General features: G+C 39.4%; 1 protein-coding gene across 3 annotated transcripts; it reads left to right on the forward strand.

Moving 5' to 3' along the window:
* Positions 1-14,951: 14,951 nt before the first annotated feature.
* TMEM200C (transmembrane protein 200C) lies at positions 14,952-46,035 on the forward strand. 3 transcript variants are annotated; one of them, XM_075213330.1, is made up of 2 exons: positions 14,952-15,243; positions 44,163-46,035. In XM_075213330.1, exon 2 carries the CDS (start codon positions 44,199-44,201, stop codon positions 45,831-45,833), a length of 1,635 nt encoding a protein of 544 aa, XP_075069431.1. In that variant the 5' UTR covers positions 14,952-15,243; positions 44,163-44,198; the 3' UTR covers positions 45,834-46,035. The 3 variants fall into 3 exon arrangements, with proteins under 3 accessions (XP_075069431.1, XP_075069433.1, XP_075069432.1); XM_075213332.1 differs by lacking the exon at positions 14,952-15,243 and adding an exon at positions 15,934-16,074; XM_075213331.1 differs by lacking the exon at positions 14,952-15,243 and adding an exon at positions 16,062-16,128.
* Positions 46,036-72,089: the final 26,054 nt, after the last annotated feature.

The following is a 72,089-nucleotide window of genomic DNA, read 5'->3' on the forward strand; positions in this document are numbered from 1 at the left end:
GGATGAAGCAGCAACCAACAGCAACTGTGGGAGTCAGTAACTAGAAAAGTGTTGCACTGGCAATTTTCTGAGTATAGGAGGAGACTCTTAAAGCCTGCAGAGAAAGCTAATTGGTGGATGAGATCAGGTGTTCAGCAGGATGTTTTAGCAAATGTCTCACCCAAGATGGCAGCCTCCAGTACTGCAGACAGAAGTCACGCTTGTCCCAGGATAGAATGCTGCATTCAATAAAAAGGGAGATGTGCGGTGATATGGTACCGCCGAGTGGGGTAAACAGGACTAAGACCCTGATTCGTGACAATGTGGATTTTGAAATTAGCCAAGACGATTGGATGCTGGGCATGTCACAATATAAGAATTGAGGGAGCCAGGCAGAGAAATGTTCCAGGAATTTAGGGTGATCCAGGCGGATGATAAATTACATCAAAAAGTAAAAAGAAGGGTTGAAAATCCTAACAGTATGTTCTTCAAAATATAGATAATGAGTGAAGGAACAGTTGGCAGGACAGTGAATGTGCAGCATGGGTCAAGGAGGAGTCCAACCAAGGGGTAAATGTATGAAGCTCTGGGTTCTTCAACACCCGCGAGTTCGGCGTCTTCAGCGCTTAAATTTAAAGCGGCGCTGCGTTGTAAAGGGAAACTTCACTTTACAAGGCAGCGCCGCTTTCAATTTAAGCGCTGAAGACGCCGAACTCGCTGGTGTTGAAGAACCCGGAGCTTCATACATTTACCCCCAAGTCTCCTTGTCTGCTTACAGGCTCGGAGGTGTGGGTAGGTTTGCTGGATTTCTCTAGTGTGCGGAATCAGATTGAAGTTCAAGGGAGATTTGAGGGCATCTGAACTTGGTCATTTATCATCAGCTGCTAAAAGTTGAAGGATTTATAGGTTGAAGATATTGAGATTACAGAACAAAGATAGCAAATTAATTTTGTGCTAATTCTCTCCTTCCCTTTACATCTAAATTCTCTCTCGCCAGTCTATATCTGCCTCCTGACTCTGTTAGGCACTCCACTGGCTCTCCCTCTGATACAGAATCCTCTTCAAACTCCTTTCCCTTATGTACAAACTCATTTATAACTCCACTGCTCCTTACGTCTCCAACCTCATCTCCATTTATAATCCCTCTCGCCCTCTATGGTCAGCCAACAACCGCTGCCTCACCTTCCATCTGGTTACCACTTCTCACTTCAGTCTTCAGGATTTCTCCCATGTCGCCCTCCAATTCTGGAATTATCTCCCTCGTTCTATCAGGCTATCCACTTGCCTGTAAATCTTCCAATGTTACTTCTTTAAAGCCTACCTGTTTAGAAGAGCTGACTCTTCCACTGCCTAAACTCCTCTGTCGCCTCTTCAACCCGTCTCTTCATGATCCTTCTTCACTAACCATACTGCCTCACACTACCAGCTCTTGTTCATCTCTCCCTTTAGACTTCTAGTTTCTTCACCATGCCTCCCCTCTTTGGGTTTCCTGTCAGTCTGCCCCTTCCCTTTAGATTGTAAGCTTCTGTAAGCAGAGCTCTCTTATCCTCATGTCCTCCCCACCTGTCTTCACTGCCTTCTGCACACCAGGCTCATTTTTGCACCTCGATACTGGTCTCCTACCCTTGATCTCCTCTTCTCCCCTGCCTTTGCATCCCAATCACAGGGTCTGATCCTGTTAGTTGCCCCCACACTCATCGGCAACATGAAGGTGGAGAGGATAAAACAGATGGATATTGTGGACTTCAAAGGAAGAAAATGAGAGGGAGGGTTCAGAGGGGATGACTTGTAAGGTGCAGCTTGGAGAAAGTAGAATGTCATTTCCACCTTGTGTTTCCGGGTCTGGGACTGTGGCTGAGGGAGAGTCCCCTATAGGAGAAAGCTGCAGGGGATATAGTGTCAGGGGAGGTGTGCCAAGTTTCTGTAATGGCAAGGAGGTTGAGAGATAGAAATGACTAGATTATGAATAAATACAAGTTTGTTACAAACAGATCTGGCATTCCATAATGCACACAAGAAGGTAAGAGAGGGTAATGGAATATGTGAATAAGGTTGGCGGTATTGGAAGTACAGGGTGAATGGAAAGGTTTGGGGTGGAGAAGGTAGTAGGGATTGTACAGGGCCCAGTGTTTGGTGAGATGTCACCAGCAGACATAAGAACGAGCAGGGTGATAAACAGGACATGCAATGAAGATTTGTAAGGTGTGAGGTTTTTTCTGTTTCTGTAGGCTGGCGAGTGTTGTGGGTACGGGAAACTAAACAGTTAATGTGTGCAGAATAACGTAGCGAAGGGGAAATAATAACAAGGGAGGGAGAAATAGGATGATAGAGAGAAAAGATGTGTTTTGGGGAGAAGTGGAGAAAGGAGTGTAAATTGAGTACGTACATGATGGAGAGATGCAAGAGATGTGGATGATGTGTATTAGCTAGGGTAAGTAATGAGATAGTGGGAACAATTGGTCCAAATTGTGCAGGGCAAAGGAAGAGCTGAAGGATACCATGGCTGGTGTTTATAGAGTAGGATAGTAATAGAATAGAGCAAAGGCTAGTCTGTCTTGTTCAATACCACAGAAGAGCTACTGTAACACAAATTGCAGAAAAAGTTAATGTTGGCTGGTCAGAATGTCTATGATGACCACTGTCCACTGCCTACAATGGGCACGAGTGCCACAAATGGACCATGGAGCAACGGTAAAAAGTGGCCTGGTCTGATAAGGCACATTTTCTTTTACATCATGTGGACTGCCAGGTGAGCGTGCATTGTTTACCTGAGGAAAATATAGCATCAAGAAAAAAGAAAGACAGCAGAGGCAGTGTGATGCTGTGGACAATGTTCTGCTTGGAAACCTTGGGTCCTGACATTCATGTGCATGTTATTTTGACACTTACCACCTATCTAAACATTGTTCTAGACCAAGTTCACCCCTTCATGGCAATGGTATCCCTGATAGCAGTGGCCTCTTTCAGCAGGAAACCACACCCTGCCACACTGAAAAAAATTGTTCATTAATGGTTTTAGAAATATGACCAAGAGTTCAAGGTGTTGACTTGGCCTCCAAATTCCCCAGATGTCAATCCAATTGAGCATCTGTGGGATGTTCTGGAAAAACAAGTCTGAGCCATAGAAGCCCCACCTCAAAGGATCTGCTGCTAACATCCTGGTGCCACATACCATAGGACACTTTCAGAGGTCTTGTGGAGTCCATGCCTAAATAGGTGAGAGAGCTGTTTTGGCCTACACAATATTAGGCAGGTGGCTTTTATGTTGTGGCTGATTGGTGTATATTCCCCACCCTACCTTTCATTGTGGCACATGGCCTCCTCCCTCCCTCTCATCGTCACATATCATATAACACAATAGTAGGATGGGTGTGATTCATATGTTCCCACACCATTTTCCACTGGTGATGTCAACGCACATTGAACAAACTGACCAAATCACAGAGCAGCAGTGTGAGTGTATTGCAACCCTTTGACCAACTGTTCAGTAGAGGAAGGAATACTTGTGTCCAGACCCCTCCCGCCTCCACTCATCATGCATAGCACTTTATTCTAAGCCAGACAAAAGCCCGAAATAAACACAAAATTAGACCCTAGAGAAACTGGGGCCGGCACTGTGGTCCCCCCTATTACTACGGGTTTCCCTATTATAATCCATCACTGGCTGTTCTCCTTAGAGTGCTGCAGCACTGCAATTAGAGATGACAGACAGCCCTGAATGGCCCCTCAGCTGTCAAGCTCCACAGTAGCTGCTACCTTTGCTACCTCTGTAAAATACAGGTGCACACTTTAAGTACTAGGAACATATTTATACATAATTAGATAGAGATATATGTTAAACTCTGTAGTAATATAAACTCTATAATATCACTTCTATAATAAACATGAGGTACTAACTGCACATTTTAATCAAACTGTGGATGCCCCTCTATCAGATCAAGGTGACCTCTTTCACATAAGACCTATAGTAATAATTTATAATTTTATAATACGAGACTTTCAGACTGCTCTGATTGAACACTTAAGGATAGATAAGAGGGATGCTGGGCCAAAAAGAAGGCATCTACAACCTTCAAAATATACAATTGTTCTTAGCTCTTATTGGGCTTGAGTCATTAAGGCACATATCTGCCAAATTTGAGCTTATCGTACGCAACATCACTCTGCGCATGCCCAGAATCGAGACATAGGGAAAAGCACGAAGCCCTGGCCACTGCGTATGCACACACAACGGGCACTTACTAAGCCTAAAATTTCGGGAATTGGGCTGGGCCGGGGAAGAGGCATTTGGCTGTAGTCAATTTACCATAGGAGTGTTCTGAGCAGCAACGTTCCAAGTCAACTCAGTTCAGGCGCATGCAGGAGCAAGCGGGTGTCCAGACGTGAAGTCTGCACCTGATCTATGCCTAGTTAAAATCTGTGCTGTCAATCATAAAGAAACACAGCTCCACTCTGTTTCATCTAATAAAAATGTGAACTTTGCTCCCACCAGCTGCATATACTGTACTTCTCTCATTAAACACCACTATATTAAGACTCGTGGAGAATGCTCATTATGGTGCCATTTCATCTAAATGCAATTTTCACTTACATAGGAGCTGCAATTAACTAGACACTTATTTGCTTCCAGCGCTACATACAATTTTTTTTTCTTAATTTTTGGGGTTAATATTTAGTCATACATTTATACCCTAGTAATGTGCCACATAGTAACTATTCTTTTTCAATGTTATGTGCCTGTTTACTAGTAGTTCTTTTTTTTTAGTATTGAATTTACTCCTTTCAGTTCCTCCAAGTGTTCCCAATGTTTTTTTTCTAGTTAGATAATGAGTTTGGCAAGCCCTCTTGCAGGTGTATGTATATTTGCAATCTTTAATGTCAGACAGAAAGTTTACAAACCACAAGATAATGTAATTTTTGTACCCTTACCTCCTTATCTCACATATAGCATTTCTTTGAAATGGCTACGGTCTAAATGGATAACTGGAGGACAACAGCTGGCAATCACTCCAAAACCAACAAGTGGTTCATCATCGCTGGCCCATGGAGTGTGTCTTCAGTCCACGTGTCAGTCTTTTTGGGATGTCTGATGCTAAGATGGCCCATTGCTATTGGCTTCCATCTCATGTCATCATGGACAGCCTGCGCATTGTGCAGAGTGACCAATGTGCAACATTGTCAATTGCCAATGTGCAACATCCTGACAGCAATAGTGCTATTGACCAAACTATTGGCGGTATTGCATTTTTGCACCACTGGCTCATTCCAGACAAGTGGGGGTCACGGCCGGAATGTACTAGAAGTCCTACAGTCAGGTGCTGAAGGCTGTTCTGTAGGTGTTCTTGTCACGGCTCAAGCAATTCATCCATTTGGCATTCAATGAGGAGCTCCTTGTGCCAATAAAGCAGCAACTTTTCGCACGTCATAAGGGCAGTAGACGGAACATATGTAGCTCTGGTCCCGTCAGGTGGGAATGCTTCAATTTATTTCAATTGGAAGCATTTCCACTCAATAAATGTTCAGGCTACATGTGATGTCTCCCTCCTCATTCGAGACCTAGAAGCTGTGTGGCCAGGGAGCCAGAAATCAGGAACATGGCAAAGATTGCAACAGAGGCAAGGGTGTGCAAGGACACTTGATGATGTGTGGCTATTAGGTACTATTTCCATTTTATAAATTATTTATAAATAAGCATTTTGGGTGAGAAAGCCATTGCTATATGATGCAATTTGAACTGGGAGCCAGACCATAATTTGTTAATATATACACCATTTCTAATATATAGCATGTAACAATAGCAATTTTATGGGGTTTTTTTTTTTTTAGGATACTGGCAGATTATCATGGAGTAGTCAAATATGTTTGTTCTTTATTTTTAAGTGGGATATTTACCTAGATATACCACATGACCAGTTTCCCCCAAACAATCTGTCTCAACATTTCTAAAGGACTACCTCTTTTTTTTTTTTTTTTTGTTTGGTCCTATTGTTTCTCTGAATATATCTGGCAACTATCTTGACATAGCAAATATGGCACCATTTGTAAACCAACAAGTTATTTTTTGGGGGGAGGGGAGGGGGCTAGTTGTTTGTCATTAATATTTTCTTCTTTCTCTTCGGAGCAGGAGGTGTCATACAACTTGGCCCATACAAACACTAGATCGGTTGTAAAGTGGGCATTTCGCATTTTAAAGGCCAGATTCCAAATTCTGTTGCCTCGACAGGACTTGTAGCTCTCTTATGTATGCGCTGAGGACTGCATGTGATATAATTGCTCTGAATGTGGTGTTCCATAACATTGCGATTAGGAGTGGGGTTCCTTGGGTGGAAGAGGCTGAGGTTGCTGGCAAGGATGTGGAAGACATTGACCAAAGCCCTCCTGGTTATGGCGATTCGGCCGCATTTAAAGAATATGTCCTGGCCACCTACTTTGCTTGTATGTCATTATTGTTTTATTGTAAAGAAAAATGAGAAACATAAATGTAAACTATAACATCAAATATTTTTTTTAATTAAATCCAAAGAAAATAATGTTTATGTGCCCTACTTCGGATGATAAAAAAAATATTTTGCTTTCTGCACCCTTGGTTGCAATTATTAGGATGGTTTCTTAACAATCTGGCTCCTGATTACCCATGATGTTGAAGGCAACAGTGTAGAAGAAGAAGAGGCCAGTGGACCATCAGAAAGTGGAGGTGCAGCAGAAAGTGGAGGTGCAGCAGAGAGTGGAGGTGCAGCAGAGAGCGGAGGTGCAGCAGAGAGCGGAGGTGCAGCAGAAGTCGACTGAGTACCAGTGGGGGCCCAGATGGCAGGGTTAGACTGGTATTGTATTAGGCATACATGTGCAAAATAGGGGGGTTGTGTTAAAGGTCGTTCGGGCTTAAATTGTTTACTGGCAAGTTAATCAGTTTGACCTGGAGAGGGAAGTGGGGCTTGATTGTAAAACTAGTGGGGGTAAGGATGTTGCTTTTGGGTAGGAATTTGTGGCAGAGACTCTTACGGAGTGAAGAGGGGATAATTGATTGGACTGAGAGTTTGGGATACAGAGTAAGGAGAGAAGATATGGGAAATTGGTGCTGGTGGGTTTGTAGTGATATATTTTGCAATAAGATTAGTAAGACGGGTGAGGATAATGTTTATTGAGCTCAGATTACTTTCCAAATTTTGCTCCATATGAGTAAGGGTGGTGCTTATTTCCTTAGTGTTGCTATGAGTTGCGGTGTTGAATTCGGTAAGATTTTGATAGCATTCACGCAGTGATACTGGTCACTGACTTCTGCTTCTTCTTCCATCTCATGCTCTTCAACATCACCTCCACCAGTTCATCCTCTAAAATATCTGCATGATTACCTAAAATAAACCCAAATAAAAACAAATTAGTCACAAACAGAAAACTATTAGCATCATCTCAAAAGCCACTGTGTGGTAAAAAAAAATATCTCATTGTGTGTGTCAAAAGTTAGTTTGTTTACATCTGACTGTATCCACCAGTATATATTCGGCATTTGTTTTTGTTTGTTTGTTTGGGGCCAAAAATGTTAGTTTACTTAAAGCTATAGTCCATTTAAATGTACCTGGTGGTGGTAGAGGCTCCAAGAGGGGGTCACCGTGCATCTTACAGGAGCCACAGCATTGACCTGCGTCATAATTTCCTTCCAAACTCTAGATTTGAATGGTGCAAAGAGCTGACGATTGGTGGAGTAGAGCCTCTACAGCACCAGCTGAACAAGTATTTGTACCTCTTATTGTGTAAAGTTGGACTGCCTCTGCTTGGTTCCTGCAGTGGAGGAGCCAGAGGTCTAACTTGGTCCGGTCTGTTCTGGGTCAGACATTACCTATAAATATAAACCATAAAACATTCATTAGTCAATTTCCTTACATCCCATGTAAAGTGGAAAACAAGGCCTGATACCTACCTTAATTCCAAACTTTATCTTGCACAGCTTTTTGTGGGTTTTGGCTTGTTGAATCTAAAACACACTGTCACGGATTCAGAGTCAGAATAGGCCTCTAAGTCAGCCTTCATACTCCATTCACTTATATATTCTATACCCCCACTTCGACCACTGCCCTCTGTCCCTGCTCCCGACTTGCTGTGTGAGCTGACAGCTGCGGATCACTCCTCGCTCAGCGCGCCCAGTAGGAGAACAGAATACAGGATGCCATAATTAGGTAAGTCCCTATATTTTCTCGTGTGCAATGTATTTTTAACCATCCTTTGTTGAACTGGGGGCACTACTGTGTATCCAATGACGTTTAAAACACTATGTATTGCTCATTATTGCACTGTAATGTTTCTTGCATATTTATCTGTACAGAGATTTTTAATTAAGAGGAAAAAACACTGCTTGTCATAAATTTTATCTGTGATTGTGTCAATATATCTATTTTTGTTTGCATTGTAATCGGTGTATTAAGCTGCTCCTGGGACTCACACTGTCAGGGGCATATTCAATTCTCCGGAAATCCCGCCGCGTAAAAACTATTACCGTTATTACGGTAGTAGTTAGCTGGATTTCAGCTCGCGGCTCAGGGAGCTGCGAACTGAAATCCAGCGAGAAAATTGCCGTATTAACTGTTTTTCCACGCACTATTACCGTAATAACGGTAATAGTGCGCGGAACGCGGTATTTTCGGCGTTTCCGCCGAGAATTGAATATGCCCCTCAGTATCTGATATGCTGTACTAATTTTTATTTGTGAATGAGTTTTTGTCTGGGCACTAATGTTATTTGGGGTACTACTGCATGGCATGTTATTTGGGGGCACTATTGTGGCATAATATGATTTGGAGGCACTGTTGTGGTATAATATGATTTGGGGGCACTACTGTATGGTATATGATTTGGGGGCACTACTATGCCATAATATGATTTGTGGACACTACTGCATGGCCAAATATAAATTGAGGGTAATACTATGTGGCCTAACATGACCTGGGGGCACTACGATGTGGCATAATATGAACAGGGGGCACTACGGTGTGGCATAATATAAACTGGGAGCACTACGGTGTGGCATAATATGAACTGCTGTCAAAGTCAAGTCTATCATTGTTAAATATAACGGGGACCCAAATAAGTTACTGTACCGGGGCCCAAAATTCCTCGTCGACCCTGCCTGTAAGTCAAGGGGGTAGACATCTCCAGGTAAATAATCTAAATTTTTCCTATCTAATCAAACTGATGGATCACATCCAATTATCTCTCACCCAACTCCCCTATCCCCCTTAATTTATATACTGTGTTATTCAATATGTATAGAAAAGATGCATATTCAGTTACTGTGGTAAAAAAAATATATTATTCTCTGACATTTTGCTGTAGTTGGAAATACTTTTAATACGGCCGCGTGGGTTCAAATGATCATTCAATAGTTATGTTTTTTCTGATATACCTGTATTTGTGAGAGAGCCATTCCATTCATGTGGAATGATTCATGAAAATTCTGCCTTTACTATTTAATTGAGGGAAAAGGGTACCTGTTACCTATATGTGTGTAAGTACTCTGTTGTTGCTATTTTGTGGGAGATTTGAAAAAAGCAAAACATTGGTTTCCTACAATGGCACTTGTATAATTGGTGGTATTGCTGTAGTATGGGGAGGCATGGTGGTGGCATTGTTGTAGTGTGTTTGGGGCTTAGTATTGCTACTAAGTAGGAGAGGGTATTGCTGTAATGTGGGGGTGATGCTGGTTGCTGTAATGTGGGGGTGATGTCAGTTGCTGTAATATGGGGGTGATGTCATTTGCTGTAATATGGGGGTGTTTCCGGTTGCTGTAATGTGGGTGGGTATTGATGTAGTACTACGTCATGTTGTACTGCACCAGCAACGCGCACTGCGCCAGCATCAGTGTGCAACAATATAGTGCATGGAGCCCGCAGTAGGTGGGCCTGTGTGCTTTAAATGCCAGGGCTGATTTTTAGTCCCAGTCCGGCCCTGCCCATGGGTGATGAAGAGGCAAAACTCCTGACCTGCCTTTGTCGAACACATTCGCGAAGGAAGCATACTGAGGCAGGAGCAAAACCTCGGAGGTTTTAGAAGAAGTGGAGGAGGCAAGTAGCGGTTTCACCTGTGTGAGACTACAAGAATAGCAGGCTAGTACTTGAGAATGGTTCCAATCGATCTGAGGTGAATGCTGCTGGAGCCAGGGTAGGCCCAGAATAACTGGATTAGAGGTTTGTGCCAGGACAAAAAATTAGATCTTCTCAGAATGCAAGGCTCCTATTTGGAGGGTCAGGGGCTCAGTTTGTTGTAGAATAGTACCGCTGGAGATCCGACTCCCGTCAATATCCATGAGAATCACAGGGCTGGGTAAAGAAGAGGTGGGTAGAAACAAGGATTCTACTAAGGAGGAAGAAATTAAATTTCTCACTGCTACAGAATCTATGTGGGCTGAAAGGTTTTGCAGTCCAGAGGGTCCATGAAGGGTAACAGGAATGGCACAGATCGAAGAGTTACCGAGTTTAGGGGAGGACTTAAATGTCCCTACCCTGACCTCCCGAGAACAGGTTAGGGTTTGGCTCTTCCCTGGCATTTAGGACAGGAGACCAGCAGGTGTACCGGTTCGGTACAGTAAATAAAAAGATTATTATAGATCCTTCTTTGTCTTTCTTCAGGAGAAAGTGGGGAGCGCCCCAGTTGCATAGGCTCATCGAGAGTACTGGGAGACTGAAAACGGGGTGCTAGTTTCAAGTAGGAGCACCAAGAGGGATCTTTCTCGGAGGCTCTTTCCCGGCAGCGAATGTCCATCCAAGGATAAAGGGAGATCAGAGCATCCAGAGTCGTAGGCAATTCTTGAGAGGCCAATACATCTTTTGTTCGATCTTGAGACCTTGCCAGAAGGCAACGACAAGGGCTTCATTGTTCTACCATTATTCTGAGTACAGAACTGAATCAGGTACTGGATGAGGGTACGAGAACCTTGGCAGAGATTTAGTATATTGGAAGTGGCTGAGGAATCACAACCCGGCTCATCAAAATTTTTTCGAAAAGCTGAGATGAAAGCTGTACAAGAGCCCAAATTGGATAGAACATTGATTCAAGAATCCCTGACAGAAGCTGGGGTGATCATCAAACTTTAGCGTTGATGGTAAACGTATCGAAGTAGATGTAACTGCCGAAGCAGGAGCAGACGGTTCAGAGGCAGCAGAAGGCTGGGAAGCCGGCAGGGCAGCTTGTAGGGAGTCCAAGCAAGCAGCTAGTGCTTGCAGACACTGGTGAAGCTGGAGTTGAGCGACATCCTGCTGTTCAACTCGGCCAACAAGGTACTGTAACATCTCCTTGGCAGGGGGTTCACAGATCTTACGGTCACGTATTCAGGATGGGCCTCGAAATCTGCTCAGGTTGATACTACCCCCAGAGAGGCGCGGAGTCTAATGGAAGAGAAGTTTTCACCAGTGATCCCCGCAAGGGGATATGGATTTAGTGATTCTCTAACCGAAGGTTGCGGTCCTCTAGGGGGGTGATATGTGAGACTAAATGGATGGACAGGAGATAAAGGTGGTAATGCGGATATGTCAAAGCGCTGAGGTCCTGGTGAACTGGAAGCCCTGGAGCAGGAGCAGAGATGTGCAATGATCTGCAGAGTGGCGGCAGCATCTTGGCCGCGGAGGAGATACAGTTATACACAAGAGAGTAATAGGCTGCAGGATGATGAAGCGCTGAGGTCCTGGTGAGCTGGATGCCCTAGAGCAGAATTAGAGGTGATGGGCAATGATCTGCAGAGTGGCAGCAGCGTCTTGACTGCGGAGGTGATACGGAAATACACAGGAGAGCAACAGGCTGCAGGATGGTGAAGGGCTTAGAACCTGATGAGCAATGATCTGCAGCGTGGTTACTGAATCTAATGAATAACGAGGTGGAAGCAATACACATGTGCCAGAGGAGAAGATGTCCTAACAGGGTAGGAGACCTGAAGATCTGGCACCTTAGTAGGGGGGTAGGTGTTTTAAATAGACAGGGCAGACAGGCAATTAACCAATCAAGTGAATGCAGAAAGTTTTGAAAAGACCAGGTGTGCGCATGCTCAGTTCAGACCAGCAAGTGAATGCAGGGAGTTAAAACCAAGGGAAACAGGTATGAACAGAGACCATAATGAATGGTTAACTGGTGTGATGTGTGACATACACAAGGCATTCATTAGTCAATCTCCTTACATCCCATCTAAAGTCACAAACATAGGGACTGGTACCACAATTTATTTGACAGACTTCACAGCAGAACAAACTATTTAAATTCACAAAATGGCAGGGCTGAATGATTGTGTCCCAAGCTGTTTTATAGCGGATGCAGGTGCATTCTCCTGTGCAAGCTGAGGTAGGACTAGTTGAGCTTTGGCACACCCCTAATTCCCTGGATACAGCAGAGTAGTTAATTTAATTGACAGGTGAGTCAGCCATCTTACAAATGCTATTGAAGTGTTCTGCGAGTGACGTGTAGACACACCTACGTGCATTAGGAACTCTGTGCAGGATGTTGAAAAGTCTCATTCTCTTGCAAACATGCGCTCTGCCACATCCTCTCAGGCAGAGCTGTGGGTCCTGACAGCAACAGTTGATCGTTGCTTTTGGCCCCCAGCTCGGTATGTCAGTAATGAGCTGTCACGATCTGTCTCTGGCTGCAGTTCTGCATCTCCTCCCTAGATACTGCTGTCCCTTCCCCTGATCCTGCCTGCAAAGGGTTAAGCGCTCATCGCTGAATCGGGATCATCCTCACCTGTCTCTGTACAGCGCTGCGGAATTAGTGGCGCTATATAAATAGCTGCTGCTGCTGAATCAATGAAAAACTAGCTTTAAGAACTCCACAGCAATGATCCTATTCCTAACAGGCTTCTCATTAAAACGCAAAGCGTTTGTAGATCCAAAAAGCACCTAGCGGACGCATGACTTACCAAAACATGCGGAGTGGCATGGTAAGCCATAGTTTATGTACCAAAGTCATCAATGAATTTAACGATACGTGCCTTATGGACTTCGGGAGTATGCAGAGGCGATTTCTGTACAGTTTGCACCAAACGCAGGTTGCGCTCAGTATGCGTGCCTTAATGATTCAGACCCATTGTGTGCACCTGCATCTGTATTTTGGATTGTGCATTGTATTTTCAGTCACAGCTGTGTAGCACCTTTAATATAGTCGTAAATTATGCTGAACGGACCAAACCCCCTGCAACCTGTGTAATTTAATTGCTTTAATGAGCACACCGTTGTGGGGTAGTAGTCACACTTACAATAAACAAAATATTAATTTGGAAATTAGATTTTGGAGTATATTTACTAAACTGCGTGGAAGTAGAGATGTTGCCTACAGCAACCAATCAAATTCTAGCTGTCATTTTGTAGAATGTACTAAATAAATGATAGCTAGAGTCTGATTGGTTGCTATAGGCAATATGTCCACTTTTTCAAACCCCCAGTTTAGTAAATATACTCCTTAGTTTTTATGCAGTGACAGATCTAATAGAGAAGGCTTGAAGCCAACTATATAGCTCAGAAATGAAAAAAAAAAGAATGGAACAGTGCCAAAAAAACAAAGCAAAAACAAAGCCATAAAAAACAAACACTTCATCCCCTCTACAGTAAGTAAGCATTAGGGTCTATGATTGTTTGAAAAATGCAATTTGCCCAAATTCCAAATGGGTGAGCCAAATAGCTAAGCAAACAAACCCTTATGATATTTGCACATCTGTCACTACAGGGATTAAAGAATAGTTGAAATTACCCAGCAATTGAAGATACCCAATACTTTCCCTTTGTCTCTCCTTGAATCACTTATCTCCATAAAAATCTTCTTCTACAACTCCTCTCTTTATTGGAGATTTTCCATGTTCAACAAATAATTTCTGGTCAGGTACATCTGTCAGCTCCTTTGTTGCCTTAACTTAACTATTATTTTGTCCTTGCTTTTGCTGTCTGCACTAAAACCACAAATGGGAAAAAAAACATTTATCAATATTTGTAACCATGCACCATTTTTACGCATTGTTAATGGTTTTAGTGACAGGTCACTATAATATACCTTCTTTCAGCAGCAAAGGTAGCTGGAAATAAGTCTATTGATGTACAGTAAAATCATGGAATGGGAGTTAAAAAATGAAAAATATATACAATAGATTCAGATCAAGAGCTATTAGTGTAAGTTGTGTTTGGGGAAAACCATGAGGGCCATTTCTCTTATTTTATTCACTTATCGTTCTATTCCTCCATGTCAGTATTGTCAGATGGTGATAGCTTACCTTGTTAATGTAGACCCTACGGACTCCATCCCCACTTGAGAAGTCTGTCTTCGTCCAGTGCCGAGTCCCATCGCAATGCGCATGTGCAGCCTTAGCCACAGTCCATAATTAGGGCTGTGCTATAGGGGCAACCGTCAGGTGCGTAACGCTGAAGGGGGCGCAGTTTATGAATATTTTAGGTTCATTTGGTTAAAATTGAGGACTAGAGGGGGCTGCATTTTTGCTTCTCGTTCCAAGTGCTAAAATTTTAAGTTACGGCTCTGCTTAGCCGTGCATGCTCTCTTGGTACTAGGACAAATCCTCCCATTCACTGCCAGCGTTTCAACGTGGTATGCAGCGATACAAAATGAATCTTACTTCTGCCCACTGGGCACCAATGTTAAATAGACCCCTAAATGCTAAAATATTTACTTAATTTGCTATTTACATAAAGTAAACTAAACTACAGTAAATAAAACTAAATCTATGAGAAATTGCTGCTTTTATTACAAATGTTGACATACTTATTATTTTATCTATTTATCTTATCCCAGATGATCCTGTTACTAGTGCAACAATCACCTAGTGGGAAGTCAACCGACCAGTCTGAGCTGCAGTAATTAATCACCCACATTGCCGGTGTCAGTAATTTGCTCCAGATCTGTCTTGAGTCCGCCACTGCTGTGTCTATGGAGGAGAGAGCCAACACCAATAGGCAAAATAACCGGAGGTGGAGCGACCTGATGACTTTGCTGATGCAGAAAGCAAAGAGGCGGTTCCAGATAGTAAGAGGAGGATGTCAAGCAATAGATATTCTCCAACCTCAGCGCGTCGCAGCATTAAGAAGAGGAAGCAGCCGACAGGAGAAGGGCTACAGGCTGAACATCAACACAAGCATCATTGCCAGAAGCATGTGAGCTGGGTCGATAGTGCCAAGAGGCACTCAATGGAGGAACATGATGAACATCCGATTCCAGGAACGTCTCAGGATTTAGTGAGAGGAGTTTCATTGCCTGTGCTGTCATCAGGCATTAATTCAGCTACACAGCAAACTGGTGAGTTGAATAATGGATTTTTTTCCTTCAGCTACAGCAAGCTGTTGTCTTCTTATCTCAGCGGGTGAAGAAATTATCTGATTTGCAAAGTCAAAATGTTAATCCTTGAATAGTGGTACAATGAGCCCATGAAATGAAAGTCTGCTGATTCCATAAATCACTTTTATGAGTTAACCATCGACATTGGCTTGAATGATGTTAGTTATCATTTTAACTGAATCGGCTTTTTAACGTCATTTATTCAGCCTCATCAAAATATTTTCAGAGTTTGCAACCCATGCAAAAATGTACGTAGTGTTAATGCTCAAAGGTGTCTGCAGACTGTTATAATTAGACATCTATTGTCGCTCTGGTTTTTGGGATCTTAGTTGAATCACTTTGTATGAAGTGTGAACAGAACAGATAGTGGCAAAATACAAAATATTTTATTATGTTCTCCATCAAAAAAAATAATTATCTTTACATAGTGTGGGAGTGATGACCGCCTGAACAGCTGGTTTGGTTTTTTTTTGCTAAGGGCCAAAGCCGGGCAGCCCCCCTTCGTTTCCTTGAATGCAGGCCCCCCCCCCCCCCCGAGTTGCGAGTGAGTGTGCTAAGCTAGGTCGTCTAGTTCCTCCGTCCCTTCTGTTTGTCTCTGTGACATCCGACTAAGCAGAGCGCTTGCAATGAGCCAGGACTCTCCCCTGCTGCATGAATACATTTGTATCAATGTTGGATCGCTATGGCAACGTGTAGGGCAGCACACGTGACATACACAGAGTCTTGCAGCTGTGTGAGCAGTTCTGCAGGTTCCCTAATGTGCCCCTGTGAGGTCCAAGTATTGGGAGACCGGTGAGTGTGCTCAGCTGGATCAGTAGGAATGGGGACAAAGTGCGGAAGGAAACTGTATGTATGATACTGTCATCATCCTGCTTTCAGATTGTTTCATTTACCCTACTGTAGACACTCATTTATAGTGTGACATTTCACTAGCAGAATATAGGGACATATTTTTGTGACATAAACTCTCCATGAATTCTTGTTATTTTTTTTTAAATATTTTTTTTTTTTTAACTAGAGGGGTGTTAGTACAGTGGTCAGGAATAATCATAATAATTTAAAGGTTGGTAATATGAAATATAGATATTCATATTCTGAGGCATTTCTTAACTCTGACATTTATAGCCTTTTAATGGCACGTGGATGAGTAGGTGCTGGTGAAATTGCTTATATATGACCGTCTGTTTTCTATTTAAGTCTTGCAGCAGACAGGCAGGATAGCTTTAATGCGTTTCTCTAACTACATACACAACATTCCTCAGCTAGAAATATTATGCTAAAATACAGTCAGTATATATATGTCACAGGACGACAGCACAATTCATTTCAAACAGATGAGTCTAAGTTGTGTTGCAGGCATTTTTTAGATACTCATCAGACACAATCACACATCGAGCTGTCTAGGTGTCTCCTAAAATCACACTGCTGTATTGTACAGACATATAGGAAGTCAACGCACTAGTCACTAGAGTAGGTCAATGAGTGGCTCCATTGATTATCACTTTTACCAATGCCCACTTAATTGTGGACTAAAATGACAATAATAGTTGTCAAATCCACAGATGTGAATTTAATAAACAAGGATTATTATACGTACAATAAAACATATGTCATCCGTGTACTATACTCTAAGTTTCGGAAATATATTTACCGAAGCTGTGAATAACCTGAGGGCGATGTGTAATATTATTTGCAAAGGTAATATGGTGGAAGTATTATCATGCAACAATTCAGTAGTATTGCCTAACTCCATTCACTGAAATGGAAAGAAGTAAATTGTATACCTGGCCTATTATCTTGGAAAGATTCTGCCGTGTGAAGGCAGTATACACGTGGACATATTAATAAGAATGTCAGTGTGATGGATCCCAGTAGAAGTGAGGCCTTCTGTGTTTTTCCAGCAGCACACAATTAGTTACTCCTATGTTAATGGATTAGAAGGGCCAGGAGTGAAATTCAAAACAAATTCAAGTAATTCATGTAGAAATACCACATGTTAATGTACAAGGTCAATAAGGTAAAAAAGAGAACATTTTAATTCATAAGGGTTCTTTCCTTACTACATTAATGGAATTAAAATGTTTTTTGTTTTTTTTAAATGGGAGTGCACTTTTATGAAATATAGATATTGTGTGTTTTACATTAAACATTGTATAACAGTGCACCATTTTTTAATATAGCTTAAGTTCTATGTGTCGTTGTTATGGGTGCCCAAAAAGGGTACTTTCCACCTATGTATGTGCGTTGTGTATGTATATGTGTGTGTATATATATATAATCTCGAGCCACAGGTTGCATACCTCTGTCTTGTCCTATAATATTGCCTATGGCCTTTGTTGATTGTTACTGCTATGTTTATTTTTGATATGTAGCAAGGTGCATTGTGTGTGTATATATGTATTGTGTGTTTAGGATGATTGGCTGAACCACAGAGAGCTATGGCTCTCAATCGAGGCATTGCATCCCTGTACTTTGCTGCAGGATGGAAATAGGGAAATTTCTCAATCAGTTTATAATATCAAAGTAAGGGGAAATTAATCCATTCACTGTGCTTTGAAATACACCTCAGTAGTGTTTAGTGGTAGTGACGTATTTAGAGCTGATGCTGCCTGAGGCATCGTGTGAATACAGCATAAATTATTCATTGTTCACCTCACATGTTCATGTTCTTGTATCTAAAACCCTTCCCTCCATTTTCTTTATTGGCAAACATAAGTGATGAAGGAAAACAAAATAAAAATGCAACAAATAAAATGAACATACAACAGTGCTGCTGTAGGCATACTGTATATACCTTGTTGCCCTTATGATAGATACAGCCCTATCCAGTGGTCAGAAAATCCCAAGCTTGTTGCTGCTCTGCGGCTTTGGGGATCCACCGCAAATCAAACTATTGTTAAAATTTATGAACAGTGCATCACAGCAGATATAGTAGAATATATGCTGCTTTGCGTTTTGTTTCAAAATACAGAGCAGACCCCATAGATGTCTATGGGGACTGCTATTTACCGCTATTAAATAAGGAATGAAAAGGCATTTACACGTACGGTAATGTGCGCCAGCCAAATGTGTAAATGTTGAGCTCTGCTCCTATGGGGGAGAGCATTGTGGTCACTATGGCAAAGGTGGCCACTTTGCCATAGTGACCATAGAAAAGATAGGTGACCGGTCTTCGGAGGAACAGCAGTTTTTTGTGACTGCTGCTCCTGTTGAAGATTTTTAATAAATACACACAATCTTTCAATCATTATCTTTGAGGTAAGGATTGAAAGGGTTCGTGTTAAAATGCTGTCATTAATAAATAGAAGCCAAAGGAAGAAAAACTCTTTCTTGCACGAAAACGGGAGTTTTCACCAAATTTAGGGCTTTTCCATATTTAACAAAGTCCCAAGTTGGCGGTAGCTATCTCTGAGTATCGGTCTCTTTTCTGAGAACAGAGCAGGGGGCCCTGGAGGGTGTATCATTATCATCATCATCATTATCATCATCAACAACATTTATTTATATAGCGCCAGCAAATTCCATAGCGCTTTACAATTGGGAACAAACAATAAAATAAAACAATACTGGGTAATACATACAGACAGAGAGGTAAGAAGGCCCTGCTCGCAAGCTTACAATCTATAGGACAATGGGAGTTTGAAACACAAGAGCACGTGCTACATCATATTTCACATTGGACCAGTTAGAATGCAAAGGTAAAAAGTATTGAGTGGGCTGTGTGATCAGTCACACAGCAATGTTGGTCAGAGAGTTGTTGTCTTGTGTTAGCTGTGCAGAGTGTGGTAATAGGGTAACCTAGGGAGATTAAGATGGTGGTACAGGAATAACATAAGTCTGCCTGAAGAGGTGGGTTTTCAGAGAACGCTTGAAGATTTGAGTACTAGGGAATTCCACAAAGTGGATGCAGCCCGAAAAAAGTCCTGTAACCGGGAATGGCAGGATATAATGAGAGTGGATGAGAGACGCAGATCTTGTGCAGAACGGAGGTGTCCAGTTGGGAGATATTTTGAGACAAGTGAGGAAATGTATGTCGGTGCAATTTTGTTGACGGCCTTGTATGTTAGTAGAAGAATTTTCTATTGGATTTGTTGAAAAACAGGTAACCAATATAGAGACTGACAGAGTGGCTCAGCAGAGGAAGAACGGTTTGCAAGGAAAATCAATTTAGCCGCTTGGTGTAGCGTGCACCAGCCATAGCTTTGTATGGGCTCTCTGGTGTTTAACACAGACAGGTATCTCAATCTGAGGATGGCAACAGCAGTGCCTCTGTAACAAAGTAAAATGCTTTATTACTGAAATAAAGCATTTTTTCCATAAATTAAATATATGCAAAAAACCTTTTTCTTTTTAAATTATTTCCATTTTTTATCTAATTGGAACTGGAATCACGAATCCTGACTTCCCGTTGTACTGCGTATGCTTAAACTGGCACTTTTGGAGATTGTGTTCTTATTTATTGTGACTGTCAGGCTTATTGCGTTTATTAAAACTCTGAAGGTTAGTAAGTAACTATGTGTTCTAATGAAAATGCAAATTTAGCAGTGTTTTGTAGGATATATTAAAGAATTAACTTTTCAGTGGGTTATTGGGCACAATAAAATACATGAGTGGTTGCCCATGTCTTGTACACAACGCAGCACCAGTGTCAGAAGTACTGCCATAGTGGGAGTGTGGCCAATACAGGGCCCAGCAGGGAGGTCCTGGCCATACTTTACACTCAAATAAGCAGAGTAGGGCAGGACCCTCTTCATGTAGAGGTCTGGTATATCCCATAGATTGTAAGCTTGCAATCAGGGCCCTCTTACCCCTCTGTCTGTATGTATTACTCCGTATTGTTTTGTTACTGTTTGTTCTCAATTGTAAAGCGCTACAGAATTTGCTGGCGTTATATAAATAGATATTGATGATATGCATGAAGCCCCATTTAGTCTTTTTTTTTTTTTTGAGAACAGAGAAGTGGCCAAGGAGGATGGAGGGGAATCTCGTGTCTCCCCCAAATTTTACTGTGGGCACAGCAATGTGGTGTTCTGCCCCTGTCCGAGACTTACGGTAATTTTAATCTACCACTGGGAGAGCCCATGGAAATGGTGGACTATTGTCCTTTTGCTCTGTAGGGTGGGTTCTAAGCTTTCAAGTAAGGGAAAATAATATTTTTTGTCTCCAGATATAAAATTGTTGCTGCTTCAATTATGTTGGAGCACTCTTGTCTGAGTAAATGGTGCTCGTACACTTATTAATGTATCCCATCATTTTATATCATATCATAAATATCTATTTCTGGATTCCGGTACAAATGTGTGTGGCTTGCATTTATTTGGGAGCACGTTTTTTTTTCTGCCTAGAGCAGGCATGAACTGTGAATACTGCAAATTTTCTGCCTGTTGAGAGGCTAAACTTCAGAACACATTTAATTCAAGACATTGTTCTAGGCAGTTGTAAGTATGTTCGCAGAATCTATTATCTGAAACTCTTGGTACATTCCGAATAAGGGATTTTTCTGTAATTTGGAGCACCATACCTTAATACTACATTACATTTAAAAAGTACCTCTGTTTTTCCACACATTGCTTCTAACATTTCTCTCATTTAATTGTTTAGCAGTGCTCCTCACTGTGACGATTAGAAGAAAGGTTTGTGTTCTACTTTTTTTTTTTTTTTCTCTCTCTCTCTGGTTTTCACAGGTCTCCAGAGAACAGGTTTCTGGATAATAGATCTTATACATGTAGTTCCCAAGTGTACAGTACAGTTATAATGACAAGACTGCTGGTACAAGAAATCAAGATTGGGTATAGGACATATTGGTTTTGAAGTCAGCCTTTGCTGCTACAGTGCAAGTCAGTGTTGCATCAAATATAGAGTAAATGTTTTAGCTTAATTTAACTCGCTCATGTAAATTTCTAACTGCAAACATTAGTGCTCTATTTGCTAAGAGGTCATAATTTAATGGAAGAATAGCTCACTGTTAACAGAATGTATCTTGCCATGCACTGACAACTCTGTGTGCAGAATGGCAGACCTGTCGACTGGTGTCCTTGGAACTGTATTACTATTAAATAAATCTTCAATCATCTCATGGTTTATGAATTATTTAAACAAGATTTCAATTTGTGAAATTTTAGCAAATATTATACTTAATTTTTAAAACATGATACATTGGAGGTCATTTTCTAAGCATGCTGGATGCATAATGCTGCAGTTATGCCCCAAACAGCTAAATGGTCTACTCGGCACACATCAAGGCACATGCCTACAGTAAGAATGTGCCTAAGAGTGCAGAGAAGCAGAATAATCTAAAGGGGGCGCTGTGCAACAGTGTAAACATCACATCAGCCTCCTACCACTTCAGAACCACCCCTTCCGTTAAATAAAATGTTTCAGTTTACGTACTAAATACTGCTTGGTTTAGCCACATGTATATCTTTATGCAATCTTGTGAATGAGGAGATCCAAGAGGACAGGTCATGTGATGGGGGGGGGGGGGGGGCGTGGTGACATAACCATAGCCCCACCCTCACTATAAATAGCCGAAAATCATGGCATTGACTAGTGGGGGCTGGACATAATGGCGCGATGGTGCCATTCAGCCCCATCCCCGCTAGCCAATGCCGTTAATGTCGGCATTTTATAGTGTGGGTGAGGCCATGCTGACGTCACCACCAGAGGCGGAACTAGCGAGCTGTGGGCCCCGGTGCAGGGAAGCAGGGATGAGGAAACCGGGCCCCACGGCACGCTAGTTCCCCATGCAGCAGGCCCTATTATCTCCATGGGCCTCGGTGCACTGCACATGCTTCACAAATGGTAGTTTCACCACTGGTCACCACGCCCCACTCTACAAGGATCCAGGAGATTGCCTACTCTCCCTGGAGTAGACAAGCATGATCTACATCGAACTGCTAAATGAAGGCCCACCAACTCACAGCTGGTGTAAAATGTAAGTCCTTTTCTGGAGAGAAAATGACCCTGCACCCCTCTGCACAACAAGGAGTGCCGACAAACATGAACCCTCTTTACCTCTTTTTCACCTGAGCGTAAAATTAAAAGATACGTTCACTTGCAAATTAATTTTGCTTTGCTCAGCCAAGCTATATCATGAGAATACTCCAGGCATATGAATACATGCAGACTGGCAGTTTGTGTGCTAGCAGTCATTTCTGTTATGTCTGATGGGTAGTTTATTGACCGAGGAATGTCTGGTTTTCAGGATAATACTCTTATCTAGATTTTAGCTGGGCAAATTCTACATACAACCATTCAAATATGGCAAATAATCACTCTTATGTCAGAAAATGAAGATTGATGACTTGTAAAATATAATAAAACTATCAACTAGTTCTTGAGTTCTTAAACAATGAAACAGCTGACAGGAATATGTTTTGCAGTTTGCACCAGAATGCTTTTAGTTTACCTATTATATTTTTTTTTACTCGTAAGAAAAATAATCATTCCTCTGTATGAGATTTAGGCAGTTGTATGATATGATAGTGCAGTACACCAGGGCAATACTACACATAGTACACTAATGTTCTAAAAGCAATGGATTAAAAATAAACATATTATGACTATTTGCCAATTTGGGGTGGTGTCCATTCAAGTTAGTAAATGTAAATAAATTAGGTTCCTTGCATAGGATAACATAGACATTGTATATTTTTCTAAAATGTATTGTTATAAGCAGCACATGAAATCTTATTTGTAAATAGCACAATGTTTTCCTGCTTATAGTGACTACAATATTTATATAATAACAGTGAATAGCCACCGATTTGTTTGGAAGTAAACAGTGAAACGAGATGCATTTCAGATGAGGGAAAGCCATTGTAGCCTTGTTTGATAAAACCTAGCAGGGTGTATATGATAATGGCCACATAGATAAAGTGTGTGTTCAGGTAGATAGCATTCTATTTAGAAATATTATTAAAGCATCAATGTCCTATGTGAGGTTTCTGTTACATACATTAATTGCATATTATATATCTTTTTTTTTAATTAATTTTTATCATGCTGGGAAAACAGTGAGTCTTTTATCTAAAATTAAGATGACAAGAGAGCGCAGTTGCTGAATTTTTAATGTCACACAGACTAGTGACTAAGCCAGAGCTTTCAAATGCAGCTTACTAGCTATCATAATTTATCTTGCCCGCAGATTGGGAAATAAGAAGCTCTGGAGAAAGAAACATCTTTGCAAAGCAAAAATATGCTATTAGTATTAAAAACAGCCCAAAAAATACCTAAGGCCACATACCCAGTGGTGTTTTATTTTTGAAATCTCTGTAGGCATTTACATGCGTTAAATGCAAATATAGAACACGTGGCGTTCCGAAAAACGCTACTGCAACACTAACACAATGGGGAAAAAGTCACTGGTCTATACCCACAGTAGAAAAAAATGCTTTCTAGTGTCTAGTACATTAAAATTGCATTTAAAAAGCCGAATGGGCATGAACCCTTAAATTCTATAATATCTATATTCTATCTTTTATTTTTTAAGAAATGATATGTACAGTAGCTTGGGAGCTCTTACTGCAACACATGATAATGAAATCAGTACCATGTAAGGAATATGGCAAGATTACAATGTGTAATAGTAATGGATTAGAAAAGTAAGTACATTTGTACAATATTTCCTTTTCTCAAATCTGTTGAGATAACTGACCAACCACTTGTGTTTTTTATATTGATTGTAAAACACTTGGGAGAATGGGTGCCATCTGCTACTCTCTTTCTGCTGTGAATGGACCGTTGGCATTGGTACAGTGCCCAGAACTAGATCTGTAGTGCTGTTCATTAAGCATCGATTTGGAGAGAAGAACAATGTAAACTCTTCCTGTTCATTGTAATTATGCAGCATTCCATCGTGTTCCAAAAGCAAGCAGACTTCTTATGCCATATTTTCTTCTCTCTTATTTGGGGTATGAATATTAACTCAAGCCTTAATCTAAGTTATCCCATTCCCCTTAGTTAAGCAGTATCAGTTGTCGCATAGCAGACATAATAACAATAGACATTTTCTCTGTAAAAAAACAAAACATACTTTTCATATTGTGATCTCTTCACAGAAGTAGGAACAGTAGCAGCGCAGACACATAAGCTGCTGCAAGGAACAATCCATTTCTCTTGACATGATAATAACATAGTCTACTAAGTGTTAAAACACCACAATACAATATTTATATCTGTTTACTGATTGAAAGGTTGATAATTTATCTTTGGCTGATCAGAAATGTGAAAGGAAACGATCACCAGCAAAGTGGTTTTCTAGACGTAATGTCTGGAGAGCTTGTATTTCTTATAGATTTAAGATCAGATAATTGAAATGTATTGTGAGATACAATGATGTGTTTTATTGATTTTTTTTTTTTTTTTTTGCCTTCCAATTTCCTTGTTCACTGTAAAAGTTTATCTAACACTATAGCACACAAACAATTGATAGAAATTTAAAGAAATCCGTTTTAACCCAAAATATGTTGCAGTTCTATCTGAATTAAATTTGGGGCTGTGAAATATGTAATTAACAGGAGAAGAAAACCATTGTTGCAGCAGCTTTAGAGATATTCACATGTATTTTATGTAACTAGGTTGCATTGAACAATGTTCTACGCTTGCCAGCTGGCTTATGTGCAGTCTATGTGGCCAGTGTACTGTGGGTTGTCTCCATGTTTGTTAATGATCATCATTTAATTGTAAAATACAGTGATTAATGAAAGTTTAATAGCACAGCAATATCAGCATACTCTAGGAATTATATTTAAAATCGCAGTGTTACAGTATTAATGCGCAACATATACATATTTCAATCAGCTGTTATAAAAGACGTCACTTGCGAAGCGCAAAACCTTGTAGGAGGTACAGGGGCTAACTGGCCCCCTTGGGCTGGTCCCACAGTGGGCTACCTTGGGGTAAGTCAGTGGGCCACCTGCATTTATTTCTCTTTAAAATAAGCTTCGGAGTCGAGTCTTGCCCCCCCAGGCTAAAATTTGGCAGCCCTTTCCTGAGGAGGTACCATGTGGATCGGTTTAACACAAGTGTACATAGATTTCTGCCAAAGCACAAAGGTTTACGCCGGAAGATGACAACATTTGTGGAAGGACAGAAGTTTGCAATAGAAGAAGGGCAGAATGGTGGAGTTCCTTGCAAAGGAAAGAGTAGATGTATACTACTGTGCCTAGCTGTGTGGTGCAGTGTAAAAATAATTTACCATTTATGGAGTGAGAATATTAAAATAAGGTACAGGAGTGTAAAGGGCTCCATTTATTCCTGTGCGGATGGGTGCATGGCCGTTTCCACTCTGTCAAATGACTTGATTTTTCCACCAGCTCAGAGCTGGCATATTGAATATCATCCTGTAGTTTGGGATGTGTCTTCCGGAAGCACATTTCCATACTTTGCCCAATGTACAACAAAGCTTCAAACACACAAAAGTGACATATGTTAGACCTGATAATGTCCTGATGTTCTGTCAGTCTCATAATTAAATTAATGCAGCACTTCCATTTAGCTATGATAGTGCTGCTTGATTACCATACTGAAATGGCTGTGAGCAGAAGAATATATAGGAAGCAGCAAGCTCAATACAGTCACTCCCACACAGGCTGACACTAGATTTTGTCGGTGCTGTACAACAGCAACGCTGAAACCCTGGAAAAAAACTGTATCAGCGGGCAGTTCCTTGGGCTCCAGTAGAAGACGGATTTGCCCAGTGAAAGATTAATGTGTTACCTTGAGTGCAGCTTTAAAAAATAAATGAGGCTAAGCCAAGCAATATTTAAATAACAAAAAAAAGTTTTATTAATCGAAAGGGATGATTCTAAAGTGATAGGAAGTTGGATTTTTGATCTGACATTTACACTTTTGCACAGTTCACTTATTTGGATTTTTCCACCCCACCGCACACCTAGACGCACTTCTAATTTGTGGAGGCTTCTTCTAAGTGGAAAGTATAGACATGCACCTTGATTTGCACAGGGTAGAGATCTAGGCAAAAACATTTTGCATTGTGCATTGAGTGTACTTTGCAAATGAGGTCCATAGTAAGTAGAAATAGTGTGTTATAAAGCGTGTAAGGCAATAATATACAAATAGTTAGTTTTCTTTGCAAAATCTGGTGCAGTGTGGTCTGCGTGGGATCCGCAGAGTACGACTTTTTAAACCGTGGTTTCCCAGGATGTGATTCAAACGCAAAAACCTTTTAAACCTTTATGAGAAGATGAGGAATAGACTGTAGGCTTTACCTGCACGCTTCAGTGCAAGTTATGCCCTGACAAATTAATATGCGCTTTACACTTCATGGCCACAGAATCATTTCAATCTGTGTGCTCCAAGGTGATAGGCATATATGATATGGCAACATTTTCTAGGCACTTTTTTTCAAATGTTAAGTGTACTACAAAGATAGTTGCATACATAAATCTGCTTCTCTAGCCTCAAGGCACAATGAGATGAGCTAAACTTAGTTTTCTATAGTATCTCAGGACTCCCTGATGTATTGGCAGCTATAGTTTGCACACATGTTGGACTGAGGCCACTTCACCAGTGAGGTGAGAAATATATAAATACCATCATTATCACTCTCTGAATGTGCAGGTGGTCTGTGATGCAAACATTAGCTTCATGAATGTAGTTGCAGGCTATCCTGATCCAAGAAAAGACTCCTACATACTGCGCCTTTCATGCCTATACATAAGTTTGAGAGAGGGGAGTTGCCATAGGGATGACTACTGGGTATGTAAAAATAATCATTTCTTTGTACATGTAGTTTGTTTTATATGGTTCACATGTGCTACCATATTGCCCCCTAACTAATTACACCTCTGTTTAATTCACACACTGCTGCTCAGTGCAAATTTAATGAGGTGCCTATTACCATTAGGGGTGTGATAAAATTTACCTTTGGACTACTGAAGAGCAGATTCAGGTGTCTTCATAAGTATGGCGGTGATGCCCCTGCAGAGGTGGCAGATATAATTGTTTCTTGCAGTCTACTGCACAATCTGGCTTTATAACAACATAGGCCTCTTGATATTGCAGTAGACAGTGAGGAAGCAGGGATTACCAGGGGCGCACCCAGGGGGGGTTTCCTAGTCCCCACAAACCCCTGTCCTACCTGGGTGCTGTATGATTACAGTGGCCCCTCTCCTGCTTGTAGCTTGGGAGGATCGTCTCCCAGTCAGTCCCCTGCTGTGTGAGCACAGCTCTCTGCCAGCAGTTTGGCCCCGCCCCTTCCTCCCACACAGCCAGCATGGGAGTAATGCAGGAGGCAGCAGAAGAAGGTAAGAATGTGTGTATGTGTGTATATGACAGCTTACATGTCTGTGTGTTTGATCCTGTGTGTGTGTTTGTGTATGTGTGAGTCTGTGTATATGGCAGTTTACATATCTGTGTTTGTGTGAGTCTGTGTTTATCTGTGAATATGGCAGTTTACATATCTGTGTTTGATCCTGTGTGTGTTTGTGTATGTGTGTCAGTCTGTGTTTCTGTGAATATGGCAGTTTACATATCTGTGTTTGATCCTGTGTGTGTTTGTGTATGTGTGTCAGTCTGTGATTATCTGTGTATATGACAGTTTACATGTCTGTGTGTTTGATCCTGTGTGTGTTTGTGTATGCGTGTGTCTGTGCTTAACTGTGTATGTGGCAGTTTACATGTCTACGTATTTGTGTATATGTGAGTCTGTGCTTGTCTGTGTATGGGACAATTTACATGTCTGTGTGGTTTGACCCGATGTGTGTTTGTAGCCACGCCCCTACACATGCTGGTCACGCCCACTGGTATCGTGGCGTGGAAACCCCCCTCATCGAATCCTGCGTTTGCCCCTGATTACCATCAGATGATATGGGAAGGACAATGAGAGACAATAATTCACACGTTAGTGATGTTCAAAAACCTTTGGGTTGCACGCATAGCAAACTATTTATCTTTAAGTTTTTAGAGGATGGTTCACTTTGGAGGCACATGCATTGGCCTGTTTCCAATGAAAACAAGTTTTGACCTGAAAACCACCACTTTGATGTAAACTGCATACGTCTACGTGGTTTCGTCTAGACCACATGCAGTTTAGGGTTTTGCAAACCACCAGACTTCGGATGTGGTTTTAATTTTCAGCCTCAAAACTGCAGGTTGATGACTCCTTGGTTTGGGGCTAAAAAATGGATCCATTATATGTCACAATAAACACCCTTTAGTAAATCTACTCCTTGGACTAATATGTTTATTTTTGTATGGGTTGAAGAGAAGACTTTCAGAAGGAAGATTTCAAAAGCTAATATCTATCATTGTTTACCATTTTACCCAGCCTTCTGAGAGTCTTCTGTTCCCCAGCATTGGTGCATCCAACCAAGTCAACCATCCGGGATTCAGGTGTTGGTAGGTTAGTTGATGTACAGATGGGTTACAAGATTTAGTTTTGTTTGCTAAATTATTGTCTGTATTTAATTGCTTCTCAGCATTGTATTTTGAAATATTTAATTATCCCACCTGAAAATTGCAATTCCATATCTGTTTATTGAAATTAGGGGTGTGCACCGGCCACTTTTAGTGTTTTGGGTTCTGATTAGCTTGAGGTTTTGGGTTCTGATTTGTTTTGCCAAAACACCTGACGAAAGGTTTTGGTTCTGATTTAGGGTTTTGGGTTCTGATTTATTTTTAAAAAAGCATAAAAAGTGCTAAAATCCTGTTTGGTTTTTTTTTTGGTTTTTTTTCACTCCTACGTTATTATTAACCTCAATAACATTCAATAACAATCATTTCCACTAATTTCCAGTCTATTCAGAACACCTCACACCTCACAATATTGTTTTTAGTCCAAAACGTTGCACCGAGGTAGCTGGATGTCTAAGCTAAGCGACACAAGTGGGCGGCACAAACACGTGGCCCATCGTAGGTGGCTGTGTAGGCTTGAATGGCCTTTTTCTGCTCCTCCATCCTCTGCAGCATATAGAGGGTGGAGTGCAAGCGCATCACTACCGCTTGTTTTTGTTGATGGCAGGGCATGTTCATGCTTTTTTGATGTAGCAGGAACCGTAAACGTAATAATATAGATTGCTGTTCCTATTTTTTGGGACTGCAATAATATATTGCTCTATAATATTTTTTATAATTTTTAATTTTTATTTTTTTAAGATTTTGGGATAATTATCAAATTACTATGGACTTAGCAGAAAAAAATACAGGACAAAAGCACCACTGGACTCAGCAGGACAGACACTGGCCAAAGCACCACTGGAATCAGCAGGACAAAGCACACTTTACTAAAATAATCAGCAGGACAGAGCACACTTTACTAAAATAATCAGCAGGACAGAGCACAATATCACTATCTCTCAACAACATCCCTCTACAATACCCACAGGGAGAATGAAGATGGCGGCCGCAAGCGGAGCATTTATGACATCCGAGTCTCGCGAGATCTGACGCGAGACTTGGATGTCATAGCCTCGTTTTGGATTCCTTGGGCGGCCGGAAGTACCCGAACAGTGCTCGGATCCCGTCGGATCCGCACTGTTCGGGTGGGCTCGGATTAGCGAAATCCGAGCCCGCTCATCTTTAATTGAAATTCATTGAAATGCATATATTTTCATTTAAATCTTGTATTGCTCTTTAAGATTTTGGCAATGTTTCAGTTTAATTGTTGTAACCCCTCAAAATGGTAAGATATTTTTTTCAGTAATTGTGAGGAAATACAGATACAGTACATGAGGACAAACTTATGTAGCAGGCTTGAGAAACAATGATACTATCTAACAGTTATTCTCAGTTTAGGAAGCTGCCAAAAAGCCTTGTTTCTTGTTTGGCTGGTTGCCTCAATAAAAGCATACATTCTGTTTTCATCACAAAACAGGTGACAATTTGCATGGCTCTGTAATTATGGAGACAACAATTATAAATAGTTTAGCACTTTTGCAAAGTTCAGCAGCTACATTTATCTTACATGAACTCTCATTATAAACCCATGCTGTCTTACTGTGCTCATTGCTCTGACTCTTTCCTATAAGCTGCTGCATATACATATTTTATCATTCCACTAGTAATGTAAAACCTATTAAACCTAGTAGTATATCCATATATAGAGCAGTGACAATAAAGCTGGCCATGCACCCTGGGAGTAGCTAATCGTGGCTGAACTCTTGTTACCCTTTGTCTTCATCCATTTCTAAAGTCGAAAACTTCTTTGTGTGTCTGTTGTACTGATGAGAGCCCCATATTATTGTATCATCCAAATTATTAGTATCATCCATTGAAGTGGATCATTAGTCAGTATGGACGGTACTTCAGATTTGTTAAGACGATTGTATGGCCAGCTAGTTTTTTATGATAGCTGTCTGCCCATGGTTCCTTGCCTTTTAGGTAAGAATAAGTTGCCGTATGACAGAAAACTCAGCTTGGTGTAAGCACGAAGAAGGTCCTTGCTGTCTAGCTACATCCTACTTGAGCACCATCTCTCCCGTTATGTCAAGTATAAGTTCAGTTTTGAAAGACTATTATCTCCTATCTATAATTTTTTCAACAGAGCATTCAGTTTGACTATTTTATTTTTTGCCTAAAGTGTCCTTCCAATCCTCTCCCTCTTGGCTACAGTGCAGTCCAGTAATCTAAGGCCTGATATCTCATACCCATGGCACTTTACTAGCAATTTTAGCACTAATGAAGCACATGTAAATGACCATGACACTAGACACTGGTGTTTGATAATGTTTGCAGTAGCATTAGGCTTTGTGTTACGGTTTTCAGAAAGCATCTGTCACGAGCCGGGTGATTGGGCAGCGCGCCCGACGTCCCAGGTGCCGCCATCTTGGATCCGTGTATAGTAAAACCTCTCCCATTGGTTGACTGTTTTGGCGCTTAGTTTAAAAGGCACATCCTCAGTACCTCCGGTGCCTGTTCTTTAAGTCACCTTCTGGTGATAGACGTGGCTCCCCTGTGTGTCCTGTTTGATACCATTGTCTACAGAGCTGACGCTCCACCTACTGTATTCATACACCGTTGTCTGCAGAGCTGACGCTCCTCCTGCTGTATTCTTACACCGTTGTCTGCAGAGCTGACGCTCCACCTGCTGTATTCGTATACTATTGTCAGCAGAGCTGACCCTCTACAGTTGTTCTAGGTTGATTCTCTCCACTCCATTTCTGTGTGGTAAACGACTAGACTGCAGAGCTTACGCTCCATCTACTGTTCCTATGTGCCTATCTAGCTATCAGCACCGCTGACTACTCCTCCTCCCGTTCCTTCTCATTTAGCCTTCCCAAAGGCTTCCGTTCCGTACTCTTAGTGGGGGCCGCGACCTGCGAGTCAGGTGCAGCTAAGACCATACTGTTTTGCGGCAGTTCCTGGTGAACACCGTCTCCTCGTTAGACTCCGCGCCCTTCTAGAGTAGTGCTAAAACTGTATGAACCCTAGGATTCGCTTCATTAGCTGGATACCTCCTGTGGAACCGTGACAGCATCTTTTTCTGTCCACATATTTTTATAATGCCTAATGCAACACCAAAAGGGTACCTTGCCCTAATATCCTGTAGTACAAGGACTGCACAAGTACATCGTTTTCACTAAAGTCAATGTTGGTAATATAAAACACAATTAATTTGCAGCAACAATAAATATATTGCTCATATAACTTTAATAATAATAAACATATACATGACTCATCTGCTGCAGTATACAATGCCATTCTGGTAAAATTAACGCAATTTTATCAAGAGGCTATCATAGGGCCTGACTGGGACTAAAAATCAGCCCTGGCATTTATAGCACACAGGCCCACGTGTTGTGAGCTCCATGCACTATATTGTTGTGCACTGATTCTGGCGCAGTGTGTGTGTGGGGGTATTTATTTCTCCTAATGACCCTCAGCATTACATTGTTAGCACCCCAATTACATCAATAAATACCATGACAATACATTATTAGTGCCCAAATTACAGCAATAAATAACCCCGCACACACACTCATACTACATCAATCACCCCCACATTACAGCAACCGGCTCACACCTCACATTACAACAACCGGCATGACCCCCCACATTAGTGTCCGGCATGACCCCCCACATTAGTGTCCGGCATGACCCCCCACATTACAGTGTCCGGCATGACCCCCCACATTACAGTGTCCGGCATGACCCCCCACATTACAGCGTCCGGCATCACCCCCCACATTACAGCGTCCGGCATCACCCCCCCACATTACAGCATCCGGCATCACCCCCCCACATTACAGCATCCGGCATCACCCCCCCACATTACAGCATCCGGCATCACCCCCCACATTACAGAAACCGGCATCACCCCCCACATTACAGCAATACCCTCTCCTACTTATTAACAATACTAAGGCCCAAACACACTAGAACATTGCCACCACCACGCCACCCCATACTACAGCAATACCACCAATTATACAGGCGCCACTGTAGGAAACCAATGTTTTGCTTTTTTCAAAGCTCCCACAAGATAGCAACAACAGAATACATACACACATATAGGTAACAGGTACCCTTTTCCCTCAATTAAATAGTAATGGCAGAATTTTCATGAATCATTCCACATGAAATAAAACTCTAACAAATATATCAGAAAAAACATAACTATTGAACGATCATTTGAACCCACACGGCCACATTAAAAGTATTTCCATCTACAGCAAAATGTCAGAGAAAACTATATTTATTTTTTTTTACTAACTTTTTTTTTAGTAACTGGATATGCGTCTTTTTTCTGTTCATTTTAAATAACACAGTATATAAAATTAAGGGGGATATTGGAGGTGGGTGAGAGATAATTGTATGTGATCCATCAGTTTGATTAGATAGGAAACATTTGGATCATTTACCTGGAGACGTCTACCCCCTTGACTCACAGGCAGGGCCGACAAGAGGAATTTTGGACCCCAATACAGCAACTTCTTTGGGCTCCCATCATATTTAACAATGAAAGACCTACCTTTGGCAGAAGTTCATGTTATGCCACACCATAGTGCGCCCAGTTCATATTATGCCACATCGTAGTGCCCCAAGGTCATATTATGCCGTAATAGGTCCCCAAATAACATTATGCCATAGTAGTGCCCACAAATCATTAGTAGTGCCCAGACAAAAACTCATTCACAAATAAAAATTGGTACAGCATATCAGATACTGAGTGTGTGAGTCCCAGGAGCAGCTTAATACACCATTTACAATGCAAACATAAATAGATATATTGACACAATCAGACAAAATTTATGACAAGCAATGTTTTTTCCTCTTAATTAAAAATCTTTGTACAGATAAATATGCAAGAAACATTACAGCGCAATAATGAGCAATGCATAGTGTTTAAACGTCATTGGATACAGAGTAGTGCCCCCAGTTCAAAAAAGGATGGTTAAAAACACACATTGCACACGAGAAAATATTTGAACTTACCTGATTATGGCATCCTGGGTGCGCTGGGCGAGGAGGGATCAGCAGCTGTCAGCTCACACAGGCAGTCGGGAGCAAGAACAGAGGGCAGTGGTCGAAGCGGAAATTTAGCAGTGGGGGTATGGAAAATATAAGTGAATTGTCCCCTCTGTGCATTCCCATTCTTCATTACTACTTGTGTTTTATGATGGCTGTATCCCTGACATTCCCATTCTTAAGATGTCTCTCCCTTTACACTTTCTTTTACTTATGCCGCTGCACCATCTTCTCCACTGTCCCCCTCACTTAACCCCCTGCACCACCTTCTCCCCTGGCTCTCTCACATGTCTTCCTGCACCCCCTACCTCCCTGGCTCTCTCACCCCTCTTCCTGCACCCCCTACCTCCCTGGCTCTCTCACCCCTCTTCCTGCACACCCTTCCCCCCTGGCTCTCACCCCTTCTTCCAGCGCCCCCTACCCCCTGGCTCTCTCACCCCCTCTCCCAGCACTCCCTACCCCCTGGCTCTCTCACCCCTCTGCCAGCACCCCCTAGCTCTCTCACCCCTCTCACAGCACCCCCTTCCCCTTTGGCTCTCTCATCCCCTTTCCCAGCACCCCCTTTGGCTCTCTCATCCCCTTTCCCGGCACCCCCTTCCCCTTTGGCTCTCTCATCCCCTCTCCCGGCACCCCCTTCCCCTTTGGATCTCTCATCCCCTCTCCCAGCAACCCCTTCCCCTTTGGATCTCTCATCCCCTCTCCCAGCAACCCCTTCCCCTTTGGATCTCTCATCCCCTCTCCCAGCAACCCCTTCCCCTTTGGATCTCTCATCCCCTCTCCCAGCAACCCCTTCCCCTTTGGATCTCTCATCCCCTCTCCCAGCAACCCCTTCCCCTTTGGATCACTCATCCCCTCTCCCAGTAACCCCTGGCTCTCTCACCCCCTCTCCCAGCACCCCCTTCCCCTTTGGATCTCTCATCCCCTCTCCCAGCACCCCCTTCCCCTTTGGATCTCTCATCCCCTCTCCCAGCAACCCCTTCCCCTTTGGATCTCTCATCCCCTCTCCCAGCACCCCCTTCCCCTTTGGATCACTCATCCCCTCTCCCTGTAACCCCTGGCTCTCTCACCCCCTCTCCCAGCACCCCCTTCCCCTTTGGATCTCTCATCCCCTCTCCCAGCACCCCCTTCCCCTTTGGATCACTCATCCCCTCTCCCAGTAACCCCTGGCTCTCTCACCCCCTCTCCCAGCACCCCCTTCCCCTTTGGCTTTCACCCCCTCTCGCAGCACCCCCTTCCCCTTTGGCTTTCACCCCCTCTCGCAGCACCCCCTTGCTCTCTCACCCACTCTCCCAGCAGCCCCTAACCCCTGGCTCTCTCACACTGGTGATCCCCAAGCGCAACTCGTGGCCCCCCCGCGTGAAAATCGCAGCACCCCCGTGGCCCCCCCGCGTGAAAATCGCAGCACCCCCGTGGCCCCCCGAGTGAAAATCGCAGCACCCCCGTGGCTCCTCCCCCATGCGAAATTCACAGCACCCACGACCCCCCCCCCCGTGAAAATCGGGGCGCCCTCCCCCCCGAAAATCGCGGCACCCCCGTGACCCCCCCCCCCCCCCCCAGGAAATCGCGGCACCCCCGCAATCCCTATTCAGAAAAAAAAAAATCTGGAAACTGTCCAGATTGCTTGTAAGTGCAACTGGGGATGAAGCGCAACAGAGGTAGCTGGTTCCCGGGGAGGAACCAGCTACCATGAAGACAGGAGGAGTCGGGTCGGCCCTTCTGGCAAGTGCCAGATGGCCAGTCCGGCCCTGGGCTATCATAGATAACAATTTATTTCCTTTGAGATGCATACACAAACAGAGGTTGCAATAAAAAGTAAGTGCTACACAGAAATGTAGAGTTTTACATACATATGTCAACAATATCATAAAACTTTAGAAAGCCAAATGAATACAAATAGAGAAACAAAACAGTGCATTTTAACAATTGCATTATTAATAACATTATAGCAGTACTGAAATAAACACACTGCCCCTGATTCATCTTCTGACATTAGTCCCATTGAATGCCGTATTTTGCGTGAAATTGCTCTTCCCATGCTCAGAAACTTTGCGCTAGTGAATGCAGTTGTATCTAATTCATGTCCAAACGCAAATGACACGACTGCCTATGACTTGAAGGGTGGAAAGGGGACAAGAAGGGGAAGACGCAATAGGCAGTGTACAGTACAGGCATGCTGAGGTCGAGCGTATGCACATTCATCTAATTCAAGTTCTGGGCATCACATAGGTATGTGCTTTTTAGCTTTCTTGAGAACAGTTTGTATTCGAATACGGGAGTACATGCGTGCAAGTTACGTCCGTTTTTATTCATACGCAAGTTGCGTTCAGATTGCGTTAGAAGATGAATCAGTCCTACTGCCAGTGGGAAAGAATAGGATCATAAAGGACATACACAACAGAAAGAACTACATTCATATAATCAGCATACTTAACTGATCACCAAACTCCAGATTCTGTGTCAAATTTGTCCACACATAATGTATTTTAAACTGTATCGGGCAATTTGGTCTAAATTATCTAAACTGGTTAACAAGATTGCAACTGTGTTGCCAGTTTACAAATATGCTGATTCAGTATATTTAGCAAGAACTCTGTACACGACTAACTGCAAAATACTGACTGTTTTTTCATGTAGCACACAAATATCAACTTTAAATTTCAGTGTACAAATAATTATCAAGTATTTGTGTGCTACATGAAAAAATAGGCAGTATTTAACTTCTGTGCAAAACAGAATACTAATTTGCACCCCTTGCATTGTAACATGGGTTTTGTCCAGGAGACTTAAATAAGAAGTTTCTCAAGTTAAGATCCTTAATAAATCAGGCCCAAGGTTATCAAAATCCCATAACAACCAAATCATTTGAACTGCCACTGAAATATAGTTATAAGACAAGACAATTATTGTCACTCGGGCAGGACGTTGGTATGCCTCAATACAGTCACATTTATTAATAATTGCCCTACTTCCAAATAATGTTTTGGACGCCTTAGTATGATCATTTGTGGGCATGATACTGCCCAGCTAAGAGTGTTTAGTAAAGGTACTTGCAAAATGAAAAAAAAAAGCACTCAACAGAAGGTAGGATGTATCGAAGTATAAAACATGTCAAAGGTAAAGTAAAAATTTAAAGATTACAAAATACAGAACAAAAAACATACAAATCCCGCAGTTATCAACATTAGATGATTTATGCTGATCCAACCACTTCCACCAGTATTTATTTGTTTATCACTACAGACACTTGTAGACTATTTTGGAGCAAGATGAATATGTTGTATGAATATACACAGATCATCCACAACATTAAAACCACCTACCTAATATTATGTAGGTCTCCCTTCTGCACTAAGATGTTATCAGCACATCCTTTAAGTCCTATAATTTGGGAGGTGGGGCCTCCATGGCTCCCATGGTTCTTTTTCCAGCACATCCCACAGATGCTCTATCGGATTGAGATATTGGGAATTTGGAGGCCAAGTCAGCACCTTGAACTCATTGTCATGTTCCTCAAACTATTCCTGAACCAGTTCTGCCATGTGGCAGGGTACATTATCTTGATGAAAAAGGCTATTGCCATCAGGGAATGCCTTACTTTTTCTGCAACAATGTTTAGATAAGTGGTATGTGTCAAAGTAACATTCCTATGAATGTCAGGACCCAAGGTTCTCCAGCAGAACATTGCCCAGAGCATCACACTGCCTCCGCCAGCTTACCTTCTTCCCATAGAGCATCCTGGTGCCATCTCTTCCCCAGGTAAACTAAACACACGCACCCGGCTGTCCACATGATGTAAAAGAAACCGTGATTCATCAGACCAGGCCACCTTCTTCCATTGCTACCTGGTCCAGTTCTGGTGCTCAAGTGCCCATTGAAGGCACTAGTCCTTGAAAAAGCTTGGCGAAATGAGGGTTGGCGGTATGCTGGATGCAATACTATTAGACAAGAAGAATCTATCCAATTAATGTGCAGCAATCAATAGGGAATTTCCTCTCTCCCATTTACTCCTAGAACAGTGCAATAAGGGATTATATAGTACCCCTATGCAGTGGAGCTAGATGGAGGGCTTTATTATATGCCCATACAATTGAGGATATTAATGACAGCTGTATATCAGTATAGGATATATGTCAGCTAGCTTCTGCCACACGTATATATCAAGATTTAAGATAGCGATTGAGCAGTCTAGTCTCATACCCCTTCCTTATCTGAAGCAACATATAGAGAATACATTCTTGTCTTTTTGATTACATAGAAGTATAGTAGCAATGCATCCAGTGTTTTAACACATATTATCTCACTTTATTCACCAGTAATTGAATATTTCGCTAATGTTAACAATATTTTAATATTATCAATAAAAGTTACATTTTAACTATTTTTGATGTTCTATCAATTATCTTTAGGGAATTTAGTGCACCATATGAAAGAACTTCTAGTCTATCCTTTCTATTTATCTTCAAGTTACTGGTAGCACTCCTCACGGTATCTAGCAGAGGATTCTGAGATTAATGTATAAATGAGAGTTTTTCCCCAATCAGTGCGATAGAATATATTTCTTCTTCTCACTTTTCTATTATAGCCAGAATTAACTTCTCAGCAATTTGTGCTACAGCAGCTCTTCTGTGGGTTTGGATCATATGGGCTGGCCTTCGCTCCCCACGTGCATCAATGAGCCTTGGGCGCACAGCAACCAGTTCACTGGTTGTCCTTCTTTGGACCACTTTTGGTAGGTACTAACCATTGCATAGCCGTAACACCCCCACAAGACCTGCTGTTTTGGAGATGCTCTGACCCAGTTGTCTAGTGAACACAATTTGGCCTTTGTCAAAATCGCTCAGATCCATGATGCCTAATATATCCCACCCCTTGACAGGTGCCATTATAACGAGATAGTGTCCCTTGTCAGTAGTCTTATTGTTGTGGCTGATCGTGTATAAGGTGTACCTGCCTATACAAACTTGCTATGTTAGGTCTGAGAAAAGATAAGGTAAACTACCTTTTCCAAAGGTGGACATTTAATTTAAATAATCTAAAATACTAGTTGCCGGAGAGAATAAATAAAAATGCATATATATTAAATAAAACTGCCTGATTAAGAGATTTATGAAACAGAAATCCGCATACCTTTTGTCAATAATTCTGACATGGAAGGGGTTAGACAACTAGTTTTGGGTGTAGGGAGCTTTGTAGTTCTCACGGACCCAGAGCTGTTGGAGTTGAAAGATTAAAATTTGTAATATATTAGATTTAAAAAAACAAACTATTGAGTATAAAAGTTTGCAACCTGTTTCACATTCAGAATCCGGTAGGTAAAAAAAAATAAGTACTGGATGGAAGGACAATAAATATAAAAATAAATTCAGTACTTAATCCAAGAATACTTTCCTTTTTTTTTTTTTTTGTTTTTTTTTTTTGTTTAAATGTAGCTCAACACAAGAGTAGCAAAATAAATCCTTAAGTGTGTTCAATATCCATTCTATATTGTTGTTATAGTTCAATGTATTTTGCTATGGTTAAAAAGCTAGTGGTTGATACAGCTTCTGATAACTGAAAAACCGCAGAGAGTGCTGAAAGCAACCGCAGAGAAGAAACAGGGCTACAATGTATCTTGGATGCTCTTGACGGTGTATACAGGCTAATGCTGTTGCCATGGTAACTAAAGGAAGGCAAGCAGGCTCATTGTATGAGTGTAACATTATCTGCAGCATTGAAAATGAGCACTCTAAGCTGAACAGACCATGGACGTTTAGGTTCGTGAAACACTACAGAATTCCTCACCCTTTTTGGAAATTTACATTGTACTGACAAAATAATTTACTTAAAATATGCATACATATAAACCTGCTTTCCCTGCAGATTCTGGCTGGAAATTTAAGTATAATAAATACTACTAATACTTCTACAATAATAAAAAATATTATTAGGATTATTTAAGGCTATCAGTCACAATAGTTGAAGTTATGAATGCGGTTTGCCAATTTTGCTTCTAGTTAATTGGTTTGGAATATATCTTAAAATAATGATTTGCATTCAAAATATTTTCAATGTAGAACATTTCAATAACAATTATTGCAAATGTATGAATTCATAAGTAGATAGATGAATGGATAAGCACAGCACTCAACAGTTCGCCTAAAACTAAGAATGAACTGTATTAATTATATATGTCTGCCAGCAGAACATAGTAAAATGGTAATTTGCCTCTCTGCACTTTCTGTGACTATGTTCTACTTGTACCCAATGCAGTCTCAGCAAAAGGGGCAAAACTAAATAGAAATAGAAGCAAGTGGTGTAAGGTGTGTGTTTTTAGGGAAGAGATTATACTAAATGTGGGAAATAGCTCAATCATTTTTTTGAGTAGTGTATACCAATTTTATGATATTTAATGGTCTATTTATTAAGTGGCGAAGAGCCAAAATGGCAGCATAAATTCCCCTCAAAGGGCTCTTTCACATCTTTTTGCTATTTAAGTAAGGGTTATCACTGGAGAAATCGCTGATTAATGGAGAATACTGCTGTCCCTATAGACGTCTATGAGGACAGCAGCAATTGTCAATTCATTAAGCATTGGTTTTCACAGCACAGTAACGCCATGGCGTTACCTGTCTTTTATAATAGGACCCAAATGAAGCCACTCCTCTCTTGCTTGATTCCTTACCCGTGTACGTGCTAGGCATTGGCTGCGCAGAGAACAAAGTGCCACACACACGGATGGATGACAAAGCTGCGATTCAGAAAATTTACACTTTTGGCAACTGAACTGATAATCCTGGAGGTTCACATACTTTTTTCAACAGAAATTTAATGTTGGATCATTTTAATCAATGCATGAAAAAGTATAACCTTTTGCTTGTTCTCATATCTATTTTTATGAGTTAGATAAACATCCAAACACATTTAAAGTCCCATTAATGCAGAAATTGAGGGTTTACAAACTTTCTAGCCCCCCTGCCAGATCTAAATAACATTTTAAATTTGCACTCCATTCCCCTGCAGAGAAATATGGATTTCTCAAGGTACAAAATTGCTCATTCCTCATCAGGATACAAATAAATAAAATACAATGGCATGAAACAGAAGTAATTTAAGTATGAACATGAATGCCAATGGTGACATTGGAAACAATGAGTTTTAATATCGCCGCCATTTACATGCATAGTACTAGCATTAAAAACCATTGTAAAAGCAGTGGGTGTGACGTCTGACATAAGCAATGTGATATACAGGGACCACTGCTTCCACAGCCATTTTGTTTTTATTGTGTTTTATGTTCAGGGCTCACATAATTTATAATTGAGTGATTAACAGGACATGGATCAGCGCAGTGTCATAAGTAATTTGATTTTTCAATTACTAATCTAAGGAATAATCTGTTAAATCTCCTGAAAATCATAATTAGATATTTATAAAGATAAGTAACTGAAGTGTATGTGGAATAGCACTTGAGCAATGCATATTGGGTTTTGTTTCAGCTTACCAGAATACATGTCATGAAATACAAATTCTGCTGTTTTACTTGTCGCCTGCATCTTACCCTATCTCCTGTCAGTAGGGCAATGTGTTTGATTTTCAGAAGATTATTGCATATGTATGAGTGTATATATGTGTGTGTGTGTATGTGTGTATATATATATATGTGTATATATATATATATATATATGTGTGTATATATATATATATATATATATATATATATATATATAATATATATATATATATATATATATATATATAATGTATGTATGTTAACCCGTGCATGATACTCATGCATTCTGGTCAAATCAAGCTACTTAAGGTGTTAAAAAGGTTCTTGTCATGCATTTGGGCCATAGCCCAGGCCTCAACCACCAACCACTCCCCACTGTCACCCCCGGCAACCACCAACCACTCCCAACTGTCACTTCTCCTTCAAGAAATATATATATATATATATATTTTTAAAATCTTTATAAACACTTTTAACAATTAACAAATTAAAAACATCTTAGTATACCAAATTTCAGCCCTTTCTGAATTTTTTTTCCCACACACACTAAGAATTTAGTAGGTCAGTGTATAACTCCGCCCAGCAGGTGGCGCTGCAGCTTGGTTTTATTTTTTCCACACACACAGACTAACACACGTCACTAGACATTTATAATATATATATATATATATATAATGTGTAAATCATAATATATTCATATAGTGTATATAAAACATACCTCCCAACATTCCTGTCTGCAGCAGGACGGAGGCGTGACTACATCTCAAAAGGGGTGTGACCACATTTCAAGTGGGGTGTGGCCACACCACCAGAGGGCTGCCTAGCACTGTAAAGAGGTAGGACACCTCTGTTCCCCCAACATTCCCACCCACGTGACAAACATGATCCCGTGTTGAACAGCTGGACAGAGCCCAAAGCTGTCATGTTTGCACTTACAATTGTGTGTACATACAATATAATTATATATACAAAAACATGCATGTATAATAACTTTGTTACCTATGAGTTCTGTGCACTATTGTATAACCATCATAGTGATCAAAGTTGGAAGATATATTCTGTTCACTGCTGCTCTGCATAGAAGTGTACTGCACCTATCACTGTTCTGGTACATGTGGCATTGAAGAGGTGTTTTTAGGAGAGGGGAAGGGGGGAGTGGTCCACCTGCCAGTTGTACGTGCAGCACTGACGGGGTGTTTTTAGGGGGGATGGTGCTGGGCTTGTCCCGTGACTTGTGACAAATTATTTTCCTTCGAGTGCACTTTGTCCCCATTCCCAAACTTAAGAAGTTACGAGGTATGCTGTATGTAGGATTTTTTACTGACCTACAACACAGTTCTACTCCAAAAATAGAATATTGCTGACCGCTACCACTGAGGTGGCAGAGAGGTGTGGCACATGGAGGATGGGAGGGAACAGCATACATGCCCATTATTAATCTCATTAACATGCGTGCATGCTTTATCTCTGCCCTGATCCCTCCTCTGGACCCTGGTAGATGACTGTTTATAAAGAAAGCTATTGAATGGAGGCAAATATTGTGAACGATCACTCTTTCCCCCATATTTGCGTTAGTACATACCACCATTTATACTGTAAAAATATCCACTAATATTTGCTCGCAGTTCTATGGGGTGTGAGCAAAAATGAGGGATATTTCTGTGAAAAAAAATCAGCGTAAGGTGTCTCGCAGCCGATCCCCAGTTTGTCTGTTTGCACATATGTGATGTGTGTTTTGAAAGACAATGGACTTTGCCAGTAATATGCTTAGTGAAAAGAGCTGTGTTTCTTTCTACCCATCTAGCTGTAGAGTTGGCTTGTTGTCCTGCAAATTAGGATTCCATTTATTTTATTTTTTTAAATAAAGTGCATTTTTGTAATCTATTTTTTTTTTAGAAATATTGCATTAAGACCAGATTGACCTATTAAGGCGTCCTGATATTTTATGTATTACAGTGAGAACAATGTAGCTATTCCAGTATTGTTTTCTGTAAAAATTCAATCTTGGATAAGATGTTCATCTTTAACTTGAACATACGGAAGTCTGGTACTCTGTAATTTTTATTTGTACCACTAAAGCTATTTAAAATAATTATTTTAATTAAAAATTGTAAGAAAATAATGTATCTAGGTCACTTATCCCGTAAGATGCAGTGAAATTACTACAATACTTTCAGACAGAATAACTGAGGCTAAGGCATTTCAGCACATTTAGTTAAGTGTTAAATTAAAACCTAATGCTTGTTCTAACTGAACAGAAGCATAAAGATTGCAGATAGAAGCTGGAGACTGTAAACAGGGCTGCATTGTGTCTTGGATGCTTCTGACACTGTACACAGGCCAATGCTGGTTGTTATGGCAACTAGAGGAAGGATAGCGGTCACAAAGCCTGACAATAAGTTGGTCACACACGCTGTGATATCACAGCCTGTATTGGGCAGTTGGCCGAATACTGCAGCACGTGTGACCCCAATATGATAAAAATGCCAAATAGTATATTATTGAAATCTATAAGATCATTATTTGGATTGGAGACGCTGTAGTAAAGCTGAAAGTTGTTGGGCCTGAGAGCTGAATGGTCAGCTACTCATGAAAGATCAAGTGTGTGTGTGTGTATTTATAAGTTGAGCATGGGGTGCAAATTTTGAGTCCACTCTATTGGACAGTTGCTGCCGTTACCATTGTATTTATTTATTTATTTTTTTCATAAAACCGACCTAATTTCCATGAAATGATGTGCTAATTTACAATACCACCCTTTTTACTTTTTATTTGTGATGGGCTGCTAAACGTTTACATCCTATGAACACCCAAATAAATTATGTCCACCACCTTCCCTTTCACATGTCTGCAGAGAACAATATAATGCTTTGTTGGTGGACGGTCAACTTTTTTAATGTTTTGATTCCATTTGCTAATTTCTTAACAATTTATCTTTGTCTTATATTCTTTTTTTCTACAGGAGCTGGAGTAACTCAATAGGCAATCTGAGGTCGGCATGATTGCCACTGGGGGTCTGTTGAGGATCTCTGCACGGAAACAAGATCCTCTCAGACCCAAAAGCCAAGCTCCAAAACGCAAGCGGAAAGCAAAAAGAAAGCGCAAGAATGATGTGGTGGTAGTAAAAGGCAAACTTAAACTTTGCTCTATCTCTGGATTAATTGCTCTATTTGGAATATTGGTACTTTTAGTTGGAATTGCCATGGCTGTTATGGGATATTGGCCAAAAAGTCACTCAGTTCATCATGGAGGCCTAGGGACAAATAAAGCCAAATTTTCATCAGGTGATACAAACGTAATCAGTGCAAATAAAAACCGTTCCCGGAGCCATCACAGTAGTCAAGGAGCTAATCAGAATGCCTTCAAAGAAAGCGACACAAACTTAACAAGAGGTCTTCAGCAAAAAACCTCTGGTTTCTTTGCAGGTCTGTTTTCTGGATACTTGCACTCAGATAATCTTAAGGTTTTTGGTCCTCTAATAATGGGTATTGGAATATTTCTATTTATTTGTTCAAATGCGGTTCTTCATGAAAACAGAGACAAGAAAACTAAGATAATCAATCTGAGGGATCTCTACTCTACAGTGATAGATGTTCATGGCATGAAATGTAAAGATGGAGCACCTTTAAATGGTTTTGTAAATTATGTGCAATCTCGGAGCATGGATGTAAAAGGTGGAGACGCTTTTGGGGCTGCAATGCTGGCCAAGAGCTCATGGCATTCTGCTCTTGGTGGTGCAATTACTTTCTCTCCACCAAATCTAAAGGAAACAAGGACGTCTTCTCCTAAGGTGTATCGTCATGCAACAGAGAAAACAAACATGAATGAGGCAATATATAGTATTTACAGGGAGAGGTCAAACTCTGCTTTACCATTTGATAGAATTTCAGGGAGAGATGGGGAAAATTATTCCCTCTCAGGATCGCCTGACCTTAGATGGGGTAGGAGTAGTGCATGTTCCATTGTTGGTCCATCCCTCAGTGCATTTACACTACCAATTGTTAAGTTAGATAGTGGTCTCTTGGAGAAGAAAGAAGAACATTGGGAAGGGGGAAAAAGTGCCAAAGAAGTATCCAAGGGAGAGATTGAATTAAGTTTGACCAATTTTAGCCATGCAGACTTAAATTGGGAAATTCCCAAAACTCATAGAAAAGTACCTTTAAGGCGCCAGAGCACAAGCTGTCTGCCTGACTACAGGAGACCTATGTCTCCTGGGCCTCTGTCAGACTTAGGTAGCCAGTCACTAAGTAGCACAGACTTAGACTGTAGCCTTTTGGTGAGAGCTTCTCCATTTGGCAAAACAAAACCTGCTGTTCTTGTGGATTCTCTTACAACAGCACCATTGATAAGAAGAGATTCCCAGAGCTCAGGTTCTGACCAATCAAGCAATAAGGGCTACATTCATCTTGAGGAGGCAGGAACCTCCTTTGAGTCTATAGACACCTCAGCCAATAAAACCCAAGACTGTGAGGAAACCAAGGCTATAGAACTACAAATTCCCTTGGAAGATACCAGCACAGAACAACATGTAGTACATCTCCAGAGACAGTACACTAATAAAGAAAAACTGTTGATGCTCTCCAGGTCTCACGCTAAGTCTGACGATGATGATCTAGATAGCACAAGTATTTAAGGCACAAATTAAATTATAGCAAAAATCCACCCTAAGATTTGTCCTTGCAATGTTGCGGAATATGTTGTATTACAGGGATCTTGCCAATATCCAAAGATCTGCAGTGTCAACAGTTTCCATATGTATTGATAACCATCACAAACACCTGATTGTATGTATGATTTAATCCAAACTGTATTAATAAACGGTGAACTAGCCCGTCTGTCAATATAAAATCAAATAGATTATTTTGAAAATAACTGTGCACTTCATTTTGAGCTAAACTAGATGTTTTCCCTGCTGATGGCATGTCAGTAATTGCTTGGTTATGGCAATTTAGTTTGACTTACTCAAATGCTAAGGCAGCAAGTCTGCTTATATACCGGATAAACTGAATTATTTTATTTTTGGAGAAACTATTTTAGAGGTTTTATCATTACTTTGACAGCATATTCAGATACATTTTAAAGACTGACAAAGGAAAAAAGATTTGATTTTCTCTTGTTGGACTGTTAGAGTTTTATTTTAGAATAATTTGAATCTTCTGTAATACACTGTTCTATTGGGTGTTATGGATAGTAAATGACTGATAGCATTAATAATAAAAACTTTACAAGAAATGTTTACATTCAACTATATCACTTGCACCAAAATGTACTTTTCTTAGCTTTTTGGGTTTATTTTTTTAACCTCTTGCAGTATTTTATTAATAGCATGCAAACAACCTTGCTTAAAAACAAGCAGACTTAAAATGCAGAGTATATAGTAATTTAGAAAAAAATTTGCTAGCTACCATAGAAGTTAATTTCTCTAAATGGAAATTAATTGAATTGCATGATAAAATGTATTTTTGCTACATTTCATATTTATTCATTGTAGATTTGCATCACTGGCCCATTTGTCAGAATGTCTGCCTTTTGATGTTTTCTATTATCAAGATTCTTTATAATAACAATGATAACAACAAAACAAATATAAATAAATCATTTTAATGCAAAAATGTACAAAAGTGTTGTTAGAGTGAACGACCGTTTTTATGTTTAAACTTTTATCTTATAACCTCCTCAGCATGTGGATTATATTTTATAATGTTTAATTGGTAACTAGGTGTGCCAGGTTTTCTGAAAAAAATATTGTCCATTTCATCTCTGTTATACGTCTGACTGATTAACAACATTGTCACTGAGTACCAATAATACTGACCAGGTGACAATTCTGTTTGCAACTAATGTCATTTTAGATCAATGAGAAAAGCCATTTTACTAATTTTTATTTTTCTAATGTATTTTATTGGGAGGAGCCTTATTGAGCATGAACTTATGTATTAGAGTATTATTAATATACTTATATATTGTGTGATTTTCTTCCATATATCGATAATATATGTGTATGCGCAATATCCGCTAAAAAATGTACATGAGAATATACACTATATAATCCATTGGTAGAGATGTGGATATAATAGTGTTTTAAAAATGTAGGTCAAAGGGACTGCATTGCAGGTTCACTAACCACAAGCATTAAAATTTTGTACTATAAAGTACTCCTTAAAAGGCACAAATTTTGTTTGTTAAGGTCTACAGTATAAGGTTGCTCTTTTGTATGAATTTATATTTATTATATGTCTCAATCTTTTACTAAATACTTCATTATTAAGCATTAAAATGTGTGCCAAAAAGTTTCAAAATTAGATACTATATGTATGTCAACATGCATCTGGCCAATATGATTTTAAATTTAACGGAAATAGAAGCTCTGATTTTTACTTTATTAGTATAGTTTATGTTGTGTTGGTGCCTTACTGCAAGTCCATCATACATTTCCCCTTTTCTCCATTGACCCATAGCCCCTAGATACAAAGCCGGCCACAGGTGGACTGATCCTGTCTCTTGACATGAGTGGGTGGCAGGATTAATTTGGCACATATGTATGTGATCTAGCTATTGGCTTCTTCCAGAGATACTAGTTATTAGTATGGTCAGAAAATTATCACATTCACAGGCCAATGCGGTAATCTGTAGTCATCTTCCAACTGCACTTACAAATATGCCTGATCGTGGTTCATGATAGGATCATTGTTGGGCATCAGTGTTTTTTTTGATCCATGCACATGGCAATATCAGGCCAATTCAGTATTGCTGTGTCTTTGGCCAGCATAAGCCTTTTACCCAAAACCCCAATTGAAGGAAATAGTGGACAGTATTGAGTTTGAAAATTTCAAACACGTATCTTAAACAAGAGCAATATATTATTCAGGTATATTTCCATTTGGCATCTCACATTATATACAGTAAGTTCCAATGCTCAAGTTTATAAACTCTCATTGCTCACTTTTCGTTGCCCAATTTACATAAAAATGGGCAGATTGTCCAATGAAATTTTTTTTAAATAGCCTTACAATGATCTTCACTAATGTGTCCGAGCTAGTGTCATTAAGTCAGTATCACATTAGCAGACAATATTAGTGATGCCAGGTAAGAAATGTTAAACAAGTGGAAGATTGTGATATGCCTGCTAAGTGATGCAAATTGTGATGTAAGTGCACATTTGTTTTAGCTTTTCTACTTAAACATTTTGACTTTTTTGTATGTATTTATTTGTATATGTTAATTTTGGGTGTAAGATAAACACTAAGCTATGTCACGACTACAGAACAAGTTGTAAAACACTCATATAGGCTCTGGCACTATTGTCACTGTATAATTTTCTGAGGATAGCCTTATGATGGCTTATGGTTTTCTGTTGTTTTTCCTAGGATGTTATGTTAATATATACGGACTATTACCACAAACATGTTGAACATTGTGCCTTAGAAAAACAGAACATTTACAGTATTTTATCAATCTGTTGGACATTATTGTCTACAGATACTATGCACATTATTGTCTACAGATACTATGCATTTAGTATCTGAAACTGTTATAATAATCTAATCATATAATAAAATACATATTGATTCAAATGCAGATGTCACTAATTACAAAACACAACTACACCTACAGATCGTAGATTATTGTAAAGCAATGTGTGCAAATCACCATGAATGGTATTTAATATCCTCATTATAGGCCTCATGTAGAGTTTGATGCATTTGCTCCCTCAACTTACGCTGAAAAAGTGCATGCACGAACAAGCTTATTTATGCGTGAATGCTCACTCGGACGCTTCTCATGATGCAACCAGCTCTACTAAACTAGCATATGCACTACAAACCCTTCCCCCCCCCCCCCCCCAAAAAAAAAAGATGCTAGCTGGGTGGTGCACTGCTAGGTATTCACTAAAATTAAAAAATAACCTGTATTAATATAGGTATTAAAATTCATTTTACTATGAAGTGCTACAAAAAACTAGCAAAATAAAAAAACGGGATGAATGGCGTACAATGAATAACATGAAATAAAATAACTGCTTTATTTTTATTTTGATTCTATCCGTTTTTATTTTGTTGGTTTTTTATTAAAAATTAGCAGTAAAATATGCATTCTAATACATTAATCAATAAAGGTTATGTTTTAGTTTTAGTGAATTCCTAGCACTGCACATTTGTTTGTAAACAGTTAACATCTTTCTTCTCTCATACTGTAATGCAGCAAATCCGTTACAGTGGTAGCACCTCCAGAATATTTATTTTTGAGAATTTCTCCGTAAACAGTTAATATATTTTGGTGACATTGTATAAAACAATTTCTGGAGCGCTTATATTGCCTCCCTATATTGAAGATAGTACACTAGCATATCCACCAGGTTTATGTCATGAGTAACAAGTGTGTATTCATAAGCACCACGATAGCATAGGGATAGCATAGACATGTGGCTTGACAGTGTTTAAAGTAAATGCATTTCCCTGTTGGTACAAAATGTTTTGCTGTAGTGAAGAACCATATGCATAAGAGAGAATAGTGTGTGGACAGTCTTCTTAATAAATGCACAAAAGTCATTTTTACATGTTAAATATAATTAAATACAGACACAAATGCAAAATAAAAGTTACATTAAATTAAATACAAACATCTGTTGTTTTTCTCTTTAAGAATCAAATGGGAAAATTATTTCCTGCCACAGTACAAATGAAAATATCAAGTAATAAGAATAGAGTGCCGCAACGTCATACAGTATAGCAACTGCACTAATGAATTAAGTACTGTTGGTGGGAGAGTCAAGATGCAAATAGCCAATCAGAATCAGGTTGATAGTCATCATTAGCAGTTCATATATTTGCACCTGCACCCACAAGAGATACACCTCCTGACAAGTTATATGCTTCTGTGTCTAGGTTTACCTCATTCACATTTACGAAAACACTCACTGTACTCAGCTTGCCCACACCTTACTCCGTTACTCTCTAAGCATAAGGATTTGCATGTGTAATATGGGACCAAATCTGCATATGGACTTATGAATGCACATTTTTGGTGCACATGCACAGTAATGACATTCATATTTTATGCACAGGAAAACAGACATACATCTAACTCTACATGGTGACTAATAAGTCAAAACGCTTATCAATAAAATTGTAATTAAGTAAAACATACATGTCTTTTAAGGTATTCAACCTTATTTTGTTCTATAAATGTATTTTGAAATCATGGGCATGTATAAATCCTGTTTTTTTTTTCATTGCTTAGCCAAGAGTCTTTGTCCCAACTCTAGTGTCACATCAATATGTAAGCTTGCATGAAACTTTGTTCTTTTGATTCTTTTAACATCTGAGTTCACAATGTTTTCCCCCCTCTCATTTAACACAACTTTCTATGCTGGTTCTTTCGTGTGTGTGTGTGTGTGTGTGTGTGTGTGTGTGTGTGTGTTCTCTATCATCACTGGGAACACTGAAACTCTTCAATTTTACTAATGGATGAGGAGCTGCTTTCTGTAGCTAACAATAGAAAATGCTAGCAGTACAGTAGGATCATCTATAATATAAATGTCTAGTGGCGTGTGTTAGTCTGTCTTGTGTGTGGAAAAAATAAAACCAAGCTGCAGCGCCACCTGCTGGGCGGAGTTATACACTGACCTACTAAATTCTTAGTGTGTGTGTGGTAAAAAAATTCAGAAAGGGCTGAAATTTGGTATACTAAGATGTTTTTAATTTGTTAATTTAATTTGTTAATTGTTAAAAGTGTTTATAAAGATTTAAAAAAAATATATATATATTTCTTGAAGGAGAAGTGACAGTTGGGAGTGGTTGGTGGTTGCCGGGGGTGACAGTGGGGAGTGGTTGGTGGTTGAGGCCTGGGCTATGGCCCAAATGCATGACAAGAACCTTTTTAACACCTTAAGTAGCTTGATTTGACTAGAATGCATGAGTATCATGCACGGGTTAACTTGTTATTATATATAGTAATAAAATACAATAAAGTTGAAAAAATACATAGATTCACTGAGAACAACCTTTGATACATTCTAATTGTATCGATCCAGATGAAGGCAATACAAAATCTCTTAGTGTGACAGTTGCCATTGAAGCACACAGTGGGAAAATGCCCTTCCTCCCTTCTTTCGCCCCAAAAATAGCAATTGGACACAATCCCAGGATCAATTTACCCCATAATGTCTTCTACAAATTATAGCCACACGTACCATTTCTTAAAAGAGAGGTATCCAATCCATTTTTGTTAATGAATTTGCCAACACCACCTCATGTGGTAAGGATTTCCACAGCTTAATCACCCTTACTGTGAAGAACCTTTTCATATGCTATTGATGAAACCATCTTTCTTCCAGTTGACCCCTAGTCCTCTGTGTGGTCCTTAGTACAAAATAGTAAGGTAACAACTTAATAGCAGTTCTGCAGCAATGGAAGTAAATTAAGCCTTGAAAGTTGATGGAACTTTTGTTGATTACTTGATTACCAACCCCTTGTCTATATAAAAGTTGTGTTGGAACAGACTGTTAATCTACCCTCTGAAGCATTATATGAACACTATTATACACGGGAAGTAGTATATTGCTATCAGAATGATGAAAAAGCAATTAACAAAGGAAGCCAAACAGACCATTAGAACCCTTAAAAATGTAGGTATTCCCTTCAGAAATTGTAAAGAAAGACAAAGTGTCAGTGAGTACTGTTTTGTATACCATCAAAGGGCACTTGGAATCTGGAGAAAACTCTGACAGAAGAGGTCTGGCACCAAAGCCACAACAGAATCAGAAGACCAGTTTCTGAGAGTTAACAGGTTGCGTGATAGGCAACTCACAGAACAGCAGTACCATCTGGCCTATGCCCAGTTGGTCAGGAGTTCATTTTAAAGCAAGATAATGACCCAAAATAAATCTCCAGGGTATGTGAGAACTACCTTCAAGAAAAATATCAAGAGGGTAGGCCGAAAATCATGCAATGGCCAGCACAGTCTCCGCCATCAAGCTGGTTTAGGATGAACTGAACAGAAGGGTGAAAGCAAAGCAACCTACAAGTGTAACCTATTTGTGGGAAGTTCTGCAACAGGGTTGGAAAGAACTTCCTGAATAATATTTCCATTGTAGAAAGAATGCCGCAAGTGAGTTGAGTGATTCTATTTGCCAAAGGTGGCTACTTTGAAGATGTTTCTATGATTTAATTTTTTGTCTCCAATTGTTTATTTGTGATATGCTTTAAGTTAAGAGTATATTAAGACATTAAACTGCGTAAATTGCAATTAAAACTGGAAAAAGGGGGTGTTTGACTAGTAGTGTATGTCAGAACATGAATCAGACCCACGGTGGCCATTTATTAGGTACACCTATCCAGTACTGGGTAGGAAATTTTTTTTGACCCCAAAATATCCTGAATTCTTTGCGGCATGGCTGTAACAAGGTGCTGGAAACATTCCTTAGAGATTCTCGTGTTGACGTAATAGCATCACACAGATACTGCAGATTCGTTGACTGCACATTCATGCTGCAAATCTTCCATTCCACCACGTCCCAAATGTGGTCTATTGGATTGAGATCTATTGATTCTGAATGCCATTGCAATACACTGATCTCATTATCATGTTCATGGAACCAGCATGAGATGATGTGCTTTGTGACATGGCCCTTTATGCTGCTGGAAGTTGCCATTAGAAGATGGATAGACTGGCCAATTGATAGACTGGCCAATTGATGCACATGGTCAGCAACACTACTGTGGCATTTAAACAATGCTCATTTGGTGTTAATAAGCCTGATGTGTGCCAAGAAATCATTCCCCACCCCATTACACAAGCACGACCATTCTGCATTATTGACACAAGGCAGGAACGATGCATGGATTCGTGTTGTTTACATATGCAATAGATACCGATTCATCAGACCAGGCAAGGTTTTTCTGATCTTCAACTGTGCAAGGTTGATGAGCCTGTGCCTACTGTAGCCTCCATTTCCTGTTCTTATCTGACAGGATTGGAACCCTGATGCTGTGGCCCCTGCACATTAAGTTTTGATATACTGTACATTCAGAGATGCTCTTCTGCATTCCACAGTTGCAACACACGCTTGCACAACATTCTCTTTAAACTCTAGATACTTTCGTGTGTTTAAAATCCCAGGAGATCAGCAGTTTCTGAGATACTCAAACCTGTCTTGTGCCAACAATCATTACATGGTCAAAATCGCCTAGATCACATTTCCCATTCTTGTGTTTGTTCTGAGCAACAACTGAAACCCTTGACCATATGCGTATTCTTTATATATATATATATATATATATATATATATATCTCACACACACTAAAAAAAGACAGGGTCAATTTACTAAACTGCGGGTTTGAAAAAGTGGAGATATTGCCTATAGCAAGCAATCAGATTCTAGCTGTCATTTTATAGTATGTACTAAATAACTAGAATCTGGTTGGTTGCTATAGACAACATCTCCACTTTTCTGAACCCAGTTTCCATGTACAAACTGGGGTGCAGGAGGCGGTTGCCCCACATTGTATAGACAACACACATATATATATATATATATATATATATATATATATATATATATATATACATATACATACACACACGTATACCTTTTGCAGCAACTGCTTCTTACTTTCTGGCATATAGATTTCCTGCAAAGATGTTATTGAACAATGTTAAAAAATGAAAAAATTGTATTTTTATATACCCATGTTGCAACTGTCTAGCATCACATCTCACAATTACCTGACATTGAAAGGAGTAGCAATGTTGCAGAATAATAGACCTGATGTTGCAGTTATAATTTAAAGGACAAGTTTTGAAAACTAAATTTACCGTATATCTAATATATTTCCATGGTTATATAGCACACTTATTTAAACAGTTAGTCTTGTGAATGCCATATATATATTTTTTTGTAGTCCAATTCAAGATTATAAAATGCATCCAAAACACGTAAGGATGAGAAATTACACATTTTTCAGACCAACAATTTCAGTACAGTAATTTCTTTTATTATTACAACATATTATTAATATTATGTTGCATGCAACCAGATGTAGTACTTATATTAGCTAAACACAAATATTTCAGAAAGTAATCTACATACTATGTACTCATGTGCACTTACAGTTCTTGTCGTATTTTATTTTAAATTTAGGTGGATATTACAAGGTTATAATTGCACAACCTCAGAGAATCCGCACTGTGCAAAATTATATACCTAGGGATAATATTGTTACCTGAGTTGCTAAGTCGGTATATTGTATTATACAGAAATATGAAATGTAATTTAGTGTTGCGCATTCAGATGCACAGGTCTTAAAAAATTTAGGATAAGGTCAGAGCTTTCCCATTTTTGTTTGGTTTATATGGATAAGAAATGCCAAGCAAAGATATAGGTTACACTGTGATAAAAATACAATAATATCCCTTTAGGTGCTGGGTAACAAAGGGCTACGTGAATATTCCTAATTGGCTCCTGAACTGTGTTAGCGATTGTACATTAAGTTGGGAGCACACAGTCTCCTAAGAACTAACACACAGCGCTGGAGAACCAATTAGTGATATATAACATAAAATATGTCCATGGAAGACTCAATACTGTAAAATACTTTTTTAAAATACACAATAAACATCAACTCGCTATTCGAATCATACCTTATTTTCTATAGTGAAGAAAACATTCTCACTTTACTAAAATAGTATTAATATAATAATCTCATTAGTCCTCTATGACTTGGAAAAAGAAATAAAATTTTGTTTGAGCTCATATGTTGTTAAAAGCTGACATATTTTAACTTGGGCAGAACATTATGCCTCTTTAGGCTTGTATAAAGATCCTCCAATCCGTAGGCCATCTGAATTACATGACGGCCGATACAGTAACAGAGAATGTTATTGTGCCAGTACGTTGTTAAAGCAAAACCTGTGATCCAACAGTCACAAATGCCTCAATCTTCTGCTTTAGTAGCCATTTTAAAACAGACAAAAATTAGCAACAAAAAAAATTGCACTTATCTTCTGTGTCTCCTTGCTTTTATATGCCCAAGGATCGCCATGGTAGTTCTTAATGACCTTGTGTATACTCTTCAAAGTCTCAGTAGAATTCTTGTTCTTAAGGGATTAATCCTGCTTTCTGGATTCCTTTTTAGGAGAAGCTATATCAACCGAGTATAAAAGCTCTTATACCGCTTTCATACTGCCGCCCCGGCAATATCCCAGGTTTTTCAAGCCGGGTTTTTGCCGGGGCTCGGAGCGTTCCAGCTCAGAAACACCATTCATACTGCACCTCGGACCCGGGAATTTCCCGGGTTGACCCCATTCATACTGCACAAGTCTGTGCCCTGGCAATTTGTGGGAGTCATCACCAGAGCAGTTTTCATTGGCTGAAAACAAATCTTTTTTTTTTTTTTGTAAAAGTCTGCTTTTCTCCTGTTTTGTCGATTAAAGATGTGTGAGTGTATCTTATAAGATATTTTAATTTTTATTGTTCCATTGTATCATTTGTAAACAATCAGACATTTCTTCAGTGTTTCCACCAATTCCGTTATGTACTGCTCACCGCTCCGTACTTTACTTTAGTCACCTATGTAAAGTATGTGCGACCTTTTCTCTTTTGTTTGTTTCTTCTAGTGTGGATGATAGAAGTAGTTGTTTCAGTCCATACTGTTGTTTTCCTCTTGAGTTTTTTTTTCCTGGTTTTATGTATGCAGTTAATGTAAATATTGTGAGCATTACAGGTCAGACAGCCAATCAGCTTGTTTTCTATGCAACCCGGGTTGAAAAACCCGGGTTGCACCATTCATAGTGCAGGCAACCCGGGTCCGACCCGGGAATTACCCCTCGATAAATCCCGGGTTTTTAGACCTGGGATTTTTGACTTGTACCATTCATACTGCACCAAGACCCGGGTCGTTTGAGCTTGCCCCGGCAAAAACCCGGGATTTTGGTGCAGTATGAATGGGGTATTAGTGAACTTCTGTGCATCAGTCTGAACTTTAATATAGCTCCCTGACTTGTTTCATTGCATCCATGCGATTTCTTTAGAGGGGAAAAAAACCGATGGTGTTTAATACAAACAGATGTGTTGCTCTGCATTTGCCAGTTCCATTAATAGAATTAATGGATTCATTAACTGTGTAACACTAGTTTTGTAATCTATGTATTACATTTAGATGCAATTTAGTGTATGTAGGTAAGACTACAAGAGTCCTTAGGTCTAGATTAATGGAACATAGGTGCAATATTTGCAAGAGAGTGCTGAACCATAGGGTTCCATGTATTTTTTCCATTTATCATAAGGGGGACATCAGCACACTATCTTTACTTGGCGTTGAACATATTATTAACACATTAAGGGGGGGCTAGATACAAAAGATTATGCAGACAAAGGGTTCTTTGGATACATCAGCTGAATTCATTATGCCCCAAGGTTTAGATGAAGCAATACAATTAAATGAGGTTTTTTCTTGAATAAGGGATTATTATTTTAGACCTACTGGGGGCAATTTTTTCACTAAGGGAGAAGCTAGTATTTCCTTTGATGAAATAACTGAAGTTAAAATTGTTAAACGTGACTTAAGACGTAATTGTTCTTTTGGCATAAACTTAAGAGTACTAATAGAGTAAAGGGAGATACTATGCTATTGTTATATGCAGAACAATTTGGTCAGAAAGCACCTTAGTATCGGAATCTATGAAGATACTGTTCAGTATGGTTATATATATATATATATATATATATATATATATTAGATAATGCTCTATCAGACAGCATAATAAGTATGACAATGTCCTCAAGATCTAGATTGTAATTTATGTTTGAAAATTATTGCAATGAGATGTTGGGTATAGGCATTGAGATTTGTGTGTGTTGTTAACAAAATATATATTATTAAATATGCTGCCAACTTGCGGTATTTTGAGTGCAATCTAGTAGATTTATTATTGTTTGAGTCCATGACAGTTTAATAGTTTATTTTGAGGTTTAATAAAAGTGTCAGTTGTAATTGGATAAATGTGGTTTTAATGCTGTACATCTGACTTGTCCAAGCACACCTGTGGGCTAATTACAACTTGTAAAAGTTCTATAAAAAGAGACCTGTCAGGTGCTGAGAAACACATCCGTTTAATACAAACACCATATATTATTTTTTTCCTCTGAAAAAATTCACATGGTTGCAATGAAACGCGTCAGGGTGGTATATTAAAGTTCGGACTAATGCACAAAAGTTCACTCAGAACCTTTTTACATAGTTGAAATAATTATTTTTAAAAGGGAATCCAGAATGCAGGATTTATCCCTTAAGATCAAGCATTATACCAGCACCTGAAAGAGTATTCAGGAGGTCATTGAGAACTACCATGGTGATCCTTGGGCTAGCGCCAGATCCGGAGCCCTGCTTATAAAAGTAAGGAGAGAGAAGATAAGTGCTATTTTTTGTCTGTTTTAAAATTGCTACTAAAGCGACAGATTTGATGTATTTGTGACTGGCGGATCACATTTTTTGCTTTAACAATGTGCACAATAGCATTGCCTTTGTTACTGCATCGGCCGTCACATTCAGATGGCCTGTGGGATACAAGCCTGAAGAGGTATAATGTTCTGCCTAAGTAAAAATAACATGTCAGCTTTTCACAGCAAATGAGCTCAAAAAAAGGTTTATATTTTTTCAAGACATGGAGGACTAATGAGATTATTATATTAATGCCATTTAGTTTAGTAATGTGAGAATGTTTTCTGCTGTGTAGTCAATCTGGTAATCAATTAGCGGTGTTTATTGTTTTTATTAATAAAGTATTTTACACTAATGAGTCTTCCACTAACATATTTTATGTTATATATCACTAATTGGTTCTCCAGTGCTGTGTGCTAGTTCCTTATAGTTTACACTGTACCTTCTGTTCTCTTCAAAATACTGTATTAAATTGTATATAGTAACCATATTAAAGAAACCACAGTCCAAATAATGATTATTTTCCCAATCTTACTTACCCTATCAAACCTATATTTGCATCATGTTTACTTGCTTTACTCAAAGCTGCAGTACATTCTAATGTGCTGAAAATTTTGGTTCACCACTTTTAAAATGACTATAGAACTTGACTGTTAGTGAGAGGACCAAACAATGTCTTTTATTATGGCTTCACATTGGTTCAACTGCTCACATCCCCATCCAAAACCTCAGTTTTTAAAGCCATTTTTATATTCACAAATCCCATTGAATCACAACAAAATAAGGGGGGGGGAAAACATTATTCTTCTAATACTACTTTTTTTGGAACCAGGCAGTTCAATAACCCACTATTCAAAAATGGTTTTATAATATTTGCAATTATTTTCCCCAGGGCATACAATTAGTGATGGTTGAATAATTTGAACCAGTTTGAAATTCAATCTAATATGGCTGGTTTGAGGGCTCAAAGCCGTTCATGGTACAATCATCCAGTTCCTTATGGTTTGATTGTCACAGTTACCTTACTCTAGAACTGTGAACCTTGAAAGCAGTTCAACGTTTATGGTTGCAAATTATAAAATGTTAACTGTTTGACCTTAAATGACTATTTTATAGAATTGTAACAACTTTTTCTTTCGAACTGGGAACATTACTTTGTTTGAGTTCGAAGTTCACCATTTACATGAAAAACCAGTACAAATACTGCACAATGTAGCCCTTAAGCCTGGATGTGTTCTAACATGGTTGAACCTGTTTGCCTTGCTCAAATTGTTAGTCTAAACTAAATTCAAGAATATATTGCAAATTATCGAACCAGTTTGATGAACCATTTCGAGAACCACTTTTGAAACAATTCCAAATATTTCTATACAGAGCCGTAACTTAAAATTCTAGTGCCCTGGGCGAGAAAGACAAATGCCGCCCCCCTAGCCCTGAATTTTAACCAAATTAACCTAAAATATTCCGAAATTGCGCCCCCCTTCAGCGTTGCGCCCTGGGCGGTCGCCCCTGTCGCACAGCCCTAGTTACGGCCCTGTTTCTATATAATATGTAGGGCTGTAAACCATTTTAACATATTTCATTTTGCTGCCCATAGACAAGTTAAGGCTGTTTTAATAAAAATATATTGTTATTATAATTATTATTTATAAGGCGCCACAGATTCCGTAGCGTCGAATTCAGAAGCAGGTAACAAATAGATGAGGTAATACATATAAGTAGCACAGATAAGTGTGAGTAATGCTATGGGGACTCACAAAGCTGTTAAAAGACATTCAGTATGCAGTATGACAAAAATACAAGTTAGTTGGATAACCGGAGCAACAAATGTTACAACATGCTTAAACTTGATAGGAGAAAGGGTGGGCAACAGGCGGCCTTTGTCTTTGTCTGCCGCCCCCTAGCCAGCTGCTCCTAAACTTAAGAAAACAGGGACAGCCGACTTCTGCGTCACGTGACCTTCTTTATACGCTGCAGGGAGGTCACGCGGCATACTGGAAGGAGGAGAACGTGCACTGTGCTCACCCTCCTTCATCACTGTGGCCCCTTTAATGGCTGGAATGGCGCATAAGTGGCCCTCCACCTCTTTCTCTTGTCCCTCAATGATCTAAGAGAACTCTCCACCGTTTTCAGCAATTAGAAGCTTTGTTCATAATAAATGCGTATATATGGAATGGGGAAATATCTAAGAATAATTATTACTATGTAGAGCTCAGCTTTCCCTGGTTTATACTTGCTTATTCAATTCCTCAGTTCTTCTGTGAAGCTTCATTTTTATGGTTAAATATTTGTAACATTATAGACTTAAGATGTCTGTGTCAGTTCTGTCTTGTTAACATATCGCAGCACACATTCCAACATTCTTTGATCAAACTGGCCATCTATTGTCGTTACTTTCATTGTCACTTTTAATGTTGGTTATCTGCAGCTGTTTTAGAGAAAGTGAGAGAACTAGAGAGAAAGTATGTTTTTGTTGTCAATGTCATTAATGGCACTTTAGGCAAAAATACCCAAATAAAACCTAATAGTCCCTCTATAATCCCTCTTCAGCAGTCGGTTGTTCTTATTGTCTTATTGTAAGAGTGAGTGAATCAATGGCAAAATGTTAAAATGTAAAATGTTAAAAATATACAGAAATACAGTTTTCACAAAGTTATTACATTTTATAATAATGAACTGTATTTGAGTGCTGGCATATTTACTTTGTGGGTTATCTGACACTTATTCATAGAACTAGAAGACGGAATACCATATACAAAAAAACCTTTAAAACGTGCAATACTGAAAAAAATGCCAAAACTGCAGCAGTAATTCAACAAGATCCAGGCAATTAAGAATAATAGATACTTAAGTGAAAAATTCATATATAGTTTAGAAAATCTGAATAAAGAAGCAGAAACAATAAATATAGTGCAGTAGCCATTTAAATATAAGCTATCTGTAAAACAGAGCAATGTGTGCATTCACAAATTATTGTGGTCCAATAGATCCTAAAACACCTGTAGCATATTGTGTCATAGTCTCTCTTTTACCAGGTTATGAACCATAGTTGCCTACTCTCCTGGAATGTGCACGACACTCCCGTAATTTTGTGAGCTCTCCCGGACAGGTAGACTAGCCTACCACATCTCTTTGGTGCCTCCTGTACTACAAGAAAATGGCCACCACTTTCCATAAATTGGAACAGGTTTTGTTATACACTTTTTATAATATATTTTCCTCTAGTGTTTCCAGTGCCATTAAGTGACGTATTTCAAGGACTAGATCTGCACCACAGGAAAATGTCCAGCACTCACCATCAAACATATGTTGTCATTACTTAGTTTTTCCATAGTGTTTTCTCAGGATAATTAAAAAGTGATTTCGTCCAGCACACAGGATATAAGTCTGTGTCTCTCTTGTGTGTCTCTGTGTTTGTGAGTGTGTGTGTGTAGGTGTGTATATATATGTGTGTGTATGTATGTATGTATGTTTGTATGTATGAGTATGTGGCTTTGTGACTGTCTGTGAGTTTTTAATGGTCTGCTATCCGGCAATATTTGGAGACCTCCAGAGAAGGTAGGCTAACTTTCCAGATCCCCGCCGTGCCTTCCGAGCCACACGAACAGCAAGAAGAATGATTATTCTCGTGACTCAAATGGGTCAACACAAGGCTTGTATTACAAGTAAGTAATTTTTCATAGTATGTGTATATATGTGTGTATATATGTGTGTATATATGTGTGTATATATGTGTGTATATATATATATATCTACTATATAAATGCCTAGTGGCGTGTGTAAAAAAAAAAAAAACAGGCTGCAGCGCCACCTGCTGGCCAGAGTTATACACTGACATATTTCTTGAAGGAGAAGTGATAGTTGGGAGTGGTTGGTGGTTGCCGGGGGTGACAGTGGGGAGTTTTTAACACCTTAAGTAGCTTGATGAAGGATGTGGCGATGAAGATGAAGGATGAGGTGATGGAGAAAAATGATGAGGTGGTGACATGTGGACAAAACCACGTTAAAAAAGGGCACTTGCGTCGGGAAGTAACGCTTTTCCCCTGAGGAGGCCTGGGCTAGGCCGAAATGCATGACAAGAACCTTTTTAACACCTTAAGTAGCTTGATTTGACTAGAATGTATGAGTATCATGCACGGGTTAACTTGTGTGTGTGTGTGTGTGTATATATATATATATATATATATATATATATATATATATATATATATATATATATAATATGTGTGTGTGTATATATATATATATATATGTGTATATGTATGTATGTATATATATATATATATATATATATATATATATATATATATATATATATATATATATATAATAATTTAAAAAGTCCAATATGTATTTGTTAAAATTTGATAGAGAGATTTCTGAGAGGTAAAGAATTTAAGTCCTATTTATCAAGCCCTATCAATGTGATAAAGTATTTATTGCAGCTATAGGGCATTTTTTTGCTAGGCTCTATTTATTTGACCTGTTATGAAAAGTGATTTAGCACCCATGTTTCTGCATAAAATATCTAATAATTTATTAAGGAGTACAGCAGGAATTTCACTGCTGCGCAGCTTCGTTAACATCGGTGTTGCCATAACTATTAAAATAAAAATCTTTCCTTCAGCCCTGCTACACTTACAGATTCTGGTGATGTGCTACACAGAAACCCTCTGGTGGGTTCCACACCCCTGGGTGGCACTAGATAAGTCCATGGGTGGAGTTAGACACACTATTTGGTCAGCGCAGGACTTTCCCCCTATGGTAGCGCAACATGTTCTATCTTGATCCAACCAAAGTTGCTTTCTGCTGTTCAATGATGTCACTTTGATGACATCAAAGGGACATCTCTCACAATGGCACCCTGTAAATGACTGGAGGTAATGGGGACCGCCTGCTTTGATTACATGTCATTAGAGACTAGTTAAATATCTAGTAGTATTAAAAGAAATATGCACATTGCTTTCCGGGTTGCATGCCTTAATGAATCAGGCCCTAGGTGTGCAGAGTAATGTGGTGCCGAATCCAGAGAATGTAACAAAGATACCAGAGATAAATGTGCAATAGGCAAAATCCAGTTTAAGCAGAAAATCAGATAATTGGGTTCACAGGCTATGATTTGGTCTAGGCAGCAAACATGATAATCTGCATCATAGGCTATGATTTGATCCACCAAACAGGGTAATCAGAGATACAAGCAAGAGTCCGATACCAAAAAGTAGACAGTGTTCAAAACAACACTGAATAGGAACACTGAAATGCTAGTGGGTGAATGCTGTTACCTGCAACTACTTACTGACATAGGTAGCTATTTAAAGTAGCAAGAACCAATGAGGAACACACATACAGGAAAAAAACCTGAATGCCCGTTAACAGCTGCTGCAAGGCAATTAACTCCTAACTGGTCAGAAAGCAGTTACCTGCTGTTCCTAATACTTCCCCACAAAGGAAAAGTCATCTAGAAGATTTGTCAGCAATATGGCAGATTGTCTTACGTATAACAAAACTAAAATTAAACATTTTGGCCTGAATGCTAAGGTGTATGCATGGCATACCAGCTAAGGAAACCAAATTCCCTGTATTATAGTGATAGGATCATATTATGGGGATGATTTAAGTGGTATAGACTAGCAATCCAGTAAGGATCAAGGGGAAGATGAATGGTGCAATGGACAAATCCTGGACATAAAGCTGATACTGGTGAGTAAGTTTGGGTCATTGTTCTGTTGAAGGACAAAGTACACTGCAAGAGCAGCACTGGAGTGTCTTAAAATAAAGAATGTAAGTGTCCCTAAATGGCTCAGTCATGGACATTTATCCCATTGAAAATCTAATATAAGTCCTCAAACTTGTTGTCCATCGCTGTTCCCCAACTAATTAGACTCAATTTAAACAATTTTGTAAGGAAGAATTGTGAAATTGATTTGGTTTTCCTTTGGGTGCTGGTAGGTTAATTAGCTACTGACAAATCTCTGTTGTATGTGATAGGGAATATAAACTGTGAGCTTCAATGAGAGAGGGACTCGTGAATGATTACATATCCTCTATACAGTGTTTCATAATATGATCAAGCTATGTAAATGATAAAAATAAAATATTTTTCTGTCTCGTCGACGAAAGATAATTGAGACTCATCTAAAAAGACTACTGGCTGTAAAAGCTGTCAGTGATGGTTCAATTAAGTATTGACCAAGCGACTTGAATCAATGTTAATTTAGGATATTTCAGATTTTATGTATTGTTTTATGGTTTAATATTCTGTTCATTGTTGGGAGGGCTCAGTATAAATGAATGTGTGAAGCACAAATAACATTTCCCATTTTTAAAAATATTAAAAAAAACAGATACTTAAGTGAAGCACAATGGGGGACATTTATACAAAAAGAGGTGGACAGGTAACTGCATAAACGTGATGTAACCCCTAGCAACTAATGGATTGGTTGTTAGAAGTGACACAATCATCTTTTGCACATTTATGTGTGCACCAATTCTAACAAATGTCCCTCATTGTATTTCAGCCTAGTCTTCATTTTATTCTAACATTATTTTTTCAGGACCAAATAATTATTACACTATATTTTCATATTTTTCAAGAACAATATGAAGGGTGTTTTGTATAACTATATTCTCATAACTGAATTAAGAATATTATGAACTCTGCAGTTTGTAAATGGCCAATTTGTCAGACTCACTGTGTAATGGAACATAAGCCTTTGAGACTCAAGAAATCTCTTATCCAGATGTGTTCTCAAAATTGAAAATCACATCTGATGAAAACAATGTCACAGTGCTGAAAGTGTCTACATTTCTTAAAGCAACACTGTGCTGATATGTTGCTTATATTAGGAATAATTTACGTTGTGAGAGCTTTGTGAGCAAGTAAACACCATCAAATTGCAATGCCCATAACATATTGTGTAGAAGAGTCAAGAAAGTATTCTACAATTTGTCATAAAACCTTTGTACAATTGAGCACTATTCCGTAGGAGTGCTGAGATATTTCATTCTATCACTGCAGATAAACAATGATTTACAGAATGGCCCAAGCCCATATGTTTTTTCTGAATATGTAGATAGACTTTACTTATATGTATTGTGTATTTCCCTTTGTATCGCTGTTAAGATTGCACAGACAACATAGATGTTTATTAGCATAGTCTGTGGAAGCAGCAAGAATAAAATGAGACTAGGCAAAGCGCTAGCTAGGAAGAATATAGGCTTGAATTATCTGGGCTCAGAAGCACATTGAGGAAGGGATCAAGGGATTGTGTACTTTTATTGTTCAGCACCAGTGAACCAATTAATGTATACATGGAGAGACCATTCCTTGCCATCCTGCATTTATCAGCACAATGTTTTGATAACTACTAAAGACAAATTTTATGGAATATAATTATTATTATTATTATTTTTTTAAAATCATAAGCTACATGGCTTAAGCAGTATTGCTTGTAAAACAACCCCATCCCCAATCTAGCTCCTTTTCTTTTCAAGAGCATCCTTAAAGGCTGCCCCCCCTCACCATCTCTGTACATTATTCCTGACGTATGGGGATTTTCAACTGTATAAATTGAGATCAACACTGGTAGATTGAGATGTCCTCTGGTGCTGTATCATTTATTTGAAAATAGGGAATTAAAACTGTAGGACTGCAGGGATAATAGAGGTTCAAGCTGACAGTTTGAGTTCCCTGACATTAGGTATGATCAGGCAGAGAAGGACTGCACGGCACACCAGTATTTTATATGCTGCTGTTTGGCATACATAAGAAAAAACTGTCCTCACAAACAAAAAAAAAATCTGACTTGGAGGCACTTTTAACATTAACACTCATTATGTATTAAAATATTATTCTTAATTAATTAAAACAATTATTCCAGACTATTCATTTACCAAGCAAAATATTGGATTAAAATGAATAGAAAAGTGATTAAAAAGAATAATAATAATATGTATTTAAATAGGGATAACCAAATGCCCTGTAAGGGTGCTCAATACCTCACCAGTGTTCAAATCAATATTAACTCACCTATCCAAGTACCGAGCCGAGTCTCGCGCCAATTCGGATTCGAAATCGAGGCAAAACGTCATCGAGACGTTGTCGGATCTCGGAGCTTGCTTCTTGCGATATTTGAAAACCATAAATACCCGCCTCCACAGCAATCCATCGCCATTTGACAGAGGGAGAAAGCAGGGTTAGATCGCAGGCAACATTAGAGCAGAGAACATTAGAGCAGGGACAGAGCAAATATTCTTGCAATTCTTCTAGCAATTCTTTTAGCAATTGTTATAGCAGTAAGAGAGGAGGATAGAGGCATTTTTGCAAACTTTACCAACTGTTTGGGGTGTCATATTCCCTCCTACAGAAACTATTTTCTGGCTGCAGAAAGTATTATCTAGCAGCATTATCTATTGAATAGTTTGCACTACAAGTGCTTTGGGCTCATTAAAATGGATTCAAATCAGTCCACATATGAGCAGGATCAGCAAGCAGGTGCTGGCACCAGTCCTGATGGTAGTGTTCTCTGTACGTCATCTGGTAAAGCCTATGTAAAAGTAGTCTTTTTAAATCGGGGGAAAAAAAGCACACCCAAAAAAAAAATGAGTATAAGTGTACGGTGCAATCTACCCCCAAATAGGACAGGGACTTGGGGCATTTCTATATCACGTACACGTACATGAAAGGCTGCTGTTTTGTCAATTTCATGATAAGGGTAGGGTGTCATACACAGACAGACACCAAACTGTCTTTGTCCATTTCTATTTATATTGTACAGTCTATGCAGGCTGATTTTTTCTATTTAACTAAAAGTGTAGGGTGTAATATACACCCAAAGACGATGGCTATATTGCCAATAGTCAAACTGGAGGGGAAGACAACGAGGTTTGTCTGTATAATTTGCAGGCAAGTGTGGGAATTAAGGATGGCCTACCAGGGATTAAACTGTTTTTTTCATAATTTATTAGCTTTAGAATTACCTCACTTATCCAAGAAATAGGTGGAGCACTAAATTAGGCTATTTTAGACCAAAAAAATTGTATTTTTTACAAAAATAACAAAATAAAACCAAACAAAACCAAAACACGAAGGTAATCCAGATCCCAAACCAAAACACGGGGGTCAGTGACCATCTCTAGTTTATTGCCACTCTACATATTTTTTTTGTGCAAGGTGGGAGCATCACATGGAATCCTGCTCCTTTTAAATATTCATTCATATTTTTGTTACATTAATGTATCTAATTCCTATGGGATACCCTACTTACAAATAAAAGGAACGAGAAAGGAAAAGAAAAGACACTGTGGGGTAAATTCATCAAGCTGTGGGTTTCAAAAAGTGGAGATTTTGCCTATAGCAACCAATCACATTCTAGTTATCATTTATTTAGTATATTGTACAAAATGACAGCTAGAATCTGATTGGTTGCTATAGGCAACATCTCCACTTTTTCAAACCCGCAGCTTGATAAATTTACACCTGTTTGTGTATCTTGACAGTGTCCTCTACCTATGAAGCCACATCTTAATTATCATGGTTTATATCAAAACCACATATAGGGCAGGAGGTTATCTAAACATAGAATGAATGTAATCCTGTTCAGATTATTTTCGGTATGTGTATAGACTTAACGCATCTCTGTTCCTCATGAGTCTTATCCCATTATTGTGCAGAACTATGTCAGACATTAACGGAAAAAAATGTCCTCTCGTTATTTTTGTTTTTTTTAGGTCTGCATTTTGGTTACGGGAAAGGCGCATGTAATTAAAGTTCATAAGGCATTAGGGTATACCCTGATTCCATTTAATTATTAATGCACATTAAGGACCTCATTTAGAGTCGGACGCAAAGTCTGTTTAAGAAGTGTAGGAGTGGGAGTGTGCCGCATCTTGGTAGGGTATTGCGGCCAGTTGCGTCCCACTCTTAATACCCTATCGAGCTGCGAGAAGTTCCTGCAGTTAGCTAACGCTTGCGCCACCTAATTCCTGCCGCACAGCTTTAGCCCTGTTTTGACGTGTGTTGCGTCTGCGCCTCACTGCGACTAGGATGTATTTACATGGTCACGCCTTCACAATTCCGCATTCCTCCCATTCTCTCGTAGGGAGTCGCAAGTGTTAATTGCGTCCAAGATGCAGGCGGATTTGGGGCTTTCTGCACATGCGTGATAGTGTTTTTTTGTTGAATGCGCCTAAAACGGACTTTGCGTCCGACTCTAAATGAGGTCCTAATTGTCAATACAATGATAAAATGATTTTTCCCTGATCATATTTAACGTCTTGTAAAAAGCTAATTATTGCAGCAGTCGTGTGTGTTCCAGAACTTCCTAAAACTTGCAGTATCAGGAAGCTGCCTAGGTATTGCAGTGATCTCATTCATACATCATTCACAACTATAAAGCTACAGCGGCACATATAACCACAATCTCTGGGGCACTCTTTAGGCATTTATCGATACCTCACTTTGATTATATGTAAACAATAATTGTCAATAAGATAACAATGTTTTTTAATAACCTCACGTGTGCTCCATTATTGAAGAATAACCTCCTACATGTTTTTGTATATGTGCTTTGAATGTGTTGCTGCTTTTACAAGACGCTTATTAAAGCAACAATTATATGTATTTCTCCAACCTGCCTAAGTATTACTAAATCTGAAAACTGCCTGCATTAATACTATCATACCCCGTTATTAGCTATAGAGCATCAGTTGTTTAGTTTACTGCCACTCTGATCAGGCAGCCTAGTCTGTAATCAATCCTCAATTGATTTCTATTGTGCAGTTCATGGCTTTCTTTAGCAACCATGTGTGCCCTGAACTTTTGGGGATCACATTCGCACAACTCCAATAACAACGTGTTGGGTTGCCACGGAGTCATAATAATGCAGCCAACATATGTTTCACCATACTTCTACTACCCTGGCTGCCCTATTCTCTAGACCATCTGTCTTTTTCACATTTCTGGGACACAACAGGGAGGGGAATTGTTGTCTCTTTATTTTGAACCCTGAGAACTTAATGTTTTTATGGTGGAAAACATACAGTTTACACCTTGTTATGTTTATTTAAAGGCTAGGACATGGATGTCAAACATAAACTAGTAATAAAATGGAAATGTTTACTTAAATGTATTTTGGCAAAATAGTAGCTGCAGATTTATTTATAGGGTGAACATTGTGATTTACACATGTACTGGAGCAGTTTGGTGACATGGACAATTTGCTGCAAATCAGCAAAATCACATATCACGTTGCTAAGATTAGCCTTATCTGTGTGATTTGTTAATTTACTATAGCGGGATATCAATTGCACACCGTAGAAACCAGACAAGCAGACTGATTAGAGTACATTACAAATAAGTTTAACTGCATATGGTATTTCTGTATAGTTTTAATGTATATACTAATGTGCATATGATCTTTTTATACCCTTATGTGATTTACAGACATTTACATTTTAGTTCCATGCTTCTAATAAATGTATTTAGAGTTACTATTTAACATTGGAACATTCCTGAATTTATAACTTAACATTTTATTCTTATATTACTGTGAAAGAAAAAGTGATTTGTGTGAACCTTTAAAGAGGCCCATTTAGTATAGGCAGTAATTATGATCTAAAGCTGTTTTCATTTCTATCTTTTTTTATATTGCCATAGTGTGACAGGATGGACCACCTATGCCACCCTGTCTGTTTTGTTGCTGTGGACCGTTTCGGGTTGCCTTGCTACCGTCCCCTTTTCTTTATCCCAGATATGCCCTTGCAGTAGGAGGGGTTTTTGCTGCTGACACCATTGGACTCTTTTTCAGCGTTCCAAACCACATCCTTCTGGGTTACTCTCCTGCCAATGTACCCCCTTGCTGGTACACCTGGGCTGGTACCTTTGACCTTTTGCCTTCAGATCAGGGTTGCTGTGTTCCCCCTGGCCTCTCACACTGGCCAGAGCTTCAGAAAGCGGGCAAAACGTTGGTATTGGAATGCTGGGTTCCAACCTCAGAACAGCAGGATAACGGTTTAGATTGGTCTAATCTATGGTTGCAGGAATTACAGCAGGTAAGTGGGTGTCAATGCATGTTCCTTAAGCAGTTGATGTTGATCAGCTCAGGAAGTTCTGAAAAGGACAGTTACATTCACTAGTTTAAGGTACTAGTGGTATCCAAAAAGATACAGATGGAATCTAATACATGGTCAAACAGAGCTCCTTTTTATACAGATTCTGACATAATTGTTAGCAGGGAGTAACACCGCCACCTGACCTGGATGGCTCTGCAAAGACTGATAAATCACATTCAATAATTACTGTGGAGCTAACGCAATTTAAGCTTTAACAAAATTTACATTCATCTGTTATATCTTAATTCTTGTATCTTGAGTCTACATTGTTCAGACAGGTTCCTGTCTAACAAGACTCTACAACAGGTAAAGACCTCCTGCTGGGCCTTCAAGCTAAGGTATGTGTTGGACACTCACACATCAAAAGATCTAATTAGCATGGAGGACTTTCTTTAGAAAAGTTACACAAATTCAATTTCCTCTCCTGGTATACTGTCTCAGCAATAAATATATTCCTATACAAAAGTGCACCACAATATAATAAAAATCAGTACATTTGCAATTATATAAATTAACGCACTGCACTAATAATTGAAATATATTTATTCAATAAGTTATTTCTAAGTGATCCTGTCACACATAGTTATGGATTTTGAGTAATTCATATATTTCCCTTTCCTCTCAGCTTTTCAGCTGTAGTTGCAGTACAGCTCCAAACATTTTATAGCTGCTGCATTCAAAATAGATTGTAGGGGTGAAAGTCTAGTTAGAGGAAGACCAGTAAGAAGGGCATTGCAATGGACAACGTTGGAGATTGAGTGCGTGAATTAAAGTTTTTGCATTGACTTCTGTGAGATCTGTGCACGATCTGAAAATTTATTTTACATGTATGTAACAAGATTTGGATACATATTAGATGTGGGAACAAAGGACAGTAGGTACAAGAATGACACCTAGTCCTAAAGCTTGGAGGTTAGATTTATTGTCATGTTGTCAACAGAAATAGAAATATCAGGTCAGTCACTTCTGTTGACACATGAAAATATTATTAGCTCTGTTTTTGATAGATTGTGCTTGAGGGGGCAAGTGGGCATCTAAAATAAAATGGCAGAAAGACATTCAGTAACACAGGCCGACTCAGATGGTGAAAGATCCAAAGTAGATGAATTTAGATATCATCCACATAGAGGCTAAACAGATATTATTAGTTTTCCAAGAGAAGACGTATAGACAGGAAAGAGGAGAGGGCCTAGATTTGAGCCTCATGGTTCTCCAAGTTATAAAGGAAGTGGAGAGGAAGTAAATACAGAGAAATGAAAACTGAAGGAGCAGTTTGATAAGTTAGATGAACCAGGACGGTTTCCAGAAAACTTGGGATTTGTAGCATTTATTTGGGAAGTGAACGATCAACTGTGCCAAATTCAGTAGAGAGGTCAAGGAGAATTAGAAGTGAGTAATGACTATTAGATTTAGGAGTGGTTAAATCATTGACCAACTGAAGTGCAGTGTCCATGGAGTGTTGGGTTCAAAAGCGTGAATGAAGATTGGAGGAAGCAAAAGTCTCAAGAAGCTTGGAGGAACATGGGTCCCTATTTTAAGAGAGCTGTGGTCAGAATTTGTTTTTCACAGAATAGGATTAATAATCGCATGCTTGAAAATTGATGGAAAGATTCCAGTGAAGAGAGAGAAATAACAGATGTTAGCTAAGGCTAGGATGAGCACAGGAGACAGCAAGTGGCCAGGCAATAGAGAGGAGAAGATGTGTGAGAAGAAGAAGAGTGTAAATACTTCCTCTTGATTTATATCAGGCCTGTCCAACCTGCGGCCCTCCAGATGTTGTGAAACTACAAGTCCCAGCATGCCCTTCCAGCTATCAACAGGTTGTCTACTGGCAAAGCATGCTGGGACTTGTAGTTTCACAACACCTGGAGGGCCGCAGGTTGGACAGGCCTGATTTATATGATCAAATGAAAAGAAGGTTTCAGAGGGTTTTGGGAAAGGACATGAGCAGGTTTTTGCTTCAGAAAGAGGATAATATTTCATGTCAGAAATTAATCGTTAATCTTGAAGTAGAAGGTAAGATCTTGGGCAGTGATCGTAGTTGTAATAATTGTGGACAGAGGCTGGGACAGAAACAGTGGTAGACTCAGGAGTTCCACTTCATTCCAAAATGTTTAGACTGAGTTCTTAGTTTATTTGACACCCTCTGTCTCAGGTGCTGGACATTTATTAGCATTGTTTGGGCTGTAGTAGTTGATTATTTTGGATTGGTTCTAATGGGTTGTTTAGGCTTTCAGTGCCATTCACTCATTACCAGTTATAGTGTTTGCTACCCTGGAGTTTGTGCTCTGTATTATTCTAGTCTTCATGTATTTTAACCCTGCTAGTTCAAATGATT

Source organism: Mixophyes fleayi, chromosome 5 (genome assembly GCF_038048845.1).
Source record: "Mixophyes fleayi isolate aMixFle1 chromosome 5, aMixFle1.hap1, whole genome shotgun sequence".
Taxonomy (NCBI): Eukaryota; Metazoa; Chordata; class Amphibia; order Anura; family Limnodynastidae; genus Mixophyes; species Mixophyes fleayi.

What these genes read in the sequence shown, in the direction of transcription:
- TMEM200C (XM_075213330.1), top strand. Translation starts at nt 44,199, where the DNA reads ATGATTGCCACTGGGGGTCTGTTGAGGATCTCTGCACGGAAACAAGAT.